This window comes from Lactuca virosa, chromosome 6 (assembly GCF_052849685.1).
Source record: "Lactuca virosa cultivar CGN04683 chromosome 6, Lactuca_virosa_CGN04683_v6, whole genome shotgun sequence".
In the NCBI taxonomy this organism is placed as follows: domain Eukaryota; kingdom Viridiplantae; phylum Streptophyta; class Magnoliopsida; order Asterales; family Asteraceae; genus Lactuca; species Lactuca virosa.
Genome location: NC_136431.1, coordinates 76,382,622 through 76,454,710, shown reverse-complemented (window position 1 = coordinate 76,454,710; position 72,089 = coordinate 76,382,622). Strand labels below are relative to the sequence as shown.

The window sequence follows — 72,089 nt, the reverse complement described above, 5'->3', positions numbered from 1 at the left end:
GAATCTGTTATCTAAAATAATCGATTTGATGTATTGATTCAAACAGTTTAAGAGTAGGTTAATTCGATCAAACCAAATGGTATCGATACACAAGAATGTTGAAGATTGGTGAATGGGAAGTTTGTGACATTGGAGGTAACAATTATCTCTATGGAAATTACGAACGACTGTGGCAGAGAAGGTCCTAACAATAGAGGAACTGAGGAATATGATAGGCATAGACAATGCTTTCACATTAGAGGCATAGATAATAACTCTAAGGATATTTTGGTTTAAACTTGTTGAACTTGTTCCGGAGACAGCACTAAAATTTAGTAATTTAGTCACATTCTACTTAGTTTTCCCACTACGTCTTTTTTTTTTTTTTTTTTTCAAACGATGTAAATGGATTTGCTTTGTGCTGTACCATTCAGTCTTCCATGCCAAACAATATGCATAAATTAAATAGATTATTGGTTATATTAAAATAGAGGTCGGTAAAACCCCTTGAGACACTCAAATTATAATAAGTTTTTTAAATGGGTAATTACTAATAGTATAAAGCTAAAAAAATATTAGTTAAGATATTCTACATATTAAAATTTAATTAGCTTTGTCAATTGTCAATGCGTGGGGTGGGGGATACACGAAGGAATAGCAGCGGACAGAAGGGAAGAAAAAGAAACAGTGAGTTAGTTTTTTTTTTTTTTTTTGGTCGTGACTCGTGAGGATTGAGGAGGAGGCTCCCTCTGACTTTTTTTTCTTTCTTCTAATTGCCAAACACTTTCAAGCATTGACGATTGAGGTATTTTGTCCAATTCATTTTTTATTTGGGGCTTTGGACTACAAATACAATTAATAGACAATAGTGGATTAAAACATTGAGCTCCTATGTGGTTAATTATAAGTTGTAAACTTCTAATTATATTTTTGGGCTTGGTAATTTCCGATATAGTGACAAATTTTTTTTACGTAGTTGCATAATTTTTTTTACGTAATGGCACAACAGATAAAAAAATTTTTAAAAAAATCGAATTTTTTTCCACTATATACACGAAAGATAGGTGTTGTCGGTGCTACACCAAAACCGCCCCTGTATTATGTATAACCAAATTGTATAATGTAAAATAAGCAATTTATTTTATATGAAAACTAGGTGTGAAACTTATGTCCTACAATGGTTGATTAAAAAAAGTTATATATAAAAGTTTAAACATTACACATTTTTTAAAAGTAAAAATTACAAAATAAATAATTCAATGAACACGGTTGCCAAAATTATTCATATGAGGTACAACATAAACGTTACTTGGGAAGTATCCACTAATTTGACCTTAAGTTTATGTTTTAAATTCGGAAGGAAGAAAATCATTTTTGAAAAGATTTGTCATTTATTGTTATATTTATTTTACTTAATACATTAAATATATATAAATATTAGTATTATGTGATATTTTAATTTATAAAAAGTGAAAAACATAAGAAAATGACATTTGAAATATTAATTATTTTAAAATTGCAAAAAAAATAGCATGTGTCAAATTAAATAATGAAAAGTTAACATTTAAAAAAAAAAAAAAAGTTATTACAACAGACGAGACAAAAAAAATGCTATAAAGCAGCAAAATCAATATAAATATTTTCTTTTTCAAAAATAAACAAAAAACATTGCTTTCCAAACTCCCCATCTGAGGTAAATTTATAACTTCGCTTTGATTTCTCGTATCCGATTTTGGCTTATTCCAGTATTTAGTCGGATGCAGGTGAGAGTTCTGAGGCTGCTACACCTCAGATTAATTATGTGACTTTTAGTGGAGTCGGTGTAGATTCTAGTCTGGGTTCGAAGAGTTTGGTGTATGTATCGATGATGATGGTAGGCCTTACCCCTTTCGATCTAATGCATTTATGAAATCCTTTCGCATTCCAAATCTGGCTACTATCATGTTATCGATAGGGTTTAGTTTCCTTCATAGCTGCCCTCATGAATTGCTTCTACTCTGTATCCTTAATTTACTCAAACTCTCTCTTGGGTCTGTTTTCTTTTAGCAAATCACGAGGAATGCTAATGATGTAGACTTGCAGCTACTTCTAAATTTTGAACATCCAACAATTATATTCATAAAACAAGTACTGAAAGGAATAAAAACAAAGATCGCTTTATCTTCTGCAAAATGAAAAGATCGATATTACAGAAATCCTTAATTAACTGACTTGGTCACTCAAAAAACAGAAATGATTTTTAAGGAATGCGAATCCATTAAGTAAGCACGCCACTTCTCAATAGATGCCAACTCGGCTGAACTCAAACTTGGAAGTTCACGTTCTTGAAGGGTGTTGATTATCTGTGTAGTCTCACCGAGAAGCTGAGCTGCAGCTTGGATACTAGCCTCCCTTTTTTCTATGGCACTTGTGTGGCATTTCATTAATATGACGTGGGGTAAGTTGGTGAGACATGCAGACAATATATCAGCAATCATCAATGATAACTGCACAAATAGCTCTTCTTGGCTAAGCTGGTCAATGTTGGAGTGGTAGGAAAGTAGGATTGTTTCGGTGATACGATACATTGAATTGGCAGAAATGCACTTGCATTTGGAATTATCATCTGGAACTCCATTACTTGTACCTTTCATCTCAATAACCATGTTTTTAGCTGTATCCCTTAGCCATTGAAGAATCTGTCCTGCTTTCTTCACTTGAGGATCATGGTTTTGCAGCTTGTTTCCTAACCATTTGTGGTAGATATCAACTTCTAGCCACAATTTTTTAGCCGCCTTTTGAATGCATACATGGTCATCAGAAGCATTGAGGCTTTCTTCCACAAATGTGACATATACAAGACCTTCCCTAACACCCGTAATCAGCAAGCAGTCGAGTAGGTTCTTTTGGATGTTAGGAAGAGACATGGCGATGGTTGTCAGAGTTACCAATGCCAAGCTCCAACAATTGAGATATTCTTTTGAAAGTAAAGGCGGAACATGCTGGCTGTCAAACTTTTCAACTCCTTCAAAACCGCTAGATTCTGCAAGAAGCTTCATAAGATTGTTGGGTTGTTGTTTTTCAGCCTTTCGGATCAGGCGATTCACAGATTTTGAAATGCTTTTTAACGTTCTCTCAGCAAAGTCAATGTCATCTTCAAGTTGCAAAACATACCGTCTTAAATCTTTATCTTTTCCTAGTTGCGCAGGATTTTGTCCCGGCATGATGCTTGAGGCGCTAAACATGGCCTTTAACCACTTCCAACAACGGAGACAATACACGACACATATCACAAAGAAAATTGGAATCGTTGTTATGATCTTGCATGCTACCACGACTGTCTTCTGAAATCCTATAAAAGTGCTGAGACTTAGGATTTTTAAATTCTGGATAACAATCTTGCAGTTGCGGCTACTGGATAGGAATGTTATGTTACTCTGTTTCCAATCATATAATTTCTGAGTCCAGTAGCTCTCTACTTTACAGACGTTGACTTGCTTCCAAATCCATTTTACTGACAACTTAAATCTTAAGGCTGCAAAACATCTGGCCACTGGGGCAATTGTACCCAGTATCACTCCGATAAATTGTATCATGAAAATCACTGGCATCGACCACCTATAATCCGAATTATATTTATGCTCTGCTATTTTTTTAAAATTAACAATCACAAACGAAGTATGTAAGCCACTGCTTAAAGCACATATTACCCCAGCAGCAGAGGTTGTAGCAAAGCAAGCTGTCATAAATTGAGGGCTTCCTGTTTCCGCCATGACCCAGTAGTTGCTCACATGCTGCTTCAGCTTCTCAACAGTTAATAATCTTCCTGGTTGTTGAAGCTCTTGATCCATTAAAGTTGTTTGATGAGACGCTTGGTATTTTGTTTCTAGAATCTGTTTGGACTTTAGAATTGCTAAAGATGAACACACATATATTATCAGCATCATGAGTAAAGTAACTACAGAAATGAGGGCAGAAGAACCACTTGGATGGAAATTTACGTATGCATAACCAGAAGTCTCAGGGAACACATAATCGTCTTCATAATAGTCGAGAATTCCTGTGTGTATTTGAATGCAAACATTACCAACCAAGGTGATTACCAAAACAACCAACGCTATGATGTTTGCAACAAGTTCCTTGCTATTCATGGTTGCTAGAGAAGGCAATAAATTAGCCATCATGGTGCACATAAAGCACATACTTCCAAACTTTGCTGTTATGTCCACACTTGCTGGCATTAAATTAGTTAGATCCATGGGTAACTTTATTGCAACAGCTATCACAGTGAGAGAGGCAGCATTCAGGGTAAAGTATTTACACGGAAACCAGAGCTTTCTGTTTCGCAAACCATGTAATAAATCAGCCATCATTGCAAAGATGCATAACAGAGATGCAAACGCTATATACATCCCAATCCATGGCATAGGTTTGCTGTACAGGTTTTGGTTATCTAACTTGTATACCAACTTCCTCCAATGAAATAGGTATACTGTTGCCGTATAGTTGCAAGACACCTTAAGTAGCTCGAATTGTTCATCAGTATTTTGTAGCTGGAATTGGTGATATTTATTTAGTAGGTTGGAATCCATGATTATGTTCTTTCAAGGGAAAGGAACTGTACTTGGTTTTCTCTATGGCACTTGTATGGTATGCAAATACGGTGTAATTAAGGAAACTCAGAAAGCAGGGTTTGTCTTGCGAAAGACTTACAAATGAAGCTATGTTTCTTCCTATGGTATGAATATGGCTTTAAATAACGATGAAACTTTCAGGTTTTTGGTCTATCACTTGAATCCATCCATGAAACTTTCATCATAAATACAATGAAATGGTCAAAGAAGTTAAGGATGTGATGGAACACTTGAATGATATGGAAGAAACTACCAATGACTTTCTCTAAAGCATGCAGGCCACATATCTCTTCACTCTTCAGTGGACTTTGAGGGTAGTGCGGGATAACTTCTTATTACTTTGAACACAAAATTTAAAATACTACATATATGGTACATCCAAATTTATTTGTATTTCTAGACCCACTAGCTTGAACGGTGCCCTTGTAATTGTATCGTGACTCGGTCTTGATATGAGTGTGGGTTCATGTTCTTTTTGGGTTATAAAAACAAAGAACTTTACATAGAACGTAAGCAAGTTACGCCATTTTAGAAAAACACATACTATGAAAGAAATATATATAATGTACTTTTTAATAATTCCTCTAGGCATAAAACGAGAAGGATTTATATGTGACAAGTTGAAAACAAGGCCCTAAACAATGTATACTGACTCGCCGAGTAGACGCTGGGTGGAGAAACCCTAAATTCTCGGGTTTGGAACCTATTTAAAGACACTTATAGCTTCATTTGCGGCTCACCAGCCATCCTACAACCCTGAGAGAAAACCCTAATCGTCATTAGAGCTAGAGAGGGAGAGCAAAGCTAAATTGGTGGTTGTTGGTGCATTCTTTGAAGGAGAAGTCAAGAGTATTGAGGTTGGAGCAAGATGAGACTTTGGAAGAAGAGTTTTCTTGAGGTAAAGATGTTGACTTGCTCATCTTCTATGGAGATCTTGATATGGGAGTTTTCTAGGGCTTTCTTCCATTATTTAGAGTCAATGAGCCTTTTTGTGTATGATTTGAGGTTGAAACCTCAGATCTGAAGTGTGGAGGGTCGTGAGAGCCCAAGGACCTGAACTTTATTGAGCTAGAGACTAGAATTTGAGCACCTAACCCTTTGTAGGACTTTGTTTTGGCATTTTTGGGCATATATGCCATGCATGAACGTAAAGGTCGAGACTTTATGCGGCTTTTGTGCCTTTAAGGACTGGATCTAGAGTCTAGTGTGGTAGATCTGACCTTGGACGTCTGAATGAGAGATCAGGTTGAGTAAACTCGCCGAGTCCATGAGCTGACTCGACGAGTCAGTTAGGGTTTGTCCCGATGTTCATGGTCATGCGATAACTTGGCGAGTTGGGAGTCAACTCGACGAGCTGAGCCAACTTCCACGAGACTTCTGAGGAAAAAGGGGACTCGACGAGTCACATGGGTGCAATCGGCGAGTCAGGTCAAATATGGACTGTTGAGTCGAGTTTGACTTCTGTTGACTTTAGGGTTTGGTCAACATAAGTAATGGAGACCATGGAGGGGTAAAATGTTATTTTACCCATTCCAAGTGTTAGAGAGAGGGGGAGAACAACCTTTGATGTATTTGAGTATGAGTAGGGTATTTATTAGAGATTATTATTCTATGTGTTAGGCGGAGGCTAGTTCGAGATTCCGTGTACGAGATTTTACTTGCTAGCTTACGAGGTGAGTGTTCTCACTATACTTTACCTAGAGTGGTACTTATGTGTGACCGGAGGGTCTTATGTGCTTACATTGAGTATTATGATATCCTGCCTTATGTTTTGTGAATCATCATGTACATTATGTCTTTATGATATTTTGCATGTTGTCTATGTGATATATATGTTATATTTTGAGCTTACAGAGTTAGGACCGGAGGGTCCATCAGAGTTGTGGGACTGGAGGGTCCCACTGAGACACATTGACCCGAGGGTCTTACAGAGTTATAGCCTCGAGTGGCTAATATGTGTATGTGGTATTTTGGGGAACTCACTAAGCTTTGTGCTTACCGTGTTATGTGATATGTGTTTCAGGTACTTCTTTGGATCGCGGGAAGGTGCCGGCTTGATTGTATACATGAGAAAGAAAAAGTTATGTTTTGAGGATCCTGGAGTAATAATCAAACGATTATGGAGTCGGTGTTTTGTTAATTCGATAATTGGGAATTTTGTAAAATATGTTATGAGAATTCTGTGATTTTAAATGAAAATTTTGTTTTAAAATTTACGGTGTTACAAGTTGGTATCAGAGCCTTGGTTTGAGGGATTCGGATACACCTTCGGGTATGTCTGGACTCAAACTGAGGATTTGAGAAAAAACTTCCAAAGAAATGATTTTTTTTTCTAAAACGAGCAAGAGTTTCTAAGAGAAAGACGAGAAGGAGCAGTGTGTACAATCAGCAAGAGCCCGAACGGTGATTTCCCAAAATACCTCAGTTGTTTACTTTATGAAACATTTATGAGATATTTATGTAATGTTCATGAGATATTCACGAGAGATTAGAATTGCATGCTAGAGCATAGCTGCATAGGCTAGGTATTCCATACCCTAGCGCTAGAGTTGCCTGATTTGTGATGCCTTAGCCTAGGAGTGTTGCTATTTTTATGTGCTTTGAGTATGTGCTGAGTAAGAGTATCTAGCAGGAATCAGTTAGAGAGAGTTATGAATTGAGAGATAATCTAGGAGAGATACCTAGAGGTGCATTGAGGAGTTTACTGAGAAGAGTAGTTAATTACCACGAGAAGTAGGATTGTCTAATTCGGCGATGTCCTTTGAGTTGGGACTAAAGCGAGGGATATTATATGCCAGAGAGGATTTACGTGCTAGTGGAGGTTAATCGATGCATGGATGCTGCTTGCTTCGTGCTTTGTGGAAATCTTGATGATGAGAGTCAGCTACTAAGTAAATATGACGATATTCAGGAGGTAGATGGCTGGCATTATTAGGAGTTCTTCAGCAACTGATGGTAGAGAAGTGAGGGACCTAGGAAGAGTCTAGGGAGTGACCTTAGTCAGATGGGTACGCTGATTGAGGAGAGTATTCATTGGGGAGCGACCAGGTCTAACGAGATTGGTGATCGAGAAGGGTGAGCAGCTACTTGGGAAATCTGGGGTGATCCATGTGGAAAGTATGGGTAAATGTGGAAGGTAGTATGGGCCCGTACTACTGAAAGCAGAGGAACCATACTCGATACAGGGAGAATTCCATAGGTTCCAAGTGTTGGGTTTTGAGCATTCTAACACTCCTATGGTGTACATGCAACCCTAAATACCTTGGATCGATGTTTTCTCTATTACACATGCAAATATGAACTTTCCAAGGTATTGTTCTAACTAGCATACAATCTTATGTACTTGCATAACAAAATAGATAGAATACATACCTCTTTGTTGTAGCTTGATTCCATGGAGCTTAAGAGCCTAGTGCCCCAAGTGTGACACCTCAAATTGTTCACACAACACCATCAACATTTGGAATAACCATGAGAAGAAGATATCATAGGCTCAAAATCGGCTAGCCCTCACATAGAATCCTTAGGGCCGATTTCTTGAGCTCATGGGTTCTTTATATAGTGTGCACATTAGGGTTACACCATGTAACCCATGACTTTACCCATTCCTTATGCTCCATGGGTTTTAACCTCCATGTAGTATCCATTGGTCACCACATGGGTTAAACCCAACATAAAGAATCATGGATTATAAGCCCACATATAAAAGAATGAATGATTTACACAATCAATCCCCATATATTTAATTAGTCTCTTTTGATCACTAAATTAATTCCAAATTAATTCTTGATCAACACTAATTAAATAATATGATTTCATATTAATATATTAGAACTTATAATATATTAATATGTCACAAATATCCTCTTCTCACAAAAGGTCTACCCAAATGTTCTGATGCCATGCAACCCAAATGGACCATGTCGGGTCGGGTCAAGTATATACCAATTATAGTTATGGACTTAGACACTATTCCAACACCAAGTAGTAGATTGAAAGGTGATCACATGGTTCAGGTACCATGATTCGTGGCATATTGAGAGTTGATCACATGGTTCGGGTACCATGATTCGTAGCAAATCAAGAGGTGATCGCATGGTTCGAGTACCATGATTCGTGGCAATTAGTGCTTCTGGTTTTACCAGTTATCCAGTTGTGATTGATTAGATTGAGATCAGATGTGATAGAGTGTGGGTCCAGAGGGCCATGTTGAATGAGTTTCAAATGGAGCATACCTTGAGGGGGAATTCAAGTTAGTTTCCGAGAGATTTTGTTGGAGTCGCAAGACTCAGGGATGAGTAGAGATGATACTTATTAGGGTTACACCATGTAACCCATGACTTTACCCATTCCTTATGCTCCATGGGTTTTAACCTCCATGGAGTATCCATGGGTCACCACATGGGTACCCAACATAAGGAATCTTGGATAAAAGGCGCACATATATAAGAATGAATGATTTACACAATCAATCCCCATATATTTAATTAGTCTCTTTTGATCACAAAATTAAGTCCAAATTAATTCTTGATCAATACTAATTAAATAACATGATCTCATATTAATATATTAGAACTTATAATATATTAATATGTCACAAATATATCTTTTTCTCATAAAAGGTCTATCCAAGTGTTCTGATGCCATGCAACCCAAATGGACCATGCTGGGTCGGGTCAAGTCTTACCAATTATAGTTATGGACTTAGACATTAATCCAAAAGTCTCCCACTTGGATAAGTCTAAAACTATTATTGCAAGTATGACTTCAAAACCCGACTAGCAATCGTAGCTCACAAAAGCCTCTATCGAACTCTGACCTTGTCGATGAACTCTGACCTTTGTCAATGACTTGTCCATTAGATAAGTGATCATATATTCCTCCATTCTAGATATCATATGGACTGAGACATGGATTATAAATCATTCTCTCTGTCCATTTGTTGTTTCCCGATTTATGATTTATGATGACTGACTGATTGAACAAATCAAATCAGTCCTGGCTTGGCCAAGCACTCACATGTGTCATCGCTAAATCATCGAGGGGCCCACAGATATCACTTTTATCCCTTTAAGGGTAAAAGGATGGATAAACTTCGACTCATATGGCTTGTTCTACTACTTGTTGAATCATACACAAAGGCACGTTTTATAACATCGAGCTACCAATGCGTTTTCGTGCAATCAATGTATAACCAACTCATAGTAACAACTCATATCTCTAGGTTTGAAGAATATAAGATATTATCGTCTCATGATTCACTCGTGATAAAATCCATGAAGTGATTCAAATGAGCGTGGGTTGAATCCAATACTCAGAACTTATGAGCACTCATGAATGTTGTAGCAACTCTTGCTATGTCTAAACACTTTAGACATCTACAAACCCAATTCATGACAGTCTTGATTCATATCTACTTCCAACATATGACTGACTGTGGATGATTTGAATAATTTAGTTATTCGGGAAGAATGACTTAGTTATTCTGGAAGTCAAAACATGCAAAGCGAAACACAAGAATAATACTAATCTTATATGGCCCCAACACTTTGAGTGTAAATAAAACAACTTTTATCTAAGCACCATATTGATTACTCATTATTTATGTTTCGATTAATCAACTTTGTACTTGAATTGAAAACAATAGTCATGCCATGCTCCAAGCATGCACACTATGTTTGTCCAAACAATAGTTATGCCATACTCCAAGTATGCACACTATGTTTACATATGGTCCTCTCCTTGTGAAACAGATCGATTGACAATATTTCAATGATGCTCATTTCACAATCCCAAATCCTTTACAATAAATGTAAGAACACCCAATTCTTGTCATTTACCGTAATCTTGTTAGATTCTAAACTTATATGCAATGATCCTCTTGTAATGAATATGCACACAAGTCACCAAGACTTGGCAACAGACATTACAAAGCATTCCAATGGAGAACAATTCCATGGAAACGAAGTCTCAAATTCAAAGTACATTCCTTTGAACATCCTTCTATGCATTAGTTTTTCTAATCTTCAAAGAATAACTTCCACCTATGGAAACAATTCCATATTACCATTTTGACCATCACTTCTGAACAAGAGTTGCCTCTTTTCAAAATATGTCAATATGGTCCTTAATCTATACTTCCAATTTTCCATGAGTAACCAATCTTTGGTAAACTTCAAATTTGTCCTCGACAATTGCTTAATCATTTAGTCATATCCAGTTCTATTCCTTTTTCCCTCTTAATGCCCTAGGCATTTGAAAATTTTAGAAAGGATAAATATTATAGCACATGCAAACGATCCTGTACCCAAAGCAAATGGAACATAATTCATGATGTCTCACATAAAGACATGATTCTAGACCAGTCTTTTGCTACAATATTTTTATTTGCCATGTTTTCAAAAATTTATTATGCAGAGGGATGTCGTAATCATAATCGAATTTTGAGAACACAATATATAGAATTTCCTTAAGTTAAACCAATCCAACATGAAATTCATATATATATATTCTTGACTAAAGATGATTAAAATCTCAATCTAATCTTAAAATCCCACTCTAAGCCTTTTAGAATTGACATGATGTATAATTTCCTCTCCCTTAATTATAGCAAAACAACTTTTTCAACCCCTGCAACCTCACGAATTGAAACTTTTGTTTTCTATAATTAACATTGCTAACTTGCAATACTTATCATAATTATAATGCTCCCATTAACATGATGATTATTAGCATAACACTTATACTCCCACTAGCTTTGACATGTATCCAGAAAGCAGCTGGACTTCTAGAAGTCAATACTTTATTGACTTTCTTACCAAAGTTCAGATTTCTGATACTAGATTGCTTTGATAAGACTTTATCAAAATCATACACCTTATTTTAGATAGCTCACAAGTGTTTCTAACAATTTCAGAACTATGAAAATGGATGCCGTAATCATAGTCTCAATTGTTTAGACTTTTGCCATTTCTCATAAGTCCATGTTAGTGTGTCGGATAACCATGCACGCTCCACTAACGAATTTGAGAATGCAAAGATTACAATTGCTATCTTACTTAGAATCTACTTGGTGGAAGTGTTTCCTCACCATTATTTTCATGAATCGGAGAGAAACCTTATGACCCTTAGATTTTATGGTGTATGTGTTCTTATCCACGTGAATTTGTCAAAACCATAATCACAAGACTAGGTTAGTGACAAATCCAAACTCATATGGACTGAACTAGTGCAATCTTAACTTCTTGCCACCTGGCAGTACCGGGCCTGCCATTGCTTCCAAGTAGTTATGCAAACAATTGAGAACATGTAGAACTCAAATGTATATCCAATTTTAACTGGAGTGGGCACAGAAATGTCAACACGATAGGTTATAAACCTCTAGTTGTGTGCTAGTGATGAAATACAAGTTTTATTCTTGATTAGTTCTTGAAACTATATCAGGATCTTTTAGACTCCCACTATCTTCTTGATCTATAATACTTTCTTGCCAAATATTCAAGAAGTAGTGTGGACTCTTTAATCAAGACAAACACTTCACACAATTGGCCTTAGTTGGTCTTTGTTTTATCCAAAACATCACAACTTACCAATTTCAAATGTACAAGAGTGGAAAACTTTTACTCTTACATTTGACAAGTGTTTTAAACCTTCTTTAAGATATGTCACTCAAGTTACAATCTTGGAGTATGACTCTAAGATTTGTTTTGGAACGAAGTATGACTCATCTTCTTAATTCAACCACTTCAACAATTCATAACTCCTCTTCTTAGCTATCAGAATGCACTTAGAGGATGAATTGTGATAAGGTCTCTTACTCATTAAGATGATCATATATACATGATACTAAAGTAGCCTCCCATCTTTTCAGATTTGAGAAACGTTTATCCTTCTGCCTAATTTGATTCTTCTTATTCGCTCTGCCATACATTTGGAACTTTTCCAATGTCTCAGAATTATACTTAAGCTTGTAAGTATAATCATATTTACTAAACCTTAGTAAATCATGACGAATAGTCTTATCCATCTTTTGTGGTGGACTTTGACAAGTGCACAAGAAAGTGTACTTGATACCTTAGTCCTTCACTTGAGTCACATATACATGTGAACAAGGAACTAGTCTTAAATTTTCCAAAAATGAAACTTCTCATTCATCATACTATCCAACTTGCATGATTCCAAGTTTCGGTCTAATTGAAACTTGGGTGATGAGAATCTTTCCTTGTTTGGTAAATTTAGACACTACCACAAATGAGAGAATCAAATTCATATTTCTAATATTGTTATCAATATAAACAACAATCTTTCACAAATGCCATTGTAAGGATACTTAAAATAAATAAATCAAAACCTTTTTTTATTTTAAAACTTGCGGAAAAATCTTATCCTTACAATGCAAATACGTATGAAAACTATGTTGTTATCTATTCCTAAGCAATATATATCATAACTCTTAAGCAGTTACTCAAAATTATGATCACCGAACCAACTTCGCGATCAGAATCAGCATACTTTTTCTTTAAGCTTCCTTTGATTCTCTAAAACATCAAAATGTAATTAGATTACATTATGTATTAGGAATCTCCAAAAGATACTTAATAGAGTTAGATAATGGGCTTTACCTGAAGTAGAGTCAAACTTTTGACTTTACCACATCTTCCAGGTAAATCTGGCAGCTTCGCAACCAATGCCCCCTTCTTTTGGCAAAAGAAACATATGGACCCTTTGGGAATGATACACGAGACAATCTCAGACTTAGCCTTTCTCTTTACCATTTGGTCAACCAAGTTGACTATGGCCGATCCCTTTCCATTGGGAAGAGATAGCTTTTTCTGGATATCCAATGTTACCATTGTCAATGTCCATTGAAGATTTGGGAAGTTGATCTTCTAATCAAATTTGCTTTACTAGTCCTCCAAATCATTGCTGATTTAGCAACACCAAGCAAATAGATAAGATCATTAAGGGTCATGTCATAGTCTATTTCAATGTAGTCCCAAAGGAACTAACTATGTGACTTAGAAAGTGATTGAACATCCAACTTTCTCAAGACTTTGACACCCAACTCTCCCGACTTGTCAAAATGTGACTTCATCTCCAAGATGTGAGCACACATAGAATTTTCTTGCCAATAGGGCTTGAGTGACCTTGAACTATTCAAGAGCTTGTGGGTTAGGGAGAATAATTGGAGGAGGTGGAGGAAGTGAAGTATGATTTCCATGAGCCAAACTCGCGAAATCATCTTCATTAGGAACCTTGTTCCATAAGATTTGGAATGATCATAGATGTCTAAACCAGACATCTAATATGGGAGATATTCAAGTTAGTTGATTTAAGTCCTTAATATGACACCCAATATAAAATATTAAGGCTAGGACCCAACAAACTATTTTTATAACTTGGAAGAGGGATGTCGTAATCTAAGCTATAGAATATTTGAAGGTAGGTGAATGGCGATTCACCAATTTCCACCACGAAAAACAAAATGTATTATTAGGTTTTAGTTGGTTTTGGAAACTCCTAGATTCTTTTGAGATTCATTGAAATTTTCAATGGCATGTTTCAATCTCGAGTGTGCCCTTCAGGTTTTGTGACTGGGATGCTGAGGATCACAAAACAAGGTGTGAAGTAACCATGCAAATATACTTGGTACCCTTAATATTTACCCCTCAATCGATGTGCCGGTTAACCATACACGCTCTACCGATACTATGATAAATATTAAGTTACCCTTTGCTTACTTTGTTAAATCCAGGTTAGTGTGCCGGTTAACCACACATGCTCCACTAACGACTTAACAAAGTGCAAAGTGTAATTTCATGGATTAGCACCTTATTCACATTTTTCTAAGTAACTAAGATTGAGAATTTATAAGTGTTTAGTTACTTAGTATTTATCATTATACTTATAATGAAGGGAGAATTATAGTCCTTGTCCTACCCGTTCGGCTAACGACCCTCCACCAGTCAAGGAAGCGGTGGGTGAGAGTAGACACCCATTAAACTGCCATTTTATAGGCAGTAACCTTATACCCCCCTTATAGACCGGCTTCGTGAATGAGGCCTACTAATGGTAAGACGACTTGCTCTTATACATATAATATATTAAAATTTTAATATTATAATAGTATAAGGGTGTATTTTAGACATTTAAAATACTTGGTGGTTTAATCTATTAATTAAACTATACTCTTAATTTAATTAAACTTAAACCATGTCTTTATGGAATTATTAATTCTCTTTTAATTAAACATTTTAATTATCTATTAATAAAATCCATAAGAGTTAATTGAATTATTCAATAAAAACATCATAATTCCAATTATTAAATTCAAAATTAAAACCATTTAATTAATTGTTTAAGTTATGAACCCAAGAGTTTTAGAATTCAATTCTTTTTTTTCATAAAAAACTTTTTCCAAATTCCAAAACTTGAGGGCAAGTTTTGTAACTCTTGAAAACTTTTGGATTCCATAACTTATGGAGTTAAATACTTGTTTTATGATGAAACTTTTCATGTTCCATAACTTAAGAACAAGTTATGGAATTCTTTAAAACATTAACACCAAATTTTGTAACTCCATAAAAACTTTGAATCAATTTTTTTTTATTAAAAAAAAACTTTCATATCCATAACTTATGGAAGTTTCAAAACTCTTAAGATCACAACTTTAAAAAAAACTTTTGAGCTCCAAAATTTTATGACAAAATTTGTAACTCCTTAAAACATTTAGATCAAACTTTTAAAACTAATAAAATAATCATATCATTTTATCTTTTACTAAATTTGACCTAATTCAACTCATATAGCAAATGATTCAAATTTTACAAATAATTAGTGTTTCACAAAACAAGTAATTATCTTAAAATTTGACAAACTTCATGTTTTTTTTCCCTTTTTTTTCAACTTTGAAAATCAAACATTTGCATGAATATAACAGAAAACAACCCATGGCTCTGATACCACTTTTGGGTTTTAGTATACTACAACATCCTATGGTGTACATACAACCCTATAAACCTTGGACCTATGTTTTCTCTAATATGCATGCAAATACTTAGTATTCCAAGGTTTCATCCTATCTAGTATATTATGAAGTAACTATACTACAAGAATCTAGTAGAATGACATACCTTTTTGAAGTAGCTTGTCTTCATGAAGCTTGAGTGCCAAGTGCCTCAAGTGTGACACGTCAAATGGTTCACACAGCACCATGAACTCTTGGAATAACCATGAGAATAAGATATATGACTTGAAAATTGGCTTGCTCTCCATATTATGCACTAGTGCCAATTTCACCAACTCATGGGGTCTTTATATAGTGTGCACATTAGGGTTACACCATCTAACCCATGACTTTACCCATTCCTTATGCTCCATGGGTTTTAACCTCCATGGAGTATCCATGGGTCACCGCATGGGTTAAACCCAACATAAGGAATCTTGGATAAAAGGCCCACATATATAAGAATGAATGATTTACACAATCAATCCTCATATATTTAATTAGTCTCTTTTGATCACAAAATTAAGTCCAAATTAATTCTTGATCAATACTAATTAAATAACATGATCTCTTATTAATATATTAGAACTTATAATATATTAATATGTCACAAATATATCTTTTTCTCATAAAAGGTCTATCCAAGTGTTCTGATGCCATGCAACCCAAATGGACCATGCCGGGTCGGGTCAAGTCTTACCAATTATAGTTATGGAATTAGACATTAATCCAACAGTATATACCAATTATAGTAATGGACTTAGACACTAATCCAACAGTCTTCCACTTGGATAAGTCTAATAACTATTATTACACGTACGACTTCATAACCCGACTAGCAATCGTAGCTCTTGAAAGCCGCTGTCGAACTCTGAACAAATCACTGATGCGTCCATTAGATAAGTGATCATATATTCCTCCATTCTAGATATCATATGGACTGAGACATGGATTATAATCATTCTCTCTGTCCATTTGTTGTTTCCCTATTTCCGATTTATGACGACCGACTAATTGAACAAATCAAATCAGTCTAGGCTTGGCCAAGCATTTAGGGGTGTCATCACTAAATCATTGAGGGGCCCACAGATATCGTTTTTATCCCTTTAAGAGTAAAAGGAATGGATAAACTTTGACTCATATGCTTGTTCTACTACTTGTTGAATCATACACAAAGGCACGTTTTATAACATCGAGTTACCAATGCGTTTTCGTACAATCAATGTATAACCAACTCATAGTCAACAACTCATATCTCTAGGTTTGAAGAATATAAGATATTATCGTCTCATGATTCACTCGTGATAAAATCCATGAAGTGATTCAAATGAGCGTGGGTTGAATCCAATACTCGAATCTCATTCCAGGAGCACTCATGAATCACTGCAGCTAAGTCTAGCCACCTAGACAGACTACAGACCCATTCATGACAGTCTTGCCTCAATACCTACTTCCAAAGTATGATCGACTGTGGATGTTTGAATAACCTAGTTATTCGGGAAGTCAAAACATGCAAAGTGAAACACAACAATAATACTAATCCTATATGGCCCCAACACTTTGAGTGTAAATAAAAACACCTTTTATCTAAGCACCATATTGATTACTCATTATTCATGTAATGTTTCGATTTATCAACTTTATACTTGAATTAAAACAGTAGTTGTCCCATGCTCCAAGCATGTACACTATGTTTTCTAAACAACAACTATGCCATACTCCAAGTATGCACACTATGTTTGTCTTTACTTTGTGAAATAGACCAATTGAACATAATTTCAATGATTCTCATTTCACACTCCCAAATCCTTATTGTAAATGTAAGAACACCAAACTCTTGCCATTTACTATAATCTGTTAGATTCTAAACTTATATGCAATGATTTTCTTGTAATGACTATGCCCAAGTAACAAAGACTTGGCAACAAACACTACAAGGTATTCCAATGGAGAGCAATTCCATGGAAACGAAGTCTCACATTCAAAGTACATTCCTTTGAACATCCTTTTACGCATTAAGTTTTTTAATCTTCAAAGAATAACTTCCACTTATGGAAACATTTCCATCTGCCCATTTTGAGTATCACTTGTGAACAAGAGTTGCCTCTTTTCAGAATATGTCAATATGGTCCTAACTATATACTTCCAATTGTCCATGAGCAACCAATCTTTGGTAAACCTCAGATTGTCCTCGACAATTGCTTAATCATCTTAGTCATATCCAATTCTAGACCTTTTCCCCTCTTAATGGCCCCAGGCATTTGGAAAATTTAGAAAGGATAAATATTATAGCACATGTAATCAATCCTATACCCGAAGCATATGGGACACGATTCATGCTATAAAATTTTTTGTTTGCCATGTTCTCACAATTCGAACTATGAAGAGGTATGCCATAATCATAATCGAATTTTGAGAATGCAACATATATAGAATTTCCTTATGTTGAACCATTCCAACATAACATTCATATATATCCTTGACTAAAGTTGATTAAAATCTCAATCTAAACTTGTAGAATTGGAATGAAGTATAAAATCCTCTCCCTTAATTATAGCAAAACAACTTTTCAAAGCGAATTGAACCTTTTGTTTTCTATAATTAACATTGCTAACCTGCAATTCTTAACATAATAATCATGCTCCCACTAGCATAATGATTATTATCTTACTAGCATAACACTTATGCTCCCACTAGCTTTGACATGTACCCAGAAATCAACTGGACTTCTAGAAATCAATACTTTGTTGTCTTTCTTACCAAAGTTCAGATTTCTGATACGAGATGCTTTGATAAGACTTTATCAAAATCATACACCTTTACTTAGATAGCTCACATGTGAGTCTAAGCAATTATGAAGAGGGATGTCGTAGTCATAATGTTTAGACCTTTTGCTATTCTCACAAGTCTATGTTAGTGTGCCGGTTAACCACACGCGCTTCACTAATGACTTTGAGAATGCAAATATCACAATTGCTATCTACTTAAAATCTACTTAGTGAAAGAGTTTCCTCACCGTCATTTTCATGAATCGGAGAGAAACCTTATGATACTTAGATTTTATGGTGTATGTGTTCCTATCCATGTGAATTTGTCAAAGCCTTAATCACAAGACAAGGTTAGTGACAAATCCAATTTCTTGCCTCTTGGCAGCTCAAGGGCCTACCATTGCTTCCAGGTTCTAGAATGGGCACAAAATAAGAATGTGTCAACACGATAGATTACAAACCTCAAGTCGTGGGCTAGTGATTAACAATATTCTTGATTAGTTCTTGAAACTATCTCAAGACCTTTCAAGACTCCAACTGACCTCTTTACATATAAGATTCTCTTGTCAAGAACCATTCCTTGACAAAACAAATATTCAAGAGTTAGTGCGGATTCTTATCAAGTTAAAGACTTCTCACAATTGGTCTTAGTTGGTCTTTGTTTTATACAAAACATCACAAATTACCAATCTCAAATGTACAAGAGTTGAAAAAATATTACTCTACATTTGACAAGTGTTTTAAACCTTTCTAAAGATTATGTCACCCAAGTTACAATCTTGGAGTATGACTCTAAGATTTGATCTTGGAACGAAGTGTGATTTATCTTTTGATTTAACCGTTTCAACAATTCATGATTCCTCTCCTTAGCCAAACAAATGCACTAAGGTGTCCTTAGAGGATCAATTGTGATATGGTTTTATAATCACTAAGATAATCATAAAACAAGATACTCAAGTACTCTCCCATCTCTTCAGATTGGAGAAACTTTTATCTTTCTGCCTAATTGATTCTTTTTATTCATTTTGCCAATCATTGAAACTTTTCCAATATTTCAGAATTACACTTAAACTTGTAAGCATAATCATATTTACTAAACTTTAGTAAATCATAATGAATAACCTTATTAGCCTTTATGGTGGACCTGACCAGCGCACAACAAGTGTACCCAATCCTTTAGTCCTACACTTGACTCACACATGCATGTGAACAAGGACTTAGTCTTAATTTCTCAAAGATGAAAATTCTCATTCATCACACAATACAACTTGCATGAGTCAAAATTTCTATCCAACTAAAACTTGGGTGATGAGAATCTTTCCTTATTTGGTAAATTATGACACTACCACAAATGAAAGAATCAAATCCATTTTCCAATATTGCTTATCAATGGAAACAAATAAACAACAATTTTCATAAATGCCATTGTATGGATATTTAAAATAAATAAATCAAAACCTTTTCTTTTATTTTAAAACTTGCGGAAAAATTTTGTCCTTACAATGCAAATACATATGAAAACATATTGTTATCTATTCCTAAGCAATATATCATAACTCTTAAGCAGTTGCTCAAAATTCTGATCATCGAACCATGCGATCGAAATCCATCTTCGTGATCAGATTAGCATACTCTTTCTTTAGGTTTCCTTTGGTTCTTCCAAAACATCAAAATGTAATTAGATTACATTATGTATTAAGAATCTCCAAAAGAGACTTCATAGAGTTAGATAATGGACTTTACCTGAAGTAGAGTCAAACTTTTGACTTTACCATCTCTTAGATCTTTCAGGTAAATATGGCAGCTTCGCAACCAAAGCCCCTTTTTTTTGGCAAAAGAACCATATGGACTCTTTGGAAATGGTACATGAGACTATCTCAGACTTGTCTTTTCTCTTTACCATTAGGTCAAATGACTTGACCATGGCCGATCCCTTTCTATTGGGAAGAGAAAGCTTTTCTGGACTTCAAATGTTACCATTTTTAATGTCCATGGAAGTTTGGGAAGTTGATCTTCTAATCAAATTTGCTTTATCAGTGCCCTAAATCATTGCTGATTTAGCAGCATCAAGCAAATAGGTAAGATCATTAAGGGTCATGTTGTGATCTGTCATCAGGGAGAGACTGAAGAACCAAGTCAACAGCCAGCTACCTCGAGACTTCGACACCCTACTCTCCCGGCTTGCCAATATGTGACTTAACCTCCAAGATGTAAGCACATATAGTCTTTGCTTACCAATAGATATTGAGTGACTTAGAACTTCTCAAGTCTTGAACTTATGGGACATGGAGAATAATAGGAGGAGGTGGAGGAATTGAAGCATGATTTCCAGTCCCATTAATGCACAACAAAGGGATTAATCTTTCACCTTGATTGCCATGTGGGATATCATTCTCATTAGGAAAGCTTGTTCCTAAAGATTTGGGAAGACCATAGATGTCTTAACAAGACATCTATCATGGGAGAAATTCAAGCTAGTTGATTTAAAGTCATTAATATAATACCCAATATGAAATATTAAGGCTAGGACCCAACAACCTACTTATAATTGGAAGAGGGATGCCGTAATCCAAGTTATAAAATAGTTGAAGGTAGATAAATGACGATTTACCAATTTCCACCATGAAAACGAAATATAATTAAGTTTTAATTGGATTTGAAACTCCCAGATCTTTTGAGATACATTGAACTTTCAATGGCATGTTTGAATCTCGATTGTGACCTCTAAAGTTTGTGACTGGGATGCCGAGCATCACAAACAAGGTGTGAATAACCATGCAAATTAACTTGGTACCCTTAATATTTATCACCTAATCGATGTGTCGGTTAACCACACGCGCTCCACCAATCTATGATAAACTTAAGTTACCCTTCGCCACACATTTTCAGTCCCATGTTAGTGTGTCGGTTAACCACACACGCTCCACTAACGACTTTACAAAGGTGCAAAGTGTAATTTCATGGGTTAGCACCATTTCACATTTTCCTAAGTAACTAAGATTGGGAATTTATAAGTGTTTAGTTACTTAGTATTTATCATTATACTTTTAATGAAAGGAGAATTATAGTCATTTCCTACCCGTTCGGCTAACGACCCTCCACCAGTCAAGGAAGCGGTGGGTGAGAGTGGACACCCATTAAACTGCCATTTTATAGGCAGTAACCTTATACCCCCCTTATAGACCGGCTTCATGAATGAGGCCTACTAATGGTAAGATTGACTTTATCTTATACATATCTATATAATTAAAATTATAATAATAGTATAAGGGTTGAATTTTAAACTTTTAAAATTCTAGGGCTTGATTTGGAATTAAAGCATTCATAAGTAAAACTTTACAAATTCCAAAACTTGAGGGCAAGTATTGAAACTATTCAAAACTCTTGGATTTTCATAACTTATGAGTTTAATTAAAGTTTTAGAGACTTAAATGAAGAGTCTCTTGAACATCCATAACTTGAGGACAAGTTATGGAGTTTATAAAAACTATTTATGAGAAAAAACTCTTCATTTTGTAACCTATGTCATTTTATATGAGTTTTAAGAATCATAAATGTGTCTTTTCATATAACTTGAGGACAAGTTACAAAAAAACATTTTATGAACAACTTGTAGATTAATTTGGATTGAAAACAACTAACACATAAGTTTTTTCATTAATCTAAATTAACTCATAAAACAAGGTAACATAAAAAACTTTTGATAATCCATAACTTGAGGACAAGTTATGGAGTCCATACAATTTCAATAAGATCAAGAATTACACTAACAAACAATTTGCATATAATTCCTATGATCTACTAAAACTCATAAGCATGAACATTCATAATCAACAATTTTCAAGAATCATATAAACATATATAAAACTTGATACTTTGATTATAACTTTGAAATTGGTTTAGCATAATCATTACCACATCAAAAACAGATTTTATAAGTCCAAAACAGTTTAAGGTAATGATTCTAGGCCAATTCCAGCACCAAAACTCGAAATTCTGCACTCAGGCCTGCCCACTCGTCGAGTTCATGAACTGACTCGGCGAGTTAGTTGAAGATAGGCATGGACTCGTCGAGTTCCGTGATGGACTCGGCGAGTCAACTGGGCAGACAACAGATTTTCGAAGTTTTTCAGGAATTTGCATCAAGTATAAAGAAAACAAGCCTAGGCTCTGATACCACTGTTGGGTTTTGAGCATTCTAACACTCCTATGGTGTACATGCAACCCTAAATACCTTGGATATATGTTTTCTCTATTATACATGCAAATATGAACTTTCCAAGGTATTGTTCTAACTAGCATACAATCTTATGTACTTGCATAACAAAATAGATAGAATACATACCTCTTTGTTGTAGCTTGATTCCATGGAGCTTAAGAGCCTAGTGCCCCAAGTGTGACACCTCAAATGGTTCACACAACACCATCAACATTTGGAATAACCATGAGAAGAAGATATCATAGGCTCAAAATCGGCTAGCCCTCACATAGAATCCTTAGGGCCGATTTCTTGAGCTCATGGGTTCTTTATATAGTGTGCACATTAGGGTTACACCATGTAACCCATGACTTTACCCATTCCTTATGCTCCATGGGTTTTAACCTCCATGGAGTATCCATTGGTCACCACATGGGTTAAACCCAACATAAAGAATCATGGATTATAAGCCCACATATAAAAGATTGAATAATTTACATAATCAATCCCCATATATTTAATTAGTCTCTTTTGATCACTAAATTAATTCCAAATTAATTCTTGATCAACACTAATTAAATAATATGATTTCATATTAATATATTAGAACTTATAATATATTAATATGTCACAAATATCCTCTTCTCACAAAAGGTCTACCCAAATGTTCCGATGTCATGCAACCCAAATGGACCATGTCGGGTCGGGTCAAGTATATACCAATTATAGTTATGGACTTAGACACTAATCCAACACCAAGTAGTAGATTGAAAGGTGATCACATGGTTCGGGTACCATGATTCGTGGCATATTGAGAGTTGATCACATGGTTCGGGTACCATGATTCGTAGCAAATCAAGAGGTGATCGCATGGTTCGAGTACCATGATTGGTGGAAATTAGTGCTTCTGGTTTTACCAGTTATCCCGTTGTGATTGATTAGATTGAGATCAGATGTGATAGAGTGTGGGACCAGAGGGCCATGTTGAATGAGTTTCAAATGGAGCATACCTTTAGGGGGAATTCGAGTTAGTTTTCGAGAGATTTTGTTGGAGTCGCAAGACTCAGGGATGAGTAGAGATGATACTTATTGGAGGATCACATTTTGAGTAAAGCAATCGACTAAAAGAGGAGGTGTCATCTTCTGTGGCAAGGGTTACGCGGTCCCCGTTTCCTGGGGGAAGCAAAAGAGAAAATGAGTTCCGATTTCAGAGTTTGGAGGTAAACCCCGTGGGGTAGCAATGGGTGGCGACCTTTCCATCAGAGTATTTGGGCATTAGGTTTGCCGCAAGGTACATTTATACCATGGGAGAGTCACTAGTTGGTCTGAGATGGAAGAGAACAAGGAAGCGTCTTCTGAGGGAGACGTACTGTTATTAGCAGTTTCGGGTGGTTAAGAGGAGTATATCGGGGCGGTGACCCTCGTGGTCTACGTTGTGTATCAATTATGGGAGTGAGGTCTATTGCTTTTATGATTATTCCCGCATTGGGAAGCTGGTCGAGGAGCCAGAGACGGAGTGCGTGATAGTGCATTATTTCCGGACCGGGAGTCGGGGATAATTCAGAACAGTTGGGGCATCCGACAGTGTGTCGATCTGAGGCTTCGAGATGACTAGAGGAAGTCACGTTGGAAGGATTCCGAGATTTTTGTCATAGTTACGGTATAATTGGAGATTGCTTGGTTTCCATCGGGAAGATCATTGAGTGATTGTGTGGTACGTTCCAAGAAGTGGGAGTGTGATGTACCTGGTGAAACAGTCTATGGAGTGGATTGTGGGTATGGCAATTGGTGATGGTTTGAACCCTAAGTGGGGGAGAACGGGGTAATATATTAAGGGGAGCAGCAATCCGTTCAAGTGCGGTTAGAGAAATGGTTATGGAGATCTACAGTGCAGACACGTGATACCTGGGTTAATGGTGGATGAAGCAAGGTGCAAGGCAAGATGAGGTATGTGTATGTGCTTAACAAAGGACGAGTGAATCCACGGCATGTGACCGTTGGGTCATAGAATTATTGTGGCTAAGGATTTTTCGGGTTTACAAATGTTGAGTTCGAGATAGTTGGGTCGCTGACTTCAGGGTGCAATAGTTGAGATTTGTGGGTAGATAGATTGTGATCTATACTCTAGGAGGGGCAACAGTTGAATTGTCAATCAATTTCAGAGTCGGTATGAGTAGTCTCGTATGGGTGGTGATCAGTAGAGGGTGGAGCTTTGGATTTTCGTCAACATGTTCTGAGTCATTGACGATGCCTCTGTGTTTCAAATTGAGAGATGGAATATTCCGAGGTTACAAGTGGTGCGAGAGGAAGATCGGTTGTGAGATGTTGAGAGGTCAATGCGGTATCTAAGTATGATGCCTTGAGTATGAGATCAGTGATTGAGACAAGACATCATGAGGTTCTGTGATGGTGTGCCGAGGTATTCGAGTATAATGCCCTAAGTTTCGGATTATTTTGAGTCTCAAGTTAAGAGATGGCGAGTGGGGTATCAACTATCTATGGTTCCAGTGGGAGCCCTTTGGCAAAATGACATCAAGCGAAATTATATAATAATGTGAATTGCAGCGAGAAAATGAGGTTTTGTCATGGCGATTTCCGTCAGGAGTAGTGATATTTATTTTTGATAGGTGTGTGCACCTATCTATAATGAGCCGCGGAGCATGAGTTAGTGAACGCAGTGTGGCGTCGACTTGAAGATGAGATCGTGGGGTGGTAAGAGAAAGAGTTGTAAGACTACAAGGAACTGTAGCATCCATGAATTAGTGGGAGAGAGTGTAGTGATACTGCGGGGAGCTATAGTATCCATCAGTCAGTAGGGGGATGTGGTGATATTGCGGGGAGCCGTAGCTTTCACTGGTCAGCGAGAGAGCGTTGTGAAATTATGGGGAGCTGTAGCTTTCACTGGTCAGCGAGAGAGCGTTGTGAAACTGCGGGGCACCGTAGCTTTCACTGGTCAGTGAGAGAGCGTTGTGAAACTGCGGGGAGCCGTAGCTTTCACTTGTCAGAGGGAGAGCATTGTGGAACTACGGGAGAGGCGTAGTCTTCACTAATCAGCAGGAGAGTATTGTGGGACTGTAGGGAACCGTAGTTTTCTTTAGCCGGCGAATAAGAGAGAGGAGCGTTGTGAATCTACGGGGAGCCGTAGTATTCACTAGTCAAAGCATGACACAGAGGAGTTCCTAGGCTTGGGTAGCCTTATCATTTGAGGCGGTGGGAACCTGATGGTCGAGCCAGGGGCGAGACTGGAATCTCCCTAATGGTCGGGAGTACTCGTATTCTGAGTTAAGGTGTGGTTATCGCAATAAGAAGGTATTGGAGAAGTGATGTACGCGTAATTGAGTGTTTCATTCAGACAAGTGGTTCCAATTCTGCGTCGGGCCAGACTCTCGAGTGTGTATTGGTTCTAGTAGTGTTTTGAGAAGGCGAAATGAGATTTCGAATTTAGTGGTGGGTTCTATTTGAGGAATATTGTTTCTCATCTGATGTCTTAGATCTGAGTAGGTCAGTCCGCTGGTGTGGGGGTACTGCGTGACACATGGAACTAATTAGTAGTAAACGACAGAGGTCGGGGATGAGACGATTTTCAGTCAGGATTGCAGTATTAGCCTGGGGTGAAGCGAAATTCGTGACCGGTGTGTCATCATGGGCAGAGATGGTTGTTGTGAGAAGGAAGCCAGTGTGAAGTTGTGGGTACACAATGGGTAATCTTTGGAGGTTCTACTGTTGGGTCGGGGATTGAACTGGTGCTTTAGTGTTGAATGGGATATTTGAGAGGAAGCTGGGGCTTATGATTGTAGGCGTCAGAGGATACTTCTGAGCGAGCATGATCTTTCTTGGGTCTGAGGACAGGGTGTCGAGAGTTCATTGTTCAGATGGTTTCTGATAACAGTACAGTGGATGAGTCCCTGGTGATATATGACCCTTTCGTTCATTCGGAGTATGTTTTGGATCGATTGGTATATCCGATACGAGTGATTGGTGGCCAATTTTTGGCCAATGGCTAAATTCTAGCAGCCGCAGCAAGAGAATCAGAGGGGCAGTGAGTGTGTGGGCCTATTATTCAAAGAACATCTAGCATAATGATATCTTCGGAGGGCGGTCTGGCAGGGAAACATACCATTAGAGTCTTCAATTCTGGAGAGTCAGAATAAGTACCGTAGAAGCAGAGGGATCTTTCTTTTTCAGGACTGGGAGTTTCTGTTTGGGGGCAGATGTATTTTGAGGGAGGTTGTTGTAAGGTATGAGATCCTTTTGATGGTACTTCTCGTGCTATAGGGCTTTGACTTATGTGATGCTAAAGTGCAATTTCGAGGGCGAAATCAAATTAAGTGGGGGAGAATTGTAACATTCTGACTTCGAGGTATAGCATTTCTATATGTAAATAATGAGTTTGCCTGGGTGACTCGACGAGTTGGTGCATCAACTCGTCGAGTAGAGTCGAGATTAGTGACTCGGATTAATGAGCTGACTCGATGAGTCTTTATACTCACTCGCCGAGTAGACGCGGGGTAGAGAAACCCTAAATTCCCGGGTTTGGGACCTATTTAAAGACACTTATAGCTTCATTTGCGGCTCACTAGCCATCCTACAACCCTGAGAGAAAACCCTAATCGCCATTAGAGCTAGAGAGGGAGAGAAGAGCTAAATTGGTGGTTGGTGGTACATTCTTTGAAGGAGAAGTGAAGAGCATTGAGGTTGGAGCAAGATGAGACTTTGGATCTACAGATTCAGCAGAGTTTTCTTGAGGTAAAGATGTTGACTTGCTCATCTTCTATGGAGATCTTGATATGGGAGTTTTCTAGGGCTTTCTTCCATTATTTAGAGTCAATGAGCCTTTTTGTGTATGATTTGAGGTTGAAACCTCATATCTGAAGTGTGGAGGGTCGTGAGAGCCCAAGGACCTGAACTTTACTGAGCTAGAGACTAGACTTTGAGCACCTAACCCTTTGTAAGACTTTGTTTTGGCATTTTTGGGCATATATGCCATGCATGAACGTAAAGGTCGAGACTTTACGCAGCTTTTGTGCCTTTAAGGACTGGATCTAGAGTCTAGTGTGGTAGATCTGACCCTGGACGTCTGAATGAGATATCAGGTTGAGTAAACTCGCCGAGTCCATGAGCTGACTCGCCGAGTCAGTTAGGGTTTGTCCCGATGTTCGCGGCCATGTGATAACTCGGCAAGTTAGGAGTCAACTCGACGAGCTGAGCCAACCTCCACAAGACTTCTGAGGAAAGAGGGGACTCTACGAGTCACATGGGTGCACTTGGTGAGTCAGGTCAAATATGGATTGTTGACTCGAGTTTGACTTCTGTTGACTTTAGGGTTTGGTCAACATGACTAATGGAGACCATGGAGGGGTAAAATGGTCTTTTACCCATTCCAAGAGTTAGAGAGAGAGGGAGAACAACCTTTGATGTATTTAAGTATGAGTAGGGTATTGATTAGAGATTATTATTCTATGTGTTAGGCGGAGGCTAGTTCGAGATTCCATGTACGATATTTTACTTGCTAGCTTACGAGGTGAGTCTTCTCACTATTCTTTACCTAGAGTGGTACTTATGTGTGACCGGAGGGTCTTATGTTCTTACATTGAGTATTGTGATATCCTGCCTTATGTTTTGTGAATCATGATGTGCATTATGTCTTTGTGATATTGTGCATGTTGTCTATGTGATATATATGCTATATTCTGAGCTTACAGAGTTAGGACCGGAGGGTCCATCAGAGTTGTGGGACTGGAGGGTCCCATTGAGACACATTGACCGGAGGGTCTTATAGATTTATAGCCTCGAGTGGCTAATATGTGTACGTGGTATTTTGGGGGAACTCACTAAGCTTCGTGATTACTGTGTTATGTGATATGTGTTTCAGGTACTTCTTTGGATCGCGGGAAGGCGCCGACTTGATTGTACACACGAGAAAGAAAGAGTTATGTTTTGAGGATCCTGGAGTATTAATCAAACGATTATGGAGTCGGTGTTTTGTTAATTTGATAATTGGGAATTTCGTAAAATGTGTTATGAGAATTCTATGATTTTAAATGAAAATTTTGTTTTAAAATTTACGGTGTTACATGAACACACTCCAAATTGCATACAAATACATACATACATACATACATTATACATATATATACAGACTTTTTATACACACATGCATACATTATACACATATATAGATACTTTTCACACACATACACCAAATTTACATATACATATAAGAAATACACACATATACCATATATATACATCAAATACACATTTTTTTGCAATTAACAAATACACACATATACCACATATACACCAAATACAAATATTTTTGCAATTAATCTACAAAATCAGTAAATAGAACCTGTGGTGGCCAGGAATCAGTAGTTGGTGTAGTGGTGGTGGTGACCGCAACAGCCGTCGGTAGTGGAGGTGGCCGGAGAGGAAAAAACTTTTTGAAAAAAAAATTGCAATTAATCACAAATGGTTATGGAAATCGACATTAAAAAAGAAAGAAAGGAAGAGATGAAGAAGGAAACACGAACCTTGGAGAACGAAATCGATAACAGCAACATTGTCGGTGGCCGGAGAGGGGAAGTTTCTTGTGGCTGTCGGTATCTCTTCTACTATGGGCTGTTAAATGAGGGAGAATCGTTAGAGGAAGGGATAATCGTCGGAGCAAATGATCGAGAAAATGGAACAAAATGAGAGCAGATCGAAGCAAAAAAGAGGAAGCGATTGGGTGTAATATGCGTCGACCTTTAGCGGCGACACCCAATAGCGACGCCAAATGAATCAATACCGGCGACACGAATCTTTAGCGGCGACCTACGAAGAGGGAAAAGAAGGCGTGTGTTTTTTCAACCTTTAGCGGCGACAATTCTAGGTCTTTAGCGGCGACATTTTATCGCCGGTATTGGTTTTGTGCGTTCCACGAGTTTCCCAACCATTGAATTAGAAAAAGGATCGAACGGTTAATGTTTACCAGAACGTTAAAACACGGATTCGGGTAAGTAGGCATTACCGGCGACACCAACAGTGGCGACACCACCTTTTCGAAAAGTCGCCGCTAAAGATGCTCTTGCCGCTATTGGTCTCGCCGGTAATAGCTATATTTCTTGTACTCCTCAAAAGCCTCGTAATACGTATCCGCTATTGTCACATACTCACATGTACACTTGCTTGGGTGAAACATTTTGGACTTTCGCCGGTTTCTTACTGGTTTTTGTTGATTATAAATTTTCCGCCGTTAAAAAAAAAAAAAAAAAAAAAAAAAAAACATATTCTTTGGCACACTGGCACCCTCACTCCTTTTACCTCTTTCATATGGACTTGGTTGTTCGCTTGTGTGTTTATTCAGACAAAAAAATATAATCAATGAGGTATACGTGTGTTGTACGAATTAACAGATAGTAAAATAAACATGTTTAATGGGCATATATAGTCGACCAGGATCTCACTGCATAGGAAAATAAATCAAATAGGTGCTATAAGCCTATATAAATATTAATAAATTAATACCCTTGATGAATTAAGATCTTTGTTTTTATATGTAAGATAGGTATATTTTATTTTATTTTTTTCATTTTGCTACAGACGAAATATGAGTATTTGTAACTGGTTAATACTACGATTAATTTGTAACTCGGATGGAACTTCGCACTTTAACATCAACTGAAAAAATATTTGAAATTTGGACGATAATTTATAACTTTTTTTGGAATGACAAAGAATTTTAAGATGAGGTCGCCATAAAAGATCAATAATATGAATTATTAGTTTTTTTTGGGTATAAATGAACATAAAATATGCTAAAATACATTTTAAACAAAATCCAAAGGATGTTAACTACCATTTATTACATAGTACATTTGTTAAAAATATTGCTTGGTCCTACACCATGAAAATTTCATCATAAATGCCAAGAACTGGTCAAAGAAGTTTAAGAAAACACTAAAAAAAAGGTACTTACAGGAGGACCTTAAAGCATTTAGGCCACACAACCCTTCACCGGAGCAGGGATGAAGCCAGGATTTAAGGATAACGGGGCTTATATTGTGTCCCACAAAGGTCTTGGACGATAGTGTAAAAAAATCTTACATATATAGGAGTTACATACTACATTGGTTAATCAGCAGTTTAAAGAGACATAATGAAACTAATTAAATTAAACGAATTAAACTAGATGGAGGTAAATCGATAACTAAAATATGGGTGAAGTCTATGAGATTTTAGTTGTTGGACCCAAGTTTACTCATAGTCATAACCCTATTACTTTTCTATATATTAATTGAAATTTTAATAAAGATTGGCACGGGCTTTGCATCACAAAAAAGCTATGTAGGCTTCAAATTATACCTACATCCGTTGTGTATCTATACTATTGTTTGGACTTTTAAAGGAGATTGAGGGGGGCAAAGCATCCGGCAGCCCCCCCTCTATCTCCGCCACAGCACCGAAGGATAACTTCCCATGACTCTGAACAGAAAATTTAAAATATATTACTTGCAATTTCATTTTTATTTCATGACCCACCCTATCGAATAAAGAGCGTGTTTTGCACGGAACGTTTAGGAGCATTTGCGAGCTTCTAGTTTCCAGCGTTTGACAAAATGCTCCGTTTTGAACAAAAAACCTGGTTTGACATTACAAGTTTTTAGCATTTAGTTTAGACAAAACGCTCTAAATCTAAAAGCTATCTCATATAGCTTTTAACAAAACAGCTATCCGCCATCCGCTACCCGTTAACCGCTTGTCAAATGCGTCCAAAGTCTCATTGTCTTCACTATTAGAAAAATATTTTTTGCAACAAAGTCATGGCGGATTTGTTCCCTTGCTAACTAATGTCCGGGTGTTCATCATCAGGGACTGTTAATAAAACTTTTTTCAATTAGCGATGGATTTTCAGTCGTTAAATGTTTCCTCACTCAAGTGTTGTTTGTTTTTTCCCCAAAAGATCTTTTTGACAACTTTTGTCTACACGTGGAATTTTTTTTTTTTTGTAGATCGTTTGTTTTTTAAAGACATAAAAAGTTTGTGCGTCCTCTTTTTGGAGCAGGCTTGAGATAACCACTTCTTACCTTTGTGCGTCCTCTTCTGACCTAAAACTATCACTTTTTTTTTCTTTCATCGACTTCAGCGACATCAAAACCACAAAAGACACTGACAACATCAAAACCACGGAAAAGAAGACGTCGACAACATCAAAACCATGGAAAAGAAGACGCCGACGACATCAAAACCACAGAAAACAAGGAGATTCGTACCTGGAGGTAGAGGCGGTGGTGGGGAGAAAACAATAGACAAATGTGGCAACTTAGACAACGGTGGCGTGGGGCAGAAGAGTCACCGGCAACGATAGTCTTCGATGGAGGTGGTACAAAGGAGGCATCAACCCTCTTCGATGTCTTCAATGGAGATGGTACAAATGGTGGCGCAGGTGGCTGGACGTGGTCAAGGATTATGACTGCGAGATCCTTTACCATCCGGGTAAAGCAAATGTGGTAGCGGATGCCTTGAGCCGCAAGTCGGCTGAATTTGATCAGAGAGGCACAGACTGAGAGAATTAAGAAGGAGAACTGGAAACAGGAGAGGATTAGGGGCGAGATCGACACGTTTGTCACTGATAGTCAGGGGTTGATGACCCAATGCGATCGGGTTTGGGTTCCAATTTCTAGTGGGATCAGGAAGATAGTACTGGAGTAGGCTCATAAGTCTCGTTTTTCTATACACCTAGGAGCCACCAAGATGTATCGGGATGTGAGATTGAGTTACTAGTGTATGTGTATGAAGAGGGAGATAGCCTGGTATGTTGAGAAGTGCTTGACCCGTAGGATGGTCAAAGCCGAGCATCAGAGGCCGCATGGGAAGCTGCAGCCTTTGGAGGTTTCCATGTGGAAGTAGGAACAAATCACCATGGATTTTATCACCAAGTTGCCGAAGAAGGCCAAGGGTTTTGATGCTATATGGGTCATTGTGGATCGATTGACCAAGAGTGCCCACTTTTTGGCCATCCTGGAGAACTCTTCGGCCGAAAAGTTGGTCGATGTGTATGTCGCGAAGATCGTTGCTCATCATAGGGTTCTAGTTTCCATTATATCTGACCAAGATGTTCTGTTCACTTCTCGATTATGGCAGAAGTTCCACGAGGAACTGGGCACGAGGTTACATTTCAACACTTCTTATCATCCATAGACCGACGATTAGAATGAATGGACCATCCAGACCCTTGAGGATATGTTGCGGGTTTGCGTCATTGACTTCAGTGGGAGTTGGGATTCCTACCTACCTCTTGCGGAGTTCTCCCACAACAACAGTTATCACTCCAACATTGGTACCCCACCGTTTGAGCTCTTTTGTGGGTGTCGTACCCTGATATGTTGGGGAGTGGTTGGTCATAGGGTCATGTGAAGGACCATAGTAGTCCTTCATACCACGGAGCTTATTCAGTAGATCAGACAGAGACTACAGACCGCTCAGAGTTGGCAGAAGAGCTATGTCGATCGACGCCAATCTGAATTGGAGTTTCAGGTCAACGATATGGTATTACTGAAGTTCTCACCTTGGAAAGGTGTGATACACTTCAGGAAGGAGGGGAAATTGGGCCACCAGTATATTGGACCTTTTCGTTTGATCGCCAGGGTAGGCAGGGTGGTTTACCGGTTGGATTTACCAAGCAAGCTCAGACAGATCCACAACCCTTTCCATGTCTCTCAGTTGCGGAAGTGTGCATTGGACAACGAGGCAGTGGTTCATTTGGATGAGATTCAGGTTGATGAGTGCCTGAATTATATTGAAAGACCGGTGGCTATTCTGGAATGGAAGATGAAGGTCCTGCACAACAAGGAGATACCTTTGGTAAAGGTTCAATGGCAGCATCGAAGAGGCTCCGAGTGGACCTGAGAGCTGGTGGCTGAGATGCAAGAGCATTATCCTGGGTTATTTGTCGCATCCGACTTCGAGGACGAAGTCTAGTTCAAGTGGGGGAGAATTATAACATCCCAATGATGAGGTACTTCTAATTTTGTCCCTATAATGGAATTATATTGTCTTTTGGTCCCTAAGTATAAGAAAGAGTGTAAAAGGGGCCCATAGTGGCACTTTGGTAAATTTGGACATTTAGGAATACGTTGTGCGTACGTGTGTACACTAAGTGTACTAGGGCGCGCCTTAGTACGATGGGCGCACACCTCGTACGTAGGGCGTGCATGAAGATCATGTAACCCTAATTTTTAGGGTTTTGGCTCATATTTAAACCTCATTATAGCCTCACTTTCCCATTTTCATTCAGCCTCTTACTGTGAAATCAATCCCCAAGCAAACCCTAAGAGAAGGAGAGCATTTTGGACACTTGAGAGTATGTAGAAGTGTTATTGGAGAAAAAAGAAAGTGGTGAGAAGAACTTGGAGCTTGAGAGCACTTTGGATCTGGGATTTCTACCTTGATTACAACCTCCAGGAGGTATAAATCTTACAACTTTACCACTCTATCTTGTAGATCTAGATTCTTACTCTTTTATGTCTCTTTTTGGTCCCAAAATGGTGATTCTTGAGCATGGCCTGTTCTTGACCCATTAAGCCGTCCTTTTAGACCTTAGGAAGGGTCTTGAGCCATAAAAATGGGGTCTTAATGGTTGATTTTTGGTACATGCACTCTTTACAAGGTCTTAATGTATTAAGATGTTGAGTTAACCCCTTAATGGATATGAAAGGTTATAAAGTTGGAAACTTTATGACTCTTGAGTTTGATATAGCTTTGGATCTGAAAATGGGACGTAAGAGCTTAAGGCATTAAGCTCTTAATGAAGTTTCAGAAGTTTTGGCGTACGCTCTGCATAACTTGAGTACGTAGCGCATACGTGGTTAACTCACTTGACTGCGGTCAAGACTTGAGTACGCCCAACATACCTTTGGAGTACGCCTCACGTACACGTTTTGTGTCGACTCGGATGAGTTGCCTCAGCTGGGTTGACTTGGATGGGTTGACTAAGTTGACTTATGGCTTCTGACCAATTTGACTTTGACTTTTACCAACTTTGACTTAAAGGTATTTTAGGTATTTTGGATTGTGGTTGAGAATTAGTCAATAGGTTGGATAAGTGACGGTTAGAGCTGAGATTCAGAATCGAGACCTCATTAGCTATTGTTCAGATTGTGAAGTGAGTTTTCCTCACTGTACTTACAGGTCAAAGGCACCAAGGCCAGACTGTTGGATTGATATCTTGCTATACATTGATATGTTGAGTATGTGATAGATCTATATGATTATGCTAGTTGCTGATATGCGTAGACTGGTAGATCTGTAGGACTACCTGTGATTTCTATTGGCATGATTATCTGTCTGTTGCTTATGTTTGTTATTTGTTATATGTCGATATATTGTGTTGGGTAGAGGTTGTACTGCTTTGTACTGCAACCAACAAACCTGGGAGCATTCTAGATATGAGCTGAGGGCCGGTCAGCATGCCAGACTCATAATGAGGGCTCATGATCATTCTAGATACGAGCTGATGGCCGGTTGGCATGCCAGACTCGTACTAAGGGCTTGATGGTATTCCAGTTCGATAACTGAGTGGACCCATTGTATATTGACATTCCAGCCTGGGGTATTCCATCCCAAGGATGACTGGACCCGGAGGTTAACTAGGCCTCGGGTATTCCAACCAGATGGTTAATTGGGCCCGACATACTGTTGTATATGTTATCTGTTAGTGTGCTTGTACTTTTGGGGAACTCGCTAAGCTTTGACTTATAGTTTTTAGTTGTTGTTTCAGGTAATTCTGATGACCACGGGAAGGCGAATGCATGACCGTAACATCCTCTATTTATGACTCTATGATTTTAGGAAACTCTAAATTGCTGTGATTTTATGGATGTTACACATGAATTTGGATTTCACCACTGATGGTTAAGGAAACTCATTAAAAAAACTCCAATCTCACAAATCTCACAACCATTTGTTCGTTGGAGCTTGGAGATGGATTAAGGAAAGGAAATACATCATTAAACTCACGTAAACACCACCAATTTAGTATGGAATTTTGATTTACCATTTCATCCAAACCCAAATTCGAATTTAGGGAAAAAGAGGAAGAAGAATACCTTTGATGCAATATTTTGGAAGGATTTAAGTAGAGATTCATCAAGAAATTCTAATTAACAAAAAACCATGGATTTAAGGTGGAAAATCGTTCAAATGGGAGGAAAATGGCTGAAAATGTGATCGAGGGGAAAATTAAGATGATGATGACTTCAAATATACCCATCTTTGGTCACCTAACTAAGGAAGAACCAATAACTTTCGAAATTACTCCAAAGTAACTACGAAACAACCAGTAACTTTCCAAAATGGTCCCTTTCCATCCTAACCTCTACAAACTAAGTTCAAGTCACTAAGTTGGTCAACTCTCAAGTCAAACCTAAGTTCCACCCGTTTGACACAAATGACCCTTCTAACCGAAATACTTTGCTAGACATTTAAATTCTACTATTTTACAAATACCAACTAATGAAAAGAATTTTTTTTTATCATTTCCTCACATTTCCATTATTTAATTTATTTTGTTTTGATTTATTTTATTTCAAATTAAAGAAAGATTATTATTTTTACCAAAAATTGTATAACTTTTAGCCATAATGTTACAGTATCCTTATGTTAAAATCAGGTACCTTTTTTTTTTATGGAAAATGAAGGTTTGGATATGCAACAAAATGGTTCTAAATTATCGTTTGCTCATAAGTGAAGGTTTGGATCCATATACAACCGATATGACATGTTCATAAATTTTAAATGGCTGCATATCAATTAGTTTTCCAAAATATTAGTAAATCAACATCACCCTTGTCTGTTGTTAGGATTAATGGTCGATAAATGCCAAGGTTGTAAAAAACGCTCGACGTTAACTAATCGGTGGACAAGGGTTATGGGATTAATCAGCTAGACGGGGATTAATAGGGGGATTTATCGGGTACCATTAATTACAAGTTTTTCGAATTTTAAAAAATAAAATATGCTAATAACATAACAAAAGTTTGTAAATACCACTAATATACTTATAAAATAGGTTGATATGATTAATACAACACTAATCATTCATCAAATAGTTTCTATTAAGATAATGATTCTTTAAAATGTTAAAATTTCATCATTTTCTAGAACTTCACTCATTATGTATGCAAGGATTTCCCTCTAATCGGTCGAGTAGCGCCTAGGGATTAATCGGAGATTAATCGGGACCTAGTCGAGATTTTTACAACACTGATAATTGCACACAAACTCGAAAAAATTAAGATACGAAGAAAATAAATAACATAGGGAGGTAACATGGTTCACTCGATTATAAGACTACCTTTTTTCTTTTAAACATAAGGAAGCCTTAGACTACACACTACAAGAAATATAGTCATTATCGGCGACACAAAAAGTAGCGGCGACACTTTCGAGTGTTGCCGCTAAAGGCGTCGTCAGTAATGCCTAGTAACCACGATATGTGTGAGTGTTTTTTACGAACACAAGCCATTGATTAATATCGCTGATCCAATGGTTGGAAATAATTTATCATCATAGAAAGGCAATAGCGGCAATGGGTGTCACCCCTAATACCCCCAAAAAAGCCGCAAACATTTCCCCCTAATTAATTTAGTTGTTGTTGCTAATACTTGCGTGCCGCCGCTAAAGGTGTTCACAATTCACATTCCTAAGATGCCCTTTTTTCTCCATTACATGATGATAAAGAGAGTGATCCACCGCGATAGATTCGACCATTTCTCTAATTAAAGGTTGCAGCAACTACCAGCCACCCATACCTCCTTTTTATTTCTATTTTCTTTCTCTTCTCTACATGTGAGGATTACAGGCCACCACTTGCTCATGTCTCGTTCACCGCCCTTGACCACGACCACCTTAAGGTAAACACCGCTAACTATAACCCCCACTCTTCTCCTCATCCTATTTAACTGACTTCTTTTTTTCTTCATGTAATCACCACCACCACCTCCCTCTGTTCACCACCATGAACCACCACCGGATTACCATCTTAAGAAGTGTCACACCCCGACCGACGACGGAAATCATCGGGGTTGCGACGTTATACAATTGGATCACAATCAACAACATATATTGAATACTTAACATATTTGAATCAATATTTTACAAACCTTTAAGTTTTGATATTGAAATTACATCTTTAATTTAAGCACACAACGGTAAACAAGTTAAGTTTATTCCCAAAAGAAAGGAGCTATAATTTCCTTAGAACCGATGTCCTACCTCCGACTTCTTAGTTCCCTGAGAATACACATTTTTAAAATACATCAACGAAAATTGTTGGTGAGTTCCACAGGTTTTGACTTTGTGAGTTTTCTAAAAAGAAATCTTTATAAAGCGTGGAATGTTTATCAAAATAAGTTGTGCAAAAGATGGTCAACAATGTTACCGATATGCTTCGTGTAAGACCTGATACTTGAAATCCAATACGAGTATCCATGTAAAAATACTTATGATAAAAGTAAATATTAACATATTTTTGTGAAGCAAAAAATTTAGTGTTTGTATAAATGGACATTAACAATTGGTTTAATAATCTACAAACAATATTTATACTACATACAAACTCATCCTAGTTTGTATTAGTATATTTGTATCCGGGATTTTGTTATAATTCCCAATTGTTTGTGTTTGAAAACTTTTAGTTGTAACTCTTAATAATGTAAAGCTACCAAAGTTTTAACAGGACAACGGTCGTATGTGTCCCTATACGAGTTTAAACAGCACGCCGGCTGTAAGTGTCTTTACACGAGTTTAAACAGCACGTCGTTGTCAGTGTCCATAACAAATGTATAGACAGTACTCCGACCGTAAGTGAACAAACAAAGTTTATAGAGCACCCCGGTTGTGAGTGACCAAACAAAGTTTATACAACACCCCGGCTGTGAGTGAACAAAACCAACATATTTCAAATTATCTTATGTCATAAGGTTTTCAACATGATCATATAAGAAATACTTTTTATAATTTACACTTTTGTAACTCTTAAAGTATGTGTGAATTAAAAAATATCATAATTTGTGTTTTTCTCATTTACCACAAAACTTTGTATATATATTTGAAAAACCAAACAACAAGATTAATCAAAAGGGCAATTCTGTCCATGTTTGTAGAAAAATTATAGAAATATTATCGTAAGTCGAAATTGGGATCTATAAACTCCCAGAGCTTAGAAAATGAGTCTACTTTGTCCATAATTTTTACCCTGACGTTAAGTGATTCCTAACCAGAGTTAAAATGTTCATTTTTACAGACTAGTCCGAAATGTTTCTGAAATGATAGGCAGTTTTGTAAAAATCATTATAAATATAGAAAAATCGTATGAATGCGTACGAGTAGTATTTCAAAAGGTATAGACCTGAACTATTTTCACATTGTACATTTTTGAAATCTATTAAATTTAAGAAGGGTAAAATAGTCCGTGAACAGACCACAACTTTTCTGTAAAAAGCTGAAATTTAAGCTTAGATATGTTTAGTGACATAACTCGTATTTTTACTTTGGAAAGCCTTTAAATCATCCAACTAGGATTTTTTAGTGTTTATTCTCCCCCAAAACTTGTAAAACATAAAAGAGGGGCCGTAGGAAAACTCACTTTTGTCGCGTAGAATTAGTCGGTTTGAGAATGGTTCGTACAGTTTCCGGTTCCACTCAAGCTCGTGATATGAGTATTCTTTTGGATGTCTTAACACATAAAGACATATATTTACATGTATGTTAGACTTTTATGATTTTTTAAATCATTTAAAACCAGTGGACTTGATGATAAAATGAAAGAGTAGAAATCAAGAATATACCTAACTTTAACTTGGATCTGAAGTATGTTGCCAAAAGGTGGTGGAAAACACAAGCTTTTTGAGAGGTGAAAGGGTAAATTTCTCAGGGTTTTTAAGTGTTTGAAAGTAGCTACATACGGTATACTTTAAATCTCGAAAATGGGCATTAAGATGATGAAATTTTGGGTGTTGGTTTGATGCTCGAAAACAGCCATTGTTTTGGCTATGTTGCTATCAAGAAACTTTCTCTGCAAGAAGGTAAAAAAAGATTAGTTTATCCACTGATTTGAGTTCCTAATTTAGAGAAGCATATAAACTAACTTTAAGGGGTATTTGGTGGTTAAAATATCAAGAAAAAGTAAGGTGTAGATGGGTGAAATGGTGGCTGAAACATCAAAGGACAGGAGCCCCTTAAGGTTCATGATTTTGATGAATTTGGAAGGGAGTTTGTGTGGCTGAAATAGGATGAACTTTGAGAGCATTTCCCTGGAGTATTTGCTGGAGAATGAAAGCAGAAAGGAGAGATGGATTTCTAGATTTATAGGAGGAGAGAGGATAAGAAGATAAGAAGTAAAGTCCTAGACTAGCTTGTGATGGGATGGGAATTTATAAGATGTGATCTTTGTCTAGCCACTTGTTTAGTTGGTTGGTTAGAGATAGGGTTAGTTAACTAACTAACTATTAGGTAGTTAGTTAGTTAGATGTTCTATTTATGGAGAGACAAGCTAGAAATCTCGAAAATTAGAAGAGGGATTAAGAAATATTCTTAGCAAAATGTCTTAAGTAATTTAAGCACTTATTAGTTAACTTGACACTTATCTCAACCATTTCTCTTATCTTAATTGATTTAGACACAATATTCCTTACATTAAATCACTTTAATTCATGACCCATAAGTAGTCATCCAATAGATAATAATACATATGCATAGGGCTGTAAATGAACTGAACGTTCGACGAACCGTTGATGAATTGTTCGACGGGAAGTTCGTTCATGTTCGTTTATTTAATAAATGAATGAACATGAACACAAATTCTCGTTCGTTTAGTTAAATGAACGAACATGAACAATGGTCTCGTTCGTAAACGTTCGTTTATGTTGTTCGTTTACGTTCATTCGTTTAAGTTTTTTTTCTATGTTCATATATGTTCAATTGTTTGTTATTACATTACTATATTATAGTTTATTTATGTTGATATATGTTCAATTGTGTTTGTTTATCTTTGTTCGTTTATGTTCGTTTAGCATGTTCACGAACATAAACGAACGAACATGAACAAGGCAATTTGTTAAACGAACGAATATGAACAAAAAAACTTCGTTCGTTGATCCGTTCGTGTTCGTTCGTTTGTTCGGCTAACTTAAACGAAAGAACATGAATAAGCCTTTGTTCGTGTTCGTTCGATTCATTTACAACCCTACATATGTACAAATACATACATGTATTCTTAGTGTAAAATAATAATGTAGTTTTTGTTTAGTTGAACTTAAATGTTTATGTTTTATTTTTTTTATTCAAAAACACTTAAATACATTCTAATTATGCCTTATAATAATCCATTTTATATTTTTATTAATTAAATATAAAATCTATTGACCAAGGTATAATTTCGTGACATTTAAACGGTTAATCATATCGTTAAACAGATTTCGTCACTTTGGTTCGTATACTTCTTAAATTTAGATCTTTCACAAATATTAAGAACAAGTTTTATATAGAATTTAACTTACTCATCAACCAGAGACATGTTGATACACAAATTAAGTTTGTTGCGTTCAAATGACGTTATACGCTATTTTTCAGAAACCAGTATTTGTTCGTAGTCATTCGTCGTAACGAAATTTATCATTAGTTACTTGTTTTTATTTTTCACAAGAACTTATCTAATTAAAACATGTTAAATTCCTTCAACAATTTTTGATAAAATATTCATATTGCTTAAAAGTCAAAATATAGTATCGTACGATCGTTCCTATTTAGTTTTGTCAATTGTTACAAGAAGTTTGCCACATGTATGTAAATAGTGAACCTATGTATATGTCTATATGTGTGTGTTTGTATTTAAACAATGAATGTATGTGTATATATAATGTAGGTGTTTGTGTATTTGTATTTGTAGGCAAACTTGTATATTTGTATGTATTATATGTATAATGTAGGTATATGTGTATATTATTTGGTATGTAAAGTTTAATAGATGTGTATAATGTAGGTATATGAGTATTTATGTTTAGAGAGTGAACGTATTTATATGTGTATAATATAGGTGTATATGTATTTGTATGCAAACTTGAATATATATGTGTGTTATGTATGTATATGTATGTATAATGTATGTGAAAATGCATAATGATTTGGTAAGTACTTAATTGTTAAATACTTAATTGTTATGAACTTAAGTGCGAGAGCGAGTAGAACAAACAGAAGGCTTAACCAAAGAAAGACGTCTAACACGAGCAGAAGAAAGAGACAAAGAGATGCTTTGGAAAAAGTTTTGGGTACTCCACGCGGCCATATTAAAGGCATCGGGTGTAAGCCTTCTATCGTTGTGTCGACTTACCATGAGGGACAAGCATCACAACCACCACCATTGTCACAACTACCACCACAATCATAGATAAAACAATACTATTTTGGTGATTGTTAGTTTGGTTATAGTTTGACATGTTGGTAGTTTATAGTTTGGTTATAGTTTGGTAGTTTGATTATACTTTGATAGTTTGATATGTTGGTAATTCGTAGTTTTATTATATTTTGGTAATTGTTAGTTTGGTTATAGTTTGATATGTTGGTAATTTGTAGTTTGGTAATTGTTGGTTTGGTAGTTTGGTATGTTGGTAATATAATTTGTACGTTGCTTATGTTTTGGTAATTTTATGGTTTAACTTATAAGTTGATGTTACTATTTTTTTTGTAGGTGGATATATAATCCTCAAACAATGTTTACCGACCCGACATGACGTTTGCTGTGGCACTTGAAGTATGGTTTCGATCGTTGCCGCCACGAAGTGACACCGGAGGGAAGGTATAGAGCAATGATGACAAGTCTAACTAGTTTTAGGTATTATTTAATGTTTTGTTAGAGGTATAACATATTTTGTAATTAATATTTGGTTCAATTTATGTCCTATTATTAACTTTTTAATGTTTGTATCCGTTTTTTACAATTAATGTTTCGTATTAGTTTCTAACTTTTTGTGATTTTTCGGCATCTGGAAGGTGCAGTTTAACAAAAAAAACAAATAAAACTTATTAGTGGTGACACCTTTAGTGGCAACATGAGCATTATTGGCAACACAACGTATTAGTAGTGACATTTCGATTAATAGCAACGGAGCGTTAGTGGTGACATGTCACTGCTATTATCTTTACCGGCGACATTCTAGATTATTAGCGGCGCGATATTATGAAATTAAGGGAATATGAGACTTTACAACTCAACACATGCTTAGTTATGTGGATGCCTTCTTTGATTACGTGTTAGTTTAGGGTGCAATTTCAATAGTGTAGATATGATTTTGAATTTAGATTATTTTATTAAGCATGCAAAATATAACATATATATTTCTTTATATATGAGTCATCATATGACTGAAAGACTTGTTCAACAATGTGTTATATTTTATTTTAAAAATGCCATATGTAGCTCGTCAACTGAATCATAAAGACTTATTCAGCAATATATTATAGTTTATTTATAAAATAGCATGATGTAGCTCTTCAACTGAATGCATTCATGAATGTCAGCATTTTTAAACAATACATCTGATATAGTAGAAGCATAATTTATCAGTTTTACCAACAGAATAATAATCTGATCAACATAACATAAACAGGTTGAATTATAATTCATAATTCTAAGATATTTTATAAACTATTAATGATGGATAATAAGCAAAGATTGAATATTAATTTCGAGAACCTGCTACTACAAGTTTTTTATGATTCTTGTTATGTTTGGTGATTTTATGAATATCACTATGTTATTTTATTGACTGCTTGCTTTTGGCAAGATTGGTGTTTGTTTTGGAAGATGTAAAACGTCCTCAGTTTTTTTCCATATGTTATAATGAATAAGATGTGAACCAAAAGTCTTTTTCCATGTCTTTAGTCTTCATAATTTTTTTTCTTTGTTTTTTAAAGTTTTTAATTATAAAAAAGACTGGTGATAGTTGGTGATGGTGGTGCTGGTGTTGGTGGTGGTGGTGCGGAGATGGGGTAGTGGTGGGGTGGTGGCTAAGGTGCCGGAGGCAAGAAGTGATGGTGGCGGACGCGGAAGTGGTGGTTGCGGCGTCAGTGGCGGCGGCGTTGGAGGAGAAGGTGGAGGTGGCCGACTGGCCGTGGTGGTGGTGGCCGCGGCATTGTTGGTGGTGGAAAAAGAAATACCATATTAATTAGGGTTACAAATTAAAAAACTTCTTACAAAATGAGAAACTATTTTTTCTATTTTTTTTTTCTTTTTTTTTTTGTCTTTTGAAAAAAGAGATCAAATAGACTTTTTTGTCTTTTGTCTGACGGTCTCTCCTCCCGCACGAAAAAGAGGTCAAAAAAAAAAAAAAAAAAAAAGAGTAAACTGGACTGGTGAAATTTGATTGAACGAGTTTGATTTAAATATTCTCCTATGAATGATTACATATGAGTATTTATGTTACTTGAGTATTTTATATTATCTGCTTTTTGATGGCATTTTCTTGGAAACTCTCGCTTCAACAACACATTGTTCTTTTACTTTTACTTTTTATTTGAAAAATCTATTATGAAAATGAATTGAAAGTTTCATAGGTGGGATCAAGTGATGTGCACATACAAATTTCATTATTAAGGTCATTCATAGCATTCCAACTTATCCCGTCGACGCAGCACATACCACATTTTCTTTTCCGTGAAGCAACATAATTATGGATTCCAACTTACTATATGATTATAACCAGTTTGTGCAACGTGTGGCGTCTTGCCCCAATATTACAGCAGAATATATATCTCACATGTTGATTTCAGTATACCAGTCAGATTGGCAAAACAGGTTCAGCGAACCTATGCCATTTATTGGAATGTATATCGCATTAGCATCTTTGTTTTGCATCCTTGCAATGGCAGCTGATTTATTGCATGGTTTTCGGAACAGAAAACTATGGTTTCCGTGTAAATATTTCACTCTGAATGCTGCTTCTCTGACTTTAATAGCTGTCGCAATAAAGCTACCCATGGATCTAACTAGTCTGATGCCAGGTTATGTGGACCAGGCTGCAAAGCTTGGAAGCGTGGCCTTTATGTGCACCGTGATGGCTAATGTATTGCCCTCTCTAGCAATCATGGACAGCAAGGAGCTTGTCTCAAACATGATAGCTTTAGGTATTATAGTAATTACATTGGTTGTGAATGTTTGCATTCAAATAAACACAGGAGTTCTCTCCTATCATGTAGATGAGGCTGATTTCGTTAAGGATTTTGTCCATACGGGAGTTATACCTGTCAACTCAACTAGAACAGACCAAAGCTTTATAGCAAACGTTTCTGTGGGTTTATTAGTAGCATTGCTAGTATATACTTTTTGTATGTTCATCTTTAGCAATTCTAAAGTCTAAACAGATTCTAGAATCCAAATACCAAGCGGCTCATCAAACAGCTTTAAAGGATCTAGAGCTGCAACAACCAGGGAGATTGACTGTGGAGAAGCTAAAGCAACATGTGTTGAGTATGAATCCACAGAAATGTTGAGTGTGAATCCACAGAAATGTTGAGTATGAATCCACAGAAAAGCTGGTCAAAAATGGCAGGAACAATGTGAAGTTGTGAAGCCATAATTGTTGAATGAAGACCCAGTTGTGTTTTTTGACTACTTCTGATTTCCATCTCTATATAAGAGATTATTATGTATTTGTAAAACTTGTATCTAGTGTAACACAGAAAGAGTGCAGATTAGCACCAAGAAATGTAAATTCCTAGTTACCGGTGGACGTAGGTCAGAGAAGGACCGAACCACGTTAAATCCCCCATGTTCATCCTTGTGTTCTTGTTTTTCGTGAGTTGTGTATGTGTTTAGAGTTGTGTGTTAAGTGTCTCGATCCTAACAAGTGGTATCAGAGCAAGGTTTTAGCTCCAGAAGGTGATTTTCAGTTTTTTGGTCGAAATTTTTTTTCGTCAAAAACGATTTTGGTGTATACCGTTGGAAAGGTCTCGTTCCGAAGATTCCGAAAATATTTTTTTCTGAATTTTTTGACCACCGGAAGACGTCCAAATCGCCGGTCAAAGGTTTGCCGGAATAGTGACCGGAAAAACCAGTTCCGCCGGAGAAGACGACACTGTAGCGCCTGAACTCGCCGAAGAAGACGACACTGTAGCACCGAAGTTCTGCCGGAGAAGACGACACTGTAGCGGTACTGTAGATGTACTGTAGCAAACGTCAGCGGTGACGTTAGCAGACACTGTAGCACGACGTCAGCGGTGACGTCAGCAGACACTGTAGCACGACGTCAGCGGTGACGTTAGCAGACACTGTAGCACGCCGTCAGCGGTGACGTCAGCAGACACTGTAGCAGGCACTGTAGCAAAACTGTAGCAGATTTGAAAATTTGCAATTTGGCCCCTGAATTTCCAGAAAATTGCAAAATAGGTCATTGTTCTTTCAGAAAATGGCAGAAAGCAATAAGCTTCAGATTGAGAAGTTTGATGGGAAAGATTTTGGTTGGTGGAAGATGCAAATTGAAGATTTGCTCGTGCATAAAGACTTGGACGCAGTTTTAGGTGAAAAACCGGAGGCGATGACACAGGCAAACTGGGAGACTTTGGATAAGAAGGCCAAGGCATTTATTAGACTGACTTTGTCAAAGGATGTTGCCTTCAACATTTTGAAGGAGACCTCGGCAAAGGGAATCATGGAGACATTGTCTAATATGTATGAGAAGCCGTCGGCAGCAAATAAAGTCTTCCTGATTCGGGAACTAGTCAACACGAGGATGAGGGAAGGAAGTTCAGTTACAGTACACATCAACAATTTGAACTCGATTTTATCCAGACTTGGGTCAGTGGGAATAAAATTTGAGGACGAAGTTCAAGCTTTACTACTGTTATCATCATTACCTGACAGTTGGTCCGGAACAGTTACAGCCGTTACTAGTTCCGCAGGATCGAAAGAGCTCACTTTTGAGGGAATTCGGGATTTAATTCTAGGCGAAGACGTCAGACGAAGAAATTCCGGGGAATCATCAAGTGAACAATTGAATGCGGTCAGAGGTAGAAGAAATAACAGAGGTAGTGGGAGCGGGAACAAGAGAAGGAGTCAGTCGAGGACTCGAAATGATGTGACTTGTTGGAACTGTAAAGAGGTTGGACATTTCAGGAATCAATGTCCAAAAGACAAGAAAGAAGTTAACGTTGCAGTAGACCATTCAGATGATGATGTTTTGATCTGTAGTGTGGAGAGCAATGTGGATTCCTGGGTTATGGATTCGGGTGCTTCATTTCACGCTACCCACAGCCGTGAAGCACTGCAGAATCTGAAAGAAGGAGATTTTGGTAAGGTAAGACTGGCGAACTATGAGGTTCTTGATGTGACGAGCATAGGTGACTTAGATTTGAAGACTCCAGTTGGTCCATGGACTTTGAAGGATGTCCGGGTAATTCCAAGTCTGAAGAAACAGTTGATTTCTGTTGGGCAGTTGGATGAACAGGGACACGAGGTTAAGTTCAGGAATGGGCAGTGGAAGGTTGTCAAAGGAAATCTTGTGATAGCTCGTGGATATAAGAGGGGTTCATTATATATGGTCAGTTTACCGTCTGAGGGAGTAACCGTCCCAGTTCAGAAGAAAAACAAAATCCGGTTCATAGAGTCTCGTGGACAGAAGAAGGTTTGCTTTGCAGATGGCAAACCCAGAGTCACAGGTCAGATTCAGGTTGAACGTGTTTGGAACGGTTCAGAAAAACCAGTCAAGGGCATTCATAGCAGTGGGAGCATGGGCTTTGTTTCAGCTAGAATACCCAGAACACAGTGGGTTAAGAGAACCAGTATTCCATCTGTAAAAGTCTCTCCAGATTATCTGCTTCACATGGAGAGTGTCGTTTGTTCTCAGGATGTTCCAGGATCGGGCAGTTCATTTCAGTGGGAGCCGATGGAGACAGAGAACAGGTCAGTGGCAGACTTAGCCATGACTGATGTGTTGGAGCTAACGAAAGCTTCAACTGGCCTTCAGGTTAATTTAAGAGAAGGCCAGGGTAACTAGGAAGGAGTTAAGATCAAATACAGATGCACAGTTGAAGCACAGGTGAAGATTGTTCCGTGGCTTCAAGTGGGAGATTGTTGAGTATGAATCCACAGAAATGTTGAGTGTGAATCCACAGAAATGTTGAGTGTGAATCCACAGAAAAGCTGGTCAAAAATGGCAGGAACAATGTGAAGTTGTGAAGCCATAATTGTTGAATGAAGACCCAGTTGTGTTTTTTGACTACTTCTGATTTCCATCTCTATATAAGAGATTATTCTGTATTTGTAAAACTTGTATCTAGTGTAACACAGAAAGAGTGCAGATTAGCACCAAGAAATGTAAATTCCTAGTTACCGGTGGACGTAGGTCAGAGAAGGACCGAACCACGTTAAATCCCTCATGTTCATCCTTGTGTTCTTGTTTTTCGTGAGCTGTGTATGTGTTTAGAGTTGTGTGTTAAGTGTCTCGATCCTAACAACATGTGAGAAACTACTCGGTCATGGCAGAAACTGGAAGCCCTCAATTCCTGGCAGCTTGCTCTGCTACAACCTCTGCTTCTGGGGTAATATGCCTTTTAAGCACATCCTTGCAGTTGCACACTTTCCTTATGCCTCTTTCCAATACTAGATCTATAACGGACTTTAGATCAGATTATAAGTGTTCAGTGTTAGTAATTTTTATAATACAGTTTATTGGAGTTATACTGGGTACAATTGCCCCATGTTCTAGATCTTTTTCAACCTTAAGCTTTAACTTTTCGGGAAAATGGATATGGAACCATATCAAGGTCACTAAAGTAGAGAGCTACTGGACTGAAAAGTTATGTGATTGGAAACGTCATTGCATACTATTCCCATCCATTAGCCGCAAAGGCAAGATTATCCTCCAGAATTTGTACATCCTAATTCTTCACATATGCATAGCATTTCAGAAGACAGTCGTGGTGGCATGCAAGATGATAGTAGTGATTCCAATTTTCCTTGTAATTTGTGTCTTGTGTTGTTCCGGTTGTTGGAAGTGTGTAAAGGTCATGTTTAGCGGCCCATGTATCGTGTTGCTACAAAAGCCTAAGCCCCTAGGAAATGATAAAGATTCTAGTCGTTATGTTTTGCAACTTCAAGACGAAATGGAGTTTGCTGAAAGAAAATTGAAAGGCATTACAGAATCCGTTAACCACTTGATCCAGAAGGCTGAAAAACAAACACCCAACAATCTTACAAAGCTTCTAGGACAATCTAGAGGTTTTCAAGGAGTTGAAAAGTTTGACATCGATCGTTTTCCATCTTTACTTTCAGAAGAACATCTCAATTGTTGGAGCTTACCTTTGGTAACCCTAACAGCCATCGCTATGTCTCTTCCTAACATTCAAAATGACATAGTTGATAGCTTGGTGAGTGGTGTGAGTGAAGGCCTTGTGTATGTCACACTTGTGGAAGAAAGCCTCAACGCTACTGATGATCTTGTAATGATTCAAAGTGCGGCTAAAACTTTGATGCTAGAAGTCGAAGTCTACCACAAATGGTTAGGAAACAGGCTGCACAAACCTACTCCTCAAGGGAATACAACTAGACAGAGTCTTCAGTGGTTGAATGATACAGCAAAAACCATTGTCACTGAGGTGGAAGATACAGATATTGGAGGCCGAAACGATAATTCCAAATGCAGGTGTATCTGTGCCAATTCAATGTACCGTATCACTGAAACAATCCTGCTCTCCTACACTGAGAACATTGACCAAGCTAGCCAAAAGGAACTGTTTGAGGAATTATCATCAATGGTCGCTGACATATTAGCTGCCTGTCTCACCAACTTACCCCAAGTCATTGAAATGAAATGCCACACAAGTGCCATTGAAAAAAGAGAGGCCAATGTGGCAATGTCCATGCCGCAGCCCAACTTCTCGGTGAGACTACACAGATAATCAACTCCCTCCAAGATCGTGAATTTCCAAGCTTGAATCCAGATGAGTTACCATTTATTGACAAGTGGCGTGCTTATTTAAACGATACCTTTCCTTAATAAGCATTTCTGTTTGTCGAGTAACGAAGTTTCTTTGATAAAGATTTATTGTAATTTCTTTTCTTTTCATAGAAGATTATGAAATTTCCTTTAATGCTTGTATTAAGACATAAATATGAACAGACAATATAATAGCAAACGTGTTATTCACTCGTTACTACAAAAAAGCACATAGGACACACTATATATATAGTACTAAGTTTTTGAAAAAAGTGGGTTTTATTATGCAAAAACTGGGTTTTATAAAGGGAAGTTTTATAAGGCTCGGTTATAAGTAATAAACCGGGGGTGTATGTTCAAATTAAATATGGTTAATGACTTAAAATGGTAATATATTTTTTGATTTGTACACATTTTTTCACTGAGTTTTTTTTTTCCGTCTACATTTACCCCTTCAACTTGTTAAACTGTATACATTCACTTCTTATGACCGGTTACTCTAGGTTAGCCGGGAAAAATGACTTAAGTTCTTTTTGTTTTTGTAACCATCCATTATTTATAATTGATTTCTTTAGATTTTTTTCTCACGTCATCTAACATGAGACAATCATTAATGAGGTCTTTGGGTTGTTGATGCTTATGTCCATCGCGATCTCGACTGCGTGGTTGCTTAGGTCTTGTGTTCTGAACGTCGTAATTTTTTCATACGATATCGCATTTTAGCTGTCTTCATACGATATCGCATTTTAACGACGTAACTTTCGTCTAGAATATTACTTCTGCTAAAAAGTAATATATTTTACTTACGATCTTTATATCCATACGTTTTTATGAATGCATGTACAAATGTTTTTTTTTATAAAATCGTAACTAAAAATATATTACATTTTTACAGGAGTAATCTTAAAGAAAGTTGTAGTAGACTCAAAAAACGAACACGTGGATATAAAGATCCTTGAAATCCGATATCATATGAAGAAGTTACAACGCTCAGAAAAAAAAACCTAAGTCAAACCACAAGACCTAAGCAACTAAAAAGTCAAGATTGCGATGGACATCATCAACAACCCCCAAAGAACTCATTAGTGATTGTCCCACATAAGATGTCGTGAGAAAAACCTAAGGAAATCAGTCATAAGTATTGAATGAGTACAACAACAAAAATGACTTATTTTGCAACAAAAAAATATATTAAGGACTAAATGTGCAAAAAAATATCAAGGACTAAATGTGTATAAAGTGAGAAATATATTACCCTATTAAGTCATTTTTCCCGGCTAACTTGCAATAGTCGGTCATAAGGAATGAATGTATACAGTTTAACAAGTTGAAAGGGTAAATATAGACGAAAAAAAACTCAGTGACGAAATGTGTACTAATTGAAAAATATATTACCATTTTAAGTCATTCTCCCAATTAAATAACCCGATTTTAAGGAAAAAACCGAGCCTTTTTGTTGAAAAATTATATCACCCAGTTTTCTAATTGTAACCGTGTTTTCTGACTCAAGGACATAACTTGTTTTTCAGCAACCAGATAGTCGGGGGTTATTGACCTAGTGTGGACGGGTTTGGGTCAAAGTTTCTAGTGGGATCAGGCAGATAGTGTTGGAGGAGGTTCATAAGTCTCGTTTTTCTATACACACGTGAGCCACCAAGATGTATCGGGATTTGAGATTGAGTTACTAGTGGCCCTTTATGAAGAGGGAAATAGCATGGTATGTTGAGAGGTGCTTGACCTGTAACATAGTCAAGGGCCGAGCATCTAAGGTTGCTTAGCAAGCTGCAACCCTTGGAGATTCCCATGTGGAAGTGGTATAGATCACCATGGATTTTATCACAAAGTTTCCGAAGACTGCCAAGGGTTTTGACGCTATATGGGACATCATGGATCGATTGACGAAGAGTGCCCACTTTTTGGCCATCCGGGAGAGCTCTTCGGCCAAAAATTTAGCTGATGTGTATGTTTGGGAGATTTTTGGTCATCATGGGATTCCATTCTCCATTGTATCAGACCGAGATGTTTGGTTCACTTCCTGATTCTTGTTGAAGTTCCACGAGGAACTGGGCACGAGGCTACATTACAACACTACTTATCATCTGCAGACTGATGGTTAGAGTGAGCAGACCATCCAGACACTTGAGGACTAGTTGCATGCTTGTGTCACAGATTTCGGTGGGAGTTGGGATTCCTACCTACCCTTTGTGGAGTTTAGCAATCACTCCAGGATTGGTGTCCCACCTTTTAAGCTCTTGTGTGGTTGGAAATTTCGTACCTCAGTATGTTGGGGAGAAGTTAGTCACATGGTCATAGGAAGGACCGAAGTAGTTCTTCAGACCATGGATTTTATTCAACAGATCAGACAGAGATTGCAGACAGCTTAGAGTCGGCAGAAGAGTTATGCCGATCGGCGGCAATTAGAGTTAGAATTTTCAGGTTGGCGACATGGTATTACTGAAGGTCTCACCATGAATGGGTGTGATACGCTTTAGGAATAGGGGGAAATTAGGCCCCCGGTATATTGGGTCATTCCATGTGATTGTCAGGGTAAGCAGGGTGGCCTACCGATTGGAGTTGTTGAGTGAGCCCAACAAGATCCACAACAATTTCCATGTTTCACAGTTGCCAAAATGTGTGCTGGACGATGAGGTCGTGGTTCCCTTTGATGATATTCAGGTTGATGAGTGCCTGAATTACGTTGAGAGGCCGATATCAATAGTGGAAAGGAAGATGAAGATTCTATGCAATAAGGAGATACCTTTAGTAAAATTTCAGTGGAAACATCGGAAGGGCTCCGAGTGGACTTGGGAGTTGGAGGTTGAGATGCGGGAGCATTATCCTAAGTTTTTCGCGACGATTGACTTTGAGGACAAAGTCTAGTTCAATTGGGGGAGAATTATAACATCCCGATGTTGAGGTATTTTCAATTTCGACCCCTTGTATGATTAATATTTCGTTTTGGTCCCTAAGTATGAGAAAGAGTACAAAATGGCCCATAGTGGCATTTTGGTAATTTCAGAATTTGGGGAGTATGATGAGCGTACGTGTGACAACTGTCAAATTTAGGTCATTCTCGGACTTATGCATCTTTTCATTAGCCATATATATACATCATGCCATGGCCTAGTAATAGATATTAGGTCATAATCTTGTAGAAACTTGGATCCAACTAAAATCTAGGACTAATATACTTGACTCTTACAATTCAAGTGAATTGTTCAACTACTATAGAGAATGTCAATACCCGAATTAAAACAAAATACAAACATTGATACAATTGAAAAAGGGAATGAAACCCTAAAATAAATTAAAATCTTCTAATTTCACTTCATTATATTTTTAAATAGCTAACAAGGTCCCAAAACCCTAAAAAGCCCTAAAAACCTAAATTTTATAAAATTAACACCTAAACTCCATAAAATTTATTATGAACCTAATAAGATCAATTTAAGTTAAAAAAAATTAATAAATATAATCATGGAAAGAAAATTTAATTATTAACATTTAACCCTAATCTACAAGTTAAATGTCAAGATTTTATGAAAAGAAAACTAGGTTAATGCATAGTTATAAAAATATGGAAAAATTTATAAAAATAGGAGAGATTATAATTAGAAGAAATAAGTGAGAGGGAGACTCTCTAATACCCTCAAAAAAATTCGGCCTCCCCTCTCCCAATACACCCTTCCCCTTCCCAACACACCTAATCATTTTCACCACATTTACACTCTAACTTCTTTCTCACTCTCTATCATTTTCTACCACTTCAACCACTCAACACTATCATTCTCCCTCTCTAACCCACGAAATTTAGCAGCCAAGAAGTTCTTCCAACACCAAAAATCATCTTCTTCAAGTGTTCTTCTTAAGGTAATCACAAAAACCAAGCATTATTCCTTCATTCTACTCAAAATTTCACTATTTTATGCATTTCTTTCTACTTCTACTCCATTCTATGAAAAGACTTTGAACCACATACCATATCCACGATTTTGATGATGATGGTGGTAGGTTTTCACATATAAACAACATGCATGTTGAATTTGGTGGAATCCCATGATCCAAACCTCTGTCAAAATCAAGATAAACCACTTTTATACAAGTTTTGGTGGAGAAATCATAATATTAACCAATGTTTTCTTTCAAAAACGATTTTCAAACTTTTCAAACTCATGCATGGCCTTAAACCAACATGCATGTGTTGATCTTCAAGCCTAAGATGCTTGATGATCAAAGTATGTTGTTAAAATGTTCAAAGTCATGCATGAAGTGATTTAAATCCATCAAACTATCTAAAACTCATACTTGACATGAATCCGATTTTTCCCAAAATCCTACCAACAAAATGAGAAGTTCTGTAAATTTTCAGAAAATAATTTATTTTTCTCGAATTAATATAATTATTTCAAGAAAATAGAGCAAAAATTCATATAAAATACTTTTTACAGCCAATAAATTCTGAGAAAATTTGTAGACGACCCATACACTGATTAAAGACATTTTATGAAGTTGCATGAACTTATAGGGCTGTTTTGTGGTAATTGCAAATTTGTTTTTGTTAAAGAGAAATAAATAGTAAAAACGTAGTTATAAATGTCCAAAACCAAGTTTTATAATTTTCTCGTCTTCTGTAGATTATAGGGAGTTGATAAAAAAACTTACAAATTTTTCTATGACAATTTAGTATTTTCCCCGATTTAATGAGTTTTTAAGAGATTAAACTGATGAAAAATAGCTACACTTATCCAAAAATTATGAAACTTCATCAGAATATCTTACATTACATATGAAACGCAAATAAAAATTCTAGTGAATTTTAGCTATACTTAAATAGTTTTTCACGAATTAATTCTTATTTAAGTGAATAAAACTAAGAAAAATAGTTAAACTGTTTTAAAACTAACTTTGACATTTTTCCTATCTTATATATGTTAAATAACAGTGTCAGAAAATGTTTGGAGAATTTATAAATAATTTCCTATTTATTTTGATTTTTTCTATAATAAATACAAGAAAATCATAAAATCACCTTAATCTGTTTAAAAACCAACTTTTATATTTTTCTCAGATTATATATGATGAAAAATAGTGTTACAAAAATTTTGGAGAATTTTCCTAACTGGTTGGTATTTTTCATGAATTTGTGTTGGTTTGAAATATTAAATAAAGGTAAAATACCTAAGCATATTAAAAAATTCAAGAGAAATTTTCTGAAAGTCTTTGTCTATAATTAGAATGAAAATGTAAAGTTTGAAACTTTTTGGAAACTGTTTGATAACATTTTTGGATTTTAAGAGTTTGAAACACCTTTAAATATATTGAAATACCTTCAAATAATATTATAAAAAATCTTGAAAATAATATACAAAATTGTCTTAATCACTTGAGTTACAAAGTTTCACCATTTCAGAAAAATTGTTACCAATTAACATAAAACCAATATGAGAACAAAATTTGGCATTTCTCTATATGTAGAATTTAGTATATTAGCATTAGATTTAGACATAGAAACTCACTAGAATGCGTTTGTTATCATAGGATCCCGGTTGTAAGACGTGTTGGTGTATCCCGAGGAATCACTTGTAACTTTGGAAGCATTGTGAGTATTCACGACTCCCCTCTTTTCGGTTTTTATGTTTTGGGGTGGAAAAGCATGTCCAAAAACTATTTATTGTTCGTTGTATTTACTTTGACTCGTATCAAACTTGGTTGCTATATGTTGTTGTGTATGTATATGCTATTGTTAATTCATGAGGCCTTATCGCATTTAAGTCCATGGAATCAGTTCACACAACTCATTAACTCATTTGAGCCTATGGTTATTATGGATAGCGCTATTAGTAGGTAGACAACTCCTCACTCGCACGATTCGCTTGAGTGCATTTTACCATATTTCCCTATGTTAGCGATAGACATAGAAGAAGGCACCCTCGGTCATTAGGCTTGGGTTGTGAACTCATGATATAATCATTATGCACATACAAATCTTGTATCTCGTTTTAGCAACAAACTTTATTTCTTATGATGGCAACGAACTTATTTACTCATTTTAGCAATGTGTTTTTTCTTATGCAAACTTCTATCAAAACTTTGATTATGTTTCATGAAACTATATTTTTGTAAACCTGTGAACTCACCAACTATTTTTATAGTTGACACTCGTTTTACATGCTTTTTCAGGAAATAATTAGTAGGTGGTCGAAAGATTCATCATCATAAGTATGCTGCATCAAATGGAAAATGTTTTTGTGTTTAGCTTTTGAAAAATGATGTTTATTTTGAGACTTGTCTTTGATGTGTGTTTAAAATTGTATTGTAAACTATAAATGTTTTTATGATGGTGATGTATCTTTAACTTTTGCTATGAAATTGTTATCGCTGTCATGCTTCGTGTTTCCGCTTTAGCGGGGTGTGACAGTACGTGTGTACGTTGAGCGTACTAGGGCACGCCTTAGTACGCTGGGCATACACCTCGTACGCGAGGTGTACGTGAGGATGGTGAAAACCCTAAAATTTAGGGTTTGGTTCATACATAAACCCCATTATGGCTAATGTCCTATTTCTTCATCAGCCACCATCCTCTCAAAACGTTCTTGCAAACCCTAACTACCTTGTGAGCATTTTTGAGCTTGTGAGTATGTGTTGTGCCTTTGAAGAAGAAAGAAGGAACAAGAGACCATCTTGGAGGAGTGAAACACCTTAGATCCAGAATCACATCATCATTTGACACCACTTGGACATATAAAGTTCTAAACTTGGTGAAGTTATATTTAGATCTTGTTTTGGGCTAGATTTTATGTTCTTTTTGTCCCAAATTTTGGGATTCTTCAACATGGCATGTTTTTGACCCATTAAGTCGTCCTTTCAGGCCTTAGGAGGGGTCTTAAGTCATAAAAATGGGGTCTTGATAGTTCGTTTTGCTCCATGCATGCTATAGAGGGTCTTAGTGCATTAAGATGTTAAGTTTTTGTGTTTTTAAGCACTTTATGGGAATGCAAAGCCAAAAAGTTGGAAACTTTATGGCTCTTGAGGATATTTTAGCCTTGGATCCGTAATTGGAAGCATTAAGTCGAAGGAATAAGTGTGGAGTGGATTGAGAATAGGGTAGTTGCGTACGTTGGGCGTACCGTAGGGTACGCTGCGCGTACACAAATATGGCCTCGATTCTTCGGATGCTTGTACACTCCACGTACCTCTAGAGTACGTCCTGCATACAAGGCCTGAGTCAAATCGGCTGAGCTGACACAGATGTGTTTACTCGTTGAACTTGACCAAGGTTGACCTAGTTTGACTCAATTGTATTTTTGGTATTTTGGATTATGTTTGAGAAGTGGCCTTTTGGATAAATATGTGACGGTTAGAGCTGAGATTCGGAGTCGGGACCTCATCATCTATTATTCAGACGGTTAGGCGAGTTTTGTTCCATGTACTTACGAGTCGAAGGAACCAAGGTCGGCCGATTAAATTGATATCCTGGTTTACTGTATGTGCTATGTTGTAGTGATCTGTTAGATCCGTATCCTGGTATATAGATGTAGTATGCGGTAGTGGTATGTGAATCCATATGTTTGTCTAATAACCGGTTATACACTTATATGTTGCTGGATATATGTTATGTGATGTTATGTTATATATATATATGTCGACATAGTATGGTTGTGTTGAGGTAGTACTACTTTGTGCGTTAGCCAACAAGCCCTAGAGCCAGCCAGACATAAGGTGTGGGCCCGAGGGCAAGCCAGACTTATGTTGTGGGCTCGAGAGCAAGCCAAACATAAGTTGTGGGCCCGAGGGCAAGACATACTTAAGTTGTGGGATCGGGAGCAAGCCAGACTTAAGTTGTGGGCTCGGGAGCAAGCCAGACTTAAGTTGTGGGCTCAGAAGCAAGCCCGATATGAGCTTTGGGCCTGATAGGCATGCCAAACACATACTGTTGGCTTAGGGGTAATCTAGTCTTTTTGGTGTGGACCCAGTAGATGATGTTATTGTTGGATTAGTGTCTAAGTCCATAACTATAATTAGTAAGACTTGACCCGACCCGGCATGGTCCATTTGGGTTGCATGGCATAGAAACACTTGGATAGACCTTTTATGAGAAAAAGATATATTTGTGACATATTAATATATTATAAGTTCTAATATATTAATATGAGATCATGTTATTTAATTAGTATTGATCAAGAATTAATTTGGACTTAATTTAGTGATCAAAAGAGACTAATTAAATATATGGGGATTGATTGTGTAAATCATTCATTCTTATATATGTGAGCTTTTTATCCAAGATTCCTTATGTTGGGTTTAACCCATGTGGTGACCCATGGATACTTCATGGAGGTTAAAACCCATGGAGCATAAGAAATGGGTAAAGTCATGGGTTACATGGTGTAACCCTAATGTGCACACTATATAAAGACCCCATTAGTTGGTGAAATTGGCACTAGTGCATAATATGGAGGGCAAGCTGATTTCAAGTCATATATCTTATTCTCATGGTTATTCCAAGAGTTCATGATGTTGTGTGAACCATTTGAGGTGTCACACTTGAGGCACTAGGCTCTTGAGCTTCATGGAGTCAAGCTACATCAACAAGGTATGTATTATATCTATTTTATTACTCAAGTATCAAAGATTGTATGCTAGTTAGGGTAATACCTTGGAATATTCATATTTGCATGTATAATAGAGAAAAAATAGATCCAAGGTATTTAGGGTTGCATGTACACCATAGGAGTGTTAGAATGCTCAAACCCCAACAGTGGTATCAGAGCTATGGGTTGTTTTCTGTTATATTCATGCAAATGTTTGATTTTCAAAGTTGAAAAAAAAAGGAAAAAAACATGAAGTTTGTCAAATTTTAAGATAATTACTTGTTTTGTGAAAAACTAATTATTTGTAAAATTTGAATAATTTGTTATATGAGTTGAATTAGATCAAATTTAGTAAAATATAAAATGATATGATTATTTTATTAGTTTTAAAAGTTTGATCTAAATGTTTTAAGGAGTTACAAATTTTGTCATAAAAAATTGGGGCTCAAAAGATTTTTTTAAAGTTGTGATCTTAAGAGTTTTGAAACTTCCATAAGTTATGGATATGAAAGTTTTTTTATGAAAGAAAAAAAAATTTGATTCAAAGTTTTTATGGAGTTACAAAACTTGGTGTTAATGTTTTAAAGAATTCCATAACTTGTTCTTAAGTTATGGAACATGAAAAGGTTCATCATAAAACAAGTATTTAACTCCATAAGTTATGGAATCCAAAAGTTTTCAAGAGTTACAAAACTTGCCCTCAAGTTTTTTGTGAAAAAAAAAAGAATTGAATTCTAAGACTTTTGGGTTCATAACTTAAACAATTAATTAAATTGTTTTAATTTTGAATTTAATAATTGGAATTATAATGTTTTTATTGAATAATTCAATTAACTCTTATGAACTTTATTAATAGATAATTAAAGTGTTTAATTAAAAGAGAATTAATAATTTCATAATGACATGGTTTAAGTTTAATTAAATTAAGAGTATAGTTTAATTAATAGATTAAACCACCAAGTATTTTAAATGTCTAAAATACACCCTTATACTATTATAATATGAAAAGTTTAATATATTATATGTATAAGAGCAAGTCGTCTTACCATTAGTAGGCCTCATTCACGAAGCCGGTCTATAAGGGGGGTATAAGGTTACTGCCTATAAAATGGCAGTTTAATGGGTGTCCACTCTCACCCACCGCTTCCTTGACCGGTGGAGAGTCGTTAGCCAAACGGGTAGGACAAAGACTATAATTCTCCCTTCATTAAAAGTATTAATGATAAATACTTAGTAACTAAACATTTATAAATTCTCAATCTTAGTTACTTAGGAAAATGTGAAATAGGTGCTAACCCATGAAATTACACTTCGTACCTTACCAAGTCGTTAGTGGAGCATGTGTGGTTAACCGGCACACTAACAAGGACTAGTAAGAGTGGCAAAGGGTAACTTGACTTTATTATAGATCGGTGGAGCGTGTGTGGTTAACCGGCACATCGATTAGGTGATAAAGTTAAGGGTACCAAGTCAATTTGCATGGTTATTCACACCTTATTTGTGATCCTCGGCATCCCAGTCACAAACTTGAGAGGGCACAATCGAGATTCAAACATGCCATTGAAAGTTCAATGTATCTCAAAAGATCTAGGAGTTTCAAATCCAATTAAAACTTAATTATATTTCGTTTTCTTGGTGGAAATTGGTAAATCGTCATTTACCTACCTTCAACTATTTTATAACTTGGATTATGGCATCCCTCTTCCAGTTATAAGTAGGTTGTTGGGTCCTAGCCTTAATATTTCATATTGGGTGATATATTAAGGACTTTAAATCAACTAAACTTGAATTTCTCCCATTATAGATGTCTAGTTAAGACATCTATGGTCTTCCCAAATCTTTAGGAACAAACTTCCTAATGAAGATGATATCCCAAAAGGCAATCAAGGTGAAAGATTAATCCCTTCATTGAGCATTAATGGGACTGGAAATCATACTTCACTTCTTCCACCTCCTCCAACAATTCTCCCTATCCCACAAGTTTCAAGACTTGATAAGTTCTAAGTCACTCAATCCTTATTGGCAAGCTAAGTCTATATGTGCTTACATCTTGGAGATTAAGTCACATATTGGCAAGCCGGGAGAGTCGGTTGTCGAAGTCTCGAGGTAGCTGGCTGTTGACTTGGTTCTTCAGTCACTCCCTGACGACAGATCGTGACATGACCCTTAATGATCTTACCTATTTGCTTGATGTAGCTAAATCAGCAATGATTTGGAGCACTGGTAAAGCAAATTAGAATGGAAGATCAAATTCCCAAACTTATTAGGACATTGACAATGGTAACAATAGAAGTCCATAAAAGCTTTCTCTTCCCAATGGAAAGGGATCGGCCATGGTCAAGTCATTTGACCCAATGGTAAAGAGAAAGGATAAGTCTGAGATAGTCTCATGTACCACTTCCAAAGAGTCCATATGTTTCTTTTGCCAAAAGAAGGGGCATTGGTTGCGAAGCTGCCCAATTTACCTGAAAGTACATAAGGAAGGTAAAGTCAAAAGTTTGACTTTGCTTCAGGTAAAGTCCATTATCTAACTCTATTAAGTCTCCTTTTGAGATTCTTAATACATGATGTAATGTAATTACATTTTGATGTTTTGGAAGAACCAAAGGAAGCTGATTCTGATCGCGAAGATGGATTTCGATCGCATGGTTCGATGATCGAAGTTTTGAGCAACTGCTTAAGAGTTATGATATATTGCTTAGGAATAGATAACAACATGTTTCTCATTTGCATTTGCATTGTAAGGATAAGTTTTACCGCAAGTTTTAAAATAAAAGAAAAGTTTTGATTTTGTTTATTTTAAGTATCCTTACAATGACATTTATGAAAAATTGTTGTTTATATGTTTTTATTGATAAGCAATATTGGAAAATAGATTTGATTCTTTCATTTATGGTAGTGTCATAATTTACCAAAGAAGGAAAGATTCTCATCACCCAAGTTTCAGTTGGATAGAAACTTGGAATCATGCAAGTTGTATTGTGTGATGAATGAAAATTTTCATCTTTGGGAAATTAAGACTAATTCCTTGTTCACATGTATGTGTGAGTCAAGTGAAGGACAATGGGATCGGGTACATTAGGTTGTGCACTGTTCAGGTCCACCACAAAGGCTGATAAGATTATTCGCTATGATTTACTAAAGTTTAGTAAATATGGTTATGCTTACAAGTTTAAGTGTAATTCTGAAACATTGGAAAAGTTTCAATGTATGGCAGAATGAATAAGAAGAATCAAATTAGGCAGAAAGATAAAAGTTTCTCCAATCTGAAGAGATGGGAGAGTACTTGAGTATCTTGTTTATGATTATCTTGGTGATTATGAAACCATATCACAATTGATCCTCTAAGGACACCTTAGTGCATTTGTTTGGCTAAGGAGAGGAATCATGAATTGTTGAAATGGTTAAATCAAAAAGATAAATCATACTTCATTCCAAATCAAATCTTAGAGTCATACTCCAAGGTTGAGCCTTGAGTGACATAATCTTTAGAAAGTTTAAAACACTTGTCAAATGTAGAGTAAAATTTTTTCTACTCTTGTACATTTGAAATTGGTAAGTGGTGATGTTTTGGATAAAACAAAGACCAATTGAGACCAATTGTGTGAAGTGTTTAACTTGATAAGAATCCATACTAACTCTTGAATATTTGTTTTGCCAAGGAATGGTTCTTGACAAGAGAATCTTATATGTCAAGAGGACAGTGGGGGTCTTAAAGATCTTGGAAAAGTTTCAAGAACTAATCAAGAGTTTTGTTAATCACTAGCCCACGACTTGAGGTCTGTAACCTATCGTGTTGACATATTCTTATTTCTGTGTATATTCCAGTAAAAGTTGACTATGCTTGTGAATTCTATGAGTTCTCAATTGTTTGCATAACAACCCGGAAGCAATGGTGGGCATTGTGCTACCAGGTGGCAAGAAATTAAGATTGAACAAGTTCAGTCCATATGAGTTTGGATTTGTCACTAACCTTGTCTTGTGATTATGGTTATGACAAATTCACATGGATAGGAACACTTACACCATAAAATCTAAGTGTCATAAGGTTTCTCTTCGATTCATGAAAATGATGGTAAGGAAACTCTTTCACTAAGTAGATTTTGAGTAGATAACAATTGTGAGAATGACAAAAGGTCTAAACATTATGATTACGGCATCCCTCTTCATAATTGTTTAGACACACATGTGAGCATCTAAGGAAAGGTATATGATTTTGATAAAGTCTTATCAAAGCAATCTCGTATCAGAAATCTGAACTTTGGTAAGAAAGTCAATAAAGTATTGATTTCTAGAAGTCCAGTTGATTTCTGGGTACATGTCAAAGCTAGTGGGAGCATATGTGTTATGCTAGTAAGATAATAATCATTGTGCTAGTGGGAGCATGATTATTATGTTTAGTGTTGCAAGTTAGCAATGTTAATTGTAGAAAACAAAGTTTCAATTCACTTTGAAATGTTGTTTTACTATAATTAAGGGAGAGGATTTTATACTTCATTCTAATTCTACAAGTTTAGATTGAGATTTTAATCAACTTTAGTCAAGGATATATATGAATGTTATGTTGGAATGGTTCAGCATAAGGAAATTCTATATATGTTGCATTCTCAAAATTCGATTATGATTACGGCATACCTCTTCATAGTTTGAATTGTGAGAACATGGCAAATAAAAATTTTATAGCATGAATCATGTTCCATATGCTTCAGGTAGAGGATCGATTACATGTGCTATAATATTTATCCATTCTAAATTTTTCAAATGCCTAGGGCATTAAGAGGGAAAAAGGAATAGAACTGGATATGACTAAATGATTAAGCAATTATCGAGGACAAATTTAAGGTTTACCAAAGATTGGTTACTCATGGACAATTGGAAGTATAGATTAAGGACCATATTGACATATTTTGAAAAGAGGCAACTCTTGTTCAGAAGTGATGGTCAAAATGGTAATATGGAATTGTTTCCATAGGTGGAAGTTATTCTTTAAAGATTAGAAAACCTAATGCATAGAAGGATGTTCAAAGGAATGTGCTTTGAATTTGAGACTTCGTTTCCATGGAATTGTTCTCCATTGGAATGCTTTGTAATGTCTTTTGCCAAGTCTTGGTGACTTGTGTGCATATTAATTACAAGAGGGCCTGTGCATATAAGTTTAAAATCTAAACAGATTTCGATAAATGATAGGAATTTGGAATTCTTACATTTACGAAAAGGATTTGGGAGTGTGAAAAGAGAATCATTGAAAGTATGTTCAATCGATCTAGTTCACAAAATAAGGATCATAGAAAAACATAGAATGCTTACTTAGTGTATGGCAAAGCTATTGCTTTGAAAAACATAGTGTACATGCTTGGAGCATGGGGCAACTAGTGTTTTTAATTCAAGTATAAAATTGATAAAACCGAAACAATAAATAATGAGTAATTAGTATGGTCATAAATAAAAAGTGTTTATTTATATTCATAGGTTTTGATACCATATTGGATTCAATTATTCTTGTGTTTCATTTTGCATGTTTTGACTTCCAAAATAAACTAGGTCATTCGTCCCGAATGACTAAGTTATTCAAACCATCCACAGTCGGTCATATGTTGTAAGTAGATATGAATCAAGACTGTCATGAGTTGGCTTGTAGATGTCTAAGATGTTGGACATAGCAAAGTATTGCTACAACAATCATGAGTACTCATAAGTTCTGAGTATTGGATTCAACCCGCGCTCATTTGAATCACTTCATGGATTTTATCACGAGTGATCATGAGACGATAATATCTTATATTCTTCAAACCTAGAGATATGAGTTGTTACTATGAGTTGGTTGTACATTGATTGCACGAAAACGCATTGGTAACTCGATCTTATAAAACGTGCCTTTGTGTATGATTCAACAAGTAGTAGAACAAGCCATATGAGTCGAAGTTTATCCATTCCTTTTACCTTCGGGATAAAAGCGATATCTGTGGGCCCCTCGATGATTTAGTGATGACACATGTGAGTGCTTGGCCAAGCCAGGACTGATTTGATTTGTTCAATCAGTCAGTCGTCATAAATCAGAAATCGGGAAACAACAAATAGACAGAGAGAATGATTATAATCCATGTCTCAGTCCATATGATATCTAGAATGGAGGAATATATGATCCCTTATCTAATGGAAAAGTCATTGACGAGATCAGAGTTCAGTTACAACGTCAGAGTTCGACAGAAGCTTTTGAGAGCTACGATTGCTAGTCGGGTTTTGAAGTCATACTCAATAATAGTTTTAGACTTATCCAAGTGGGAGACTGTTGGATTAGTGTCTAAGTCCATAAATATAATTGGTAAGACTTGACCCGACCCGGCATGCTCCATTTGGGTTGCATGGCATCAGAACACTTGGATAGACCTTTTATGAGAAAAAGATATATTTGTAACATATTAATATATTATAAGTTCTAATATATTAATATGAGATCATGTTATTTAATTAGTATTGATCAATAATTAATTTGGACTTAATTTAGTGATCAAAAGAGACTAATTAAATATATGGGGATTGATTGTGTAAATCATTCATTCTTATATATGTGAGCTTTTTATCCAAGATTCCTTATGTTGGGTTTAACCCATGTGGTGACCCATGGATACTCCATGGAGGTTAAAACCCATGGAGCATAAGGAATGGGTAAAGTCATGGGTTACATGGTGTAACCCTAATGTGCACACTATATAAAGACCCCATTAGTTGGTGAAATTGGCACTAGTGCATAATATGGAGGGCAAGCCGATTTCAAGTCATATATCTTATTCTCATGGTTATTCCAAGAGTTCATGATGTTGTGTGAACCATTTGAGGTGGCACACTTGAGGCACTAGGCTCTCAAGCTTCATGGAGTCAAGCTACATCAACAAGGTATGTATTCTATCTATTTTATTACCCAAGTATCAAAGATTGTATGCTAGTTAGGGTAATACCTTGGAATATTCATATTTGCATGTATAATAGAGAAAACATAGATCCAATGTATTTAGGGTTGCATGTACACCATAGGAGTGTTAGAATGCTCAAACCCCAACAGTACACTACCATAGAACCAATTCTATAAGTGCCAATATTACCAAAATACCCTTGGAAGTCAAACTGGTCAACTCTTGGTCAAAGTCACAGTCCGGGTCAAAGTCAACCTTCCTGGTTGACCCTACTCGCCGAGTCAACCTAGTGACTCGCCGAGTTCATGAACTCAGAATTCCTCCATTCACGACTCTACTCGCCGAGTCACCCCATGACTCGCCGAGTCCTTCAATCCGAGTCCTAGCATGTCCAACTCACTGAGTCCACTCGACTCACTGATCCGCCTCGTAACCTGATGAGTTAGGGTTTGCGACCCAACTTGTCGAGTCCAAGAACAGACTCGCCGAGTCCACTTAAGTCATCCCTATTCAGACGATTTCAGACCATCTTACTGCTTCCAATTCATAGATCTGGACTCCTAGGGCTAGTTTCACACGTAAAGTTTCCAACTTTACGTGCATGCAAGGCAATATAGGCTCAACACAAGTTAGAAGGAAGGTTCAAGACAAGGACACTCTCATACATGCTCAAGGGCTGATGCTTTATGCTTTCATGGATCAAAACCAGCCTAGATCTGAAGTTGCAACCTCAGATCTAGTCTCTAAACCCAAAATGGATCCCAAACAAGCTAAGAAGCCCCAAATCAACCACCATGGATTAATCTAGAATGAAATAGCTTAAGGTAATGACCTTTTTACCTCAGAGATGAGCCAAATATGATGTAGATCCCAGATCTACATGAACTCCTTGATGCTAGCCTCTTAATCCACAAGCTCCTTTCACCAATTTCCTCTTCTAAGCTCAAATCTCCTCAACAATGGAGGCTCACACGATTCTAGGGTTTACTGGCACTCAAAGGGGAATAAGGAGGCTGAGGTGAGGACATAAAGTCCTTTAAATAGGGTGCAAACCCTAAGATTTAGGGTTTTCTCTTCCCAGCACTGACTCGTCGAGTCCAGCCGCCGAATCGGGTCACTTATCACGTGCCCAGCACCCGCTCCGACTCGACGAGTTAAGGCTCCTACTCGCCGAGTCTGCTCTTTATTTACACAAAGCACCCCTAAACTCTTTCTTCTGAACCTAGGATGTTACAATTCTCCCTCACTTAAATTAGGCTTCGTCCTCGAAGCCTGCTGCAGCACACAATTTCGGGTAACACTCCTTCGATGCAACCTCCGATTCTCCCCCAACCAACCCAGGTCTCTCCAGACATTACTTATCGTATCCCTTTTAAAACAACCTCTTCCCATACAGGACCTTGTCAAGTGTTCCAAGCCGGCCACCGACTTCTTTTCCCTGATATCAGCACACCTCAAACTAAGTATCACCTGATGATACTACCATATTCCCGACTTGCACATACTTTTGCTGCTTGCGAAAACTGGATACCATTATAATCCACTGGGCCTTGACCCGGTACTAATCTACTATCCCTTGCCAAAACTGGCGATACCCCTAGCAACTTGAAATGTTGGGAACTCATCCTGTTCCCTTCCTGAATCTGATTACTTTTTGTGCTGACAGGATAACACACCCTTCGGCTTCCGAGCAACTCCCATGAACAACCATATATAACGCATAAGCACTCATACCTAGCCCAATCAACCTCGGGCTGGAATACCAGGTACGCCTACGACGGGTCCAATCATCCTCAGGATGGAATACCCTCGATTGGAATACCATCACTTACCTGACCTAAATCTGAAATACCAAGTATTTATCCGCGTATCTCCTTTTAACTCATCTGATCCGATACAATCGAGACTAATTCCACAACATCAACAGACACCCAAACCGGATGTGCTCCCATAAGGGACATAGCTAGCACAGTCTCAAAGCCCCTGCCTACAACTGAAATACTTTCGATCATCCATTCACACTACTGCCTTCACTTTTAGTTATCCAACACTCCTTCCTGGAGCTACATACCTTTCCTTTCCATTATTCAATGAAGTCTACTCGACGACCTTCACCACATCAACAAGTGCCACGGTGCTGAAACCCCACTCCACCCTATCCATTGGTAGAGCAACAGTTACTCCATAACTTCCATATATACTCAAAATCTGGTCACATAACTAACACGGCCCATACACAGTATTCAGCTAACTCCATCATCACGATCAATACTTGGGGCCAGACCTACCGATTGCTATAGCATAGCAGCATACTCAATGTCCGCACACCGGTCTACGAACACATACTAAGTCTTCAGCATGACTGGACCGCCTTACCAGGCCTTCAGCCTGTCTGGACCGTTCTCCGAGCCTTCGGCCTGACTGGTGCGCCCATCGGCCTTCAGTCTATCCGGACCGCTCAAAACGGTTGTGCATCACCCTGAACCATTCTTTCTGGGAATCTCTCCCATGCAGACTGTTCTAGCCCTCTTGGAGTTCCGAACTTCCGATCCATTCCATGTACTCTAACCCCGGCCTAACCCTAGGCCTCATGAGAATCAACCACTTTCTCTGAAAACCATGGTCTGTTCCCTACCCCGCGTGTCTACCACATGCTCTAAATAGCTCGCACACTCGTGCTGAAAGCACCGCCGACCCTGGCAGTTAACAGAACCCTTAATCTATCAATCCAAAAACCCTCTTAGTCGAACACGCCCTCGACCGAAAAATCGAATTGAACTCAATCCTTGATTAGAATTCCAACATGTTTTTCCCAACTTCTGCTATCAAACTATCCGAACTTCCAATTCACGCAATCCACAAATCAAACAACCACTTGGGTTGTCTCCCTTTCTGACAACAATGCGAGACTTATCCTTTTTCAACACTGTTGTTGCTTCTGCATCTCGAGACGATTCTCCCCCACTTAGCCTTAACTAAGTCTTCACAATACATGATAATTTGGAGAATTCCCGACCCTTCTCACTTTCCGACGATTGATTCGATGACAACTAACTCTTCTACACTAGTACTCCTTTACTAGCCAATCCCAATTGATCACACACTCCTAAGAGCCAGATGATCACTCCCTGAATCCCAACTGAACTACAACAGCTAAAACAACCTCTGCTCTAAGACGGCAACAGCTACTTCCCAATACATAGTTTGCGCTCATCTGCGCTGAATAATATCCCCAATCCCTACAACCAATTGTCCCTCAGCTGGAATACAACTTGATCCTGGGTCACGAGTCTGCTCACTTCTTCGAGCTCGAAAACTGAAAGGCACAATCCTTGCCCCTAGAAACTACAGCCCAATCCATCAATTAGCCCTTCCACTTCCAGTCGCCATAACCCTAGCTGAACATAATCAACATGTAACAATCATCTCACTAACACTCATACCTGGCCCAATCAGGCTCGGGCTGGAATACCAGGCATGTCTACGACGGGTCCAGTCATCCCTAGGATGGTATACCCTCATATCATGCACACGTTTGGTCCTCAGGTTGGAATACCAAACATGTCAGGTCCAATCAATCATAGGGTCCAGTCATCTCATGATGTAATACCCTAGATTGGAATTCCTCCATGAACATAACTCGGGTCTATTGTAACGCCCGTAGATCAGGGCTAGTCAATTTAGAGACGATAAGCGTCGAAAATGAATTTTTGGATGGAAGATTATTTAGAATGAATAATCTTAACTAAGTCTTAGTGGTCGTGACAAGGATTTCGTATATATAAAGAATGCCGAAATCCGAGTTATAACGAAGAAGTTATGACATGTCGAAGTTTCGCGACAGAACCGGCACGACACAGCGCGGCGTAAATAGTGAATTTACGATGGAGTGATATTTGGCCTTATTGATCTAAAATAAAGTCGTAGAATACGTTAAACCAAGAGTGTGCATAAAAAGAACGTCCAAATCTGACTTCGTATGAGGAAGTTATGATTTTTCTAAGTTTCGGCTTAGTGATAGGCAGCCCGAAGTTCGGATTTGAGATCGAGTGATTTCTACCCTAAACAATCTAAACGAGAATCGAAGATCTCGTCGATAGTAGCGCAACGGAAGAAAGACAGACGAAAACGGACGTCAGACGAAGGAGTTATGAATTTCTAACGGAGTTTTCCTATCCCGACCTACTAAAAATAATATAATAAAATTTAAATTCAAAATTAGCCGATGGAGTCTAAACGAGAGTTGTAGAGCATAATCTCACCTACGCGTGGATATAAAGAACGTCGAAACCAGAGATCGTACGTGAAAGTTACGGAAGTTCAAAGATTGGGGCACAAACTTCGAGGCAGGTCTAGGGGAACACCATGCGTTCCTTCAGGGAACGCACTGCATTCGGGGAACGCCATGCGTTCCTTCAGGGAACGCACAGCGTTCGGACCCCAGTGGCCTGTCCCGTCGTCTGTCAAATCCAAAGATCGTAAGCAATGACGTTCGTGGGAACGCCCTGCGTTCGAGGCCGACTTCAGCACCTATAGAAGGAAGGCAAAGCTTCCGAATTTTTATTGCTCAATTCCTTTCTTCTCACCCGTATTACCTCGTTTTACGTGCAAACTATACTCCCGAAGCCCCGGTATCATCCCGAGACCCGAAGCAAGTCCCGAAGCCCCGAAGATCCCGAGAAGTAAAGTTTCCCGAGCCGAAACTCTGCCCGCAAGAATCCCGGTTTTCAAGGAAGCATCCCGGTTTCACCGAAGAATACTACTTTTACAAGCCGTAGTGCTGTCTGATCATCTTCTGATCAAGTGAATGTGTAGTTACTTTCTTCTAACACATAAATATGAAGTATTTGCTATGAAATATGTGCTATGTGTTATATATTGTTTGTTTATTTGAGATAAGTGTGGAATGAATGTTTTATATAGGTTTTAAATGATTTAAACCGTATATGTATTTTATATCTACAAATATGTTGGGTAGAACATGGGTAGATGAAATAACTGGTGACTATGAGACGTAGTGCCGATTAGATAAACCCTGGTGACGATGGAACTTCGTGCCTATTAGATAAACCCTGGTGACGATGGAAGTTCGTGCCTGCTAGATAAACCGTGGTGACGATGGACTTCGTGCCAATTCCTTAAGATAATCCTTAAGAATGAATGAATGAAGGATAATTGACTCTTAGGGTAAAGCTTTAAGAAACAAAAGGAGATAATGGGGATGGGTAATTTGGGTTGATTGTTTGATGATTAAATATAATAACTATTTTATTGTGGGTTGAAAACCCTATATGCTCACCAGGCTCCCAAGCCTGACCCACTCAGTTTTCTTTGTATTACAGGTAATGAAACAAGAGTATAAGTCGGATGACTTGACAAGAGATTTTGGATTATAGATCAGTAGTTATAAATAACTGTTGTAAGGTCTGTATTGTACCGTTTATGCTTTTGGTCTGTATCAGAACATGACATCCCGAGGTTTTATTATTTAATGAAAATACATTCTCTTTGAGAAATGTTTTGATAAATGGATATCATATTTTGTTTTTGGGACAAATTCCGCAACTGTTTTATTTAAAAAGATTTCTCTGATTTTAAAACAAAGCATAAACAAATCGGTCTTTTGTGGCCGTGAAATTGGGGATGTCCACTAGAACTTATATGACCCACTAGAACCCAATACTCAAAGTACAACAATCGACTTCCATGGAAAAGGCCATAACTCTTGCATGAACCTATTAAGACCTCCAAGATGGCAACAGTCCCCGAACAATCTCGATCATCTCCCCCCGGATGATCTCACCGACATGATCCTCTGACAACACTGGCCATTCCTGGCTGCCAGTTCTCGATCCTGGTCTAGATCCGGTCTCAAGAGGTCTCGTAACCACCATTTTGTTAATACACCAGAAAGATCTCTGATAGCCCATATAATGATAGGGAACCTACTCCCAACCAAACCCTAGGGGTTGTGACTTCCTTGACACGCGTATGGGTCCTGTGCTTTCAGTAGTACGGGCCCATACTACCTTCCACACCTACCCATATTTGTCTCAAGTATCACCACAACACCCTAACAATACAAATATACAAGCATAACGAGCGCTCAATCGTCACTCCTAGAGGAGTACTACATATTTCATAACTGACCTACCGGTCCCACACAAGCCACCCATCCGTGAAACTTCCACAAACCCTGCAGAACTAGTGTATGCTAGTCATACATAACGCTGGACCCCATAGACTTTCGAATATCCAATCCTACCCTAAGCTCCCAATCAGACAAGAACAGAACATAAGGCCAAATCAAACATTCTCAGGCTATAAGATCTTAGTTATGTATAACCGGGATGCATACACTAAATAACTACAATAAGGATGTCAATTCCATCTAAAGAGAACCCTAGGCTAGCAGGCATCATGCAATCAAGCAATCCTATCATGCAACCCCTGAAGATCCCTAGCCTAGTACTAGCATGTTGTTCTAACACATCACATAATCAAATAACTTGTATGGTATTTTGGGGTCTACTTACTGGCTCTAGCTGATCGTACCCCTGCATCCTCCTTTACTTATTTTGAAAACCATTTTAAAATTTATTTCGAAAACCTTTCCTTGATTTGAGACTGGATTCACACGAATGTTCCTCCAATTCACTCAAACCAAGGCTCTGATACCAACTTGTAACACCCATAAAATTTCAAACCAATTTAAGCTTTTCAAAACATATTAAGTTCATCAAAACATTACAACTTTGTTTTCAAAAGATTATTTATCAGAGTATCCCAGAAACAACATCATAAAAGTGAGGAGCGGTACGATCACGCCTTTGCCTTGCCACGATCTCCTGAAGTACCTGAAACAATAAACTGAATCTGTAAGCTCGTAAGCTTAGTGAGTTACCCCCAAAATACCAACCACATACAACCATAATCATATCATATCACAATACAGAACAACCATGCATATCGAGTCTACAGTGTGACTGGTCCGCCCGCACCGGGCCTTCAGTCCACCTGGTCCACTCTCTGAGTCTACAGTATGACTGGACTGC

The 72,089-nt window shown here is 37.2% G+C and overlaps 2 protein-coding genes across 2 annotated transcripts; one reads left to right on the top strand and one right to left on the bottom strand.

Annotated features, from left to right (window-relative positions):
- Positions 1–2,198: 2,198 nt before the first annotated feature.
- Positions 2,199–4,328, bottom strand: LOC145121657 (uncharacterized). The gene has a single exon (XM_079057373.1). The coding sequence runs from the start codon at positions 4,326–4,328 to the stop codon at positions 2,199–2,201; it is 2,130 nt and encodes a 709-aa protein (XP_078913499.1).
- Positions 4,329–44,270: 39,942 nt separating this feature from the next.
- Positions 44,271–49,494, top strand: LOC145121656 (uncharacterized). Its single transcript, XM_079057372.1, has 3 exons — positions 44,271–44,912; positions 44,962–45,067; positions 48,695–49,494. The coding sequence occupies exons 1-3, from the start codon at positions 44,271–44,273 to the stop codon at positions 49,492–49,494; spliced, it is 1,548 nt and encodes a 515-aa protein (XP_078913498.1).
- Positions 49,495–72,089: the final 22,595 nt, after the last annotated feature.

Coding starts and splice junctions, on each gene's coding strand:
- LOC145121657 (XM_079057373.1), bottom strand. CDS start 4,328: ATGGCTGATTTATTACATGGTTTGCGAAACAGAAAGCTCTGGTTTCCG.
- LOC145121656 (XM_079057372.1), top strand. CDS start 44,271: ATGGATTCCAACTTACTATATGATTATAACCAGTTTGTGCAACGTGTG. Junction 44,913..44,961: donor GTTTATTAGTAGCATTGCTA/GTATATACTTTT, acceptor AAGTCTAAACAG/ATTCTAGAATCCAAATACCA. Junction 45,068..48,694: donor GCTAAAGCAACATGTGTTGA/GTATGAATCCAC, acceptor TGCAACTTCAAG/ACGAAATGGAGTTTGCTGAA.